The following is a 72,089-nucleotide window of genomic DNA, read 5'->3' on the forward strand; positions in this document are numbered from 1 at the left end:
AAATGATGCCCAAAAACTCTTTTTAAAGCCTAAATATTATCATTTTATTTGTAATAAAAACATGGAATTTTACAGCAAATAAGAACCTGCTCTGCCCAGGTATAACCAATGCGTTATGCCAAACTAGAGATATAAGGAGCCTAAAATGACTACATAGCTGAATCCAGGACTTTAATTTGTGATGCCTCTGCCCATGAGCTTGCACTCTAAAGCTTGACTATAACTGAAAACGCTTAAGCAGTAAATATTTGAACAACGGAGCCACGACGCTCGTACGCCGGATACTTTTGGATACATTGGGGGTTTATCAATGATCACAAGTGATTCCACTTACATTCAGCCAAACACATCTCCATGCATGTGATAAACTTACGCCGGTCCCCTCCAGCCCGGTGAGCGCGGGGGGCCAGATCCGCATGCCGATGGGTGGAACACGCTCCGATTGGTTAGGGCGGGGGCAGCAAATCCACTGTTTTAGTCAGATTGTCAGCTCTACAGGACAGTGATACATGGCAGGTGCTCGCTTTACTGCTCTTTGGCTGCGTCCAACTTTGAGAGTGGATGCTGGGATCTCTAGATTGTAAGCTTCTCTGAGCAAGGCCCTCCTCACCTGTTTTTCCATTACTGTTTACCCATCGTACTGCTCTGCGGAATATGATGGTGTTATATAAAACAATAAATAATAATAATATTAACCCCTTAAGAACAATGGGCGGTTCCTAAACTCATTGAAAACAATGCATTTTGAGCCCGTACATGTACAGGCTTTGCCATTAAGGGGTTAATAATAATGCCTTATGAAGACGTCGCCTGCGATGTAGAGTGGGGGGGTACTCTGCTCTGGATGACATCATACTGGTCAGTAGACCACCCGCCCCACAGATTACATGGATAACCATGTGAGCCTACCAACAGCCGCCTGCTTATTAAGTCGAGCCCCCCGTTGCCCCTCACTCACCCAACACCCCCCCCATGCCAACCTTGCCCCCCCCTGCCGCCCGGACCCCCGTGCTGCCGTTCAGGGGCTGATATTACTGTCAATGGCCTGAAATGTGAGCTCTTGTTCCATCGCTGACCTCTCGGGGGGCTCCCCAGCTGCATGCGACTTTCTCCAGCGCTGACAGAAGAGAGCGGAAAAAAACGTTTCATCCAAACAGCCGGCGCTCGGCTTTCTTTCTGGATTCCCATCAGTCGGGATTGGAAGGGAGGTTAAAATAAAACTAATTGGCCATAAAGTCTTAATCTGGGCTCACTGAATGTTTAATATCTGCCTGCGCCGGGGGCCAAACGGACGGTCTGGGGAGAGATACTTTGTAACAGTTCCGGCCAATCACGCTGGGCGAGAGCGGAGAGTTACCCGGAACGGCTCAGAGAAGTGCAGATAATATCCGCCGGCGGTGCTTTTCCAAGTTGCAATTACAGATAATGCCACTAGGGGCAGCAAAAGTAGATTTTACACCAAGCCAGATCCTTTTTGTGCTTCTTCTATGGGGGACAACTGAAAGTGGAAAGTGGCTATTTAATCAGCGTAGTCTGCTCCTTGAGCTTAAAGTTTCCTGGTGCATAAAAGGTTAAAACGTGCGCTAAAAAGCCCACTAAATCATTTGTTTTGTTTCTTTTTTTTTGGTCCTATTTCCGCCGAATTCGCCGTCTTGAAAGTCAGCAGAGAAGACGTCGCTTGCTTCATCGGACTGTTTATTTATACAGGCGTTTTTATAGGGCTGCTCGGGGCGGAAAAACAAAAAGAAAAACGGACAAAACTGAACGTTCCCGAAAGTGGGAATTGGTTTTGGCGCGAGACGTATTTATCTTAAAAGGAAATAAATGTAAAAATATAATAAAATAATTGATTTCTGAGATAAGTCGATTTCTTTTAAGGTCTAGACAACAATCGTGGAACAAAATGTAATGTGTTTTAACCCTTTGAACTCCTCAGCCCTCTCTCGTCGCCGGTCGCCTAATCCGGTCCTTCTCGTTTGGCGCACGAAGCCTCAAACTTTTTGCGGGGTGCAGTCTGACCTCATCGCAGCGCAGCTGGGCGCTTTATGCCGAACGAAACGGAAAAAGAGAAGCAGAAACGCTAATTATGGGCAATTATTTTGTTTTCCTTTCATTTTTCACGCCGGGCGAGACTTTTTTTTTCGAGTTTCTGTTGAAATAAAGTTCTGGAAGTAATTGTGACCGGATCGTATTCTTAAAGTCACACTCCTATCAGTCTCAGCCAGACGTTTAACATCTTGCTGATGGGATGGGGAGTGCGGTAATCCCAGGACGGATTGTTCGTGTCATGGGCTTGGTGAACATCCATGTTTCATGTTCCATGTATGAGAAATGCGTGCTTCCCATTCAAAGGAGGATTCCTGCTAACACGTGTGCATTGGGCCCCTAGCCTAAAATAGTCCTAGGTGCTCCCCTATGCTATTGTAGCTATAGTTGGCCCCCTAGGCCATCATAATCTTATTTGGTCGCCATAGTGCTAGTGGGTCCCCATCATAGTCCCCCCTCCCCCAGGTCCTTAAAGTCCTAGTGGGTCCCCTATGCCATCGTAGTCCTACTTGGTCCCCCAGGTCATCATAGTCCTAGTTAGTCCTCCATGCCATCTAAATCTCACCCACCAAGTGCCAATGAACCCAAATTAACAGAAAAACAAATATTCAGATACATGGAAGCTGCCAACAGGCTGCAACTCCCAACACTCCCAGACAGCCAGCGTGCACTTATAGTCCAGTGAGAAGAGTGTGAGTGTGAGTGTGGTCGGAGGAAAGTAAGAAGATCCACTCTTTTTGTAGATAAATCGGGGGAGACTCGGAACTTCGTCTCCGTTTGTTCTTCTATTCTGATTTGCAGGGAAGTTTCTCGTTTTTATCGTTTATTTTCTGCCAAATTGTTTTCTGAATAAATATCCCCCCCCGGGACCCGGAATAATAATCATCTCCAGACCCCACGAGCCGCGGGTTTTATGTGATCTCCAAGTCACGTCAGGTGAGCTTTCGGCTGCACTTCATGCGCGGCTCGGGGCTGCTCCGCTCAGTCATTGGCAAGAAAAGTGCGATTTGTTAGTATATTCTCCTATGGGGGGGCAGCAGGCCGAGCGATTAACCCCCTACAGTCTGTTCAATACCCCAACAGCAATCAAACTTTGTCAGAAAGGGCTCAGTCATTTTAATAAAGCCTCTTGCCCTTGGGTCCATCTGTACTGAAAGGGTGGAACCTGCAAACACTACAACTTTAGTTAAGTTGCCATGTTTCTTTGTACACATAGATACCGAGTGGTGAGATGGAGATATCGCCGGCGCGTTACCGCGTGAGAAGTAGAAAGAACTCCACGGAATGTTCCGATAATATTTATTATTATAAAGAGATTCTATTGAATAACAAAGTGAACAAAAACCCAACGGCAGAAACTCGGCCGCCCTCTCTTTTGAGTCAGCGTGAGATATTTATGGGTTAAGCAAATATTGGGGGAATAACCCGGCATTTATCAGCTTGCGGGAAACATTCGTGTGTAAAGCGCTCCATCATCCCTCGATAACAGCAGAGGTCTCCCCGGCGCTCTCCATCGCTGCCGACGCCGGTTATTTGCATTGAATTGTTTTATTATTAAAGTATTTCTCGAGAAACGTCTCGTTGGGCAAACCCGGTAAATCTTTTACCTCCAGAACATTCTGAGTTTAAACGAAACGACAGCAAAGATCTGGAATCTCGCTGCTTCCCCCAAACTTTGAGTGGGGGGTCTCACCGGAGCGTCACGCATCCCACCACTCACTGGGGGGAGATCCGATCCACCCCTGCCTCAGACTTTGCTCTTCGGGGTCACACAGGCTGGCAATCCGAGATCACATTTTACGTCGCTGGTCACAAATGCTCTGCCGGTCGCCAGCTCTTTTACTGTTACCGTGGAGCATCATGGGAGTTGTAGTCCCACCACGGCTGGAGGATAACCTGTTGACAGCCCTGGCTTTCAATAAACGAGCCGGTAGAATTGGAGACTGGAACTGTGCGTTCGGATTCATTTGTAACACATTTTGTTAATCCGTTAATTTGTAGAAATGCTGCGGTTTTCTGTCTCGGTTCCGGGTCTTTGATCTGAAGACTCGCAGGCTGCGTTTTTATCGCAAAGTCATTATTTCTGTGTTTTTCATCTGAAGTTTCTCGCAAAAAACATGAAAACGAAGACTTTTTCTCCAAGCCCCGTTTCAGATCCTTCCAAGCTGTGCGCCGTTCTCTGCCAAAGCAGAACGTTCCTCGGCGGAACACGGAGCGCGGGAAGCCAAAACCCAGAGTTTTCGCTCTTTTTCGGATTATTACGCCGTCCTGCGCCAAATCCGGAGCGCTACCTCTAGGATCGCTGCGTTACATTGTAGAGATTCCGCGCTCGCCGCTGCCAGACCGTGACTGTTTGGAACGCGGAACGTTTCTGTGCTTATACGGCACGGGTTCCGCGTAGCTCTTGTGAGATCTAGAACGTGCGGCGAGCGAGACTTTCCTTTCTCGCTCCAAATCTCTGCTCTCTTTTAAAATTCATCTTCATGGATCTGCTTTCCTGCTGATACAAAATATCTGGAACCGAACCGACGACGGGCGAGGAGGCAAACCTTACAATGACGGAGGATCGTTCAATTCTTACAGTTTTAGAGCAAACATTCTAGAATTATTATTATTATTATTATTATTGTTATTAAAATTTCTGTTATTATTTGTTATAATTGTTATTGTTATGATTATTATTATTGTTGTTATTATAATCGCTATTATTATTGTTATTATTATTGTTATTAATACTTTTGTTATTATTGTTATTATTATTTATTATTGGAGCAGAAGGACCTCACAAGGACCAAAATGGGGAAAACTGTAAAAAAGCAGAGGGGAGGAGAAAATATATATTTTTTAAAATAAAGATTTTTAATTAAAAGAGGAACAGAAATCAAATTTGGTCCCCATTAAAAAACGGAAGCATCTGAGGAGAATCCCCGCTCTAAGTGAAACCCCGGGTTAAAAAAATGTCTCGCTTGGTGTTTTTTCGCCCAGACGTCGGTGACGTTTGGTGGCCGAGGTGTAAATAGTGCAGGCCGGGTACGGGGCTGGCGGGGGGGCCGCGGGACATTATCGAAAGTATTTCTCCGGGGCTGTCAGAATTGTTTGTTATTCTGTCCTGTAACGCAGCGTGACGTCTGCCGCTTAACAACATCCCGGCGGAACCTCCAGGACACGGAGCTCCCCTCGCCCCGCCGGCCTCTCCTTATTCATTCTCGGAGACTCCAGAATGTTAGATAAGAATCGAGTCACTCGGCTGTCAGCTCGGCAAATAAAATCAGCGTGACGTCAGCCTGGTGCGTTTCAGAGAAACCCAGAACCTGCCGGCAGATCGGCCCCCGGCGGCCCCCGTCTAGTCGCCCGTTTCTCCTGCTGTAAAGACTCAAACCTTAATCAGTCGTTGGTCTCGTCTTAGATTCAGGAGCCGTATGTCTATCCCATGCATGTTTAATCCCCTCACTGTATTACCCTCTACCACTTCTACTGGGAGGCTGCTCCACTTATCTACCACCCACAGCCTCTGATCCTTTAGGTTTAAATAAACTTCCCCTCTGTCCTTTGGCCAAACAGATTTCTTTTCTTTTTTATGTCTTTGGGCACAAAATACATTTTACAGGCAATAATTTTATTGGAAGAAATGAGATTTAAAAATTTAAATCTAAAATTAAAGATTATGGGGAAAAAAATAACCAAGAACTTTAAAATGAACCTTCCCCCCCAAAAAAAAATAGTTAAATAAGTAGAGTTTTACTTCTGTCCATCATTTGGGTTTTTGAAACAAATTTCCATTATGCAGAAAACAGAATTTTTTTTATTTTTTAAATGAGACTTCGGTGAAGGTTGCGAGGTTTTTGTCAGAATGAATTATTTCGGACAAACTGCAGGGCGCGCGATTTATCCGTTTCTAAAAGACGTGCGCTTAACGGTTACTTTTCAAACAGTGACATCATTTGACATCATTTTTGACTAATGGTCTGCGCCGGGAGACAAATCAGATTTATTGGAGGATTTTTGATTTAAAAAACACTTTTTTTAGCAGTATAAGGAGTTTCTAAAAAAAAAAAAACTCCAGCGCCGGCTTCGGTAAAATAACGCGCATTGCAAATAACACGAAAGGGCCGACCAATCAGAAAGAAGAGTTTTGGGTGCATGCTGGGAAATTTCCAATGTAAGTGGAAAAAAACTAACAAAAAAATAAAACTGTTTTTCGAAACTCTTAATCTGGATCTATGTACAGCGCTGTGGAATATGACGGCGCTATATAACATAATAAATAATAAAAAAAATTAGTCTATCAGTCAATATCTCATCCCATGCATGTTTAAACCCCCTCACTGTATTACCCTCTACCACTTCTGCTGGGAGGCTGTTCCACTTATCCACCGCCCTCTCAGTAAAGTAACATTAATTTGCATCACATCTAATGTACGGGGCAATGTATGGAGCTTATCTTTTGTATTTTTAGCGCTATATTTTAGGGCGCGTTGTATTATTAGGTGCCCCGACCCGTGTGCCCCAGACTTGGCTCTCGTCTGTATCTCACTATATAAAGTGACTTTTTGATGTGGAAATATCTGAATTTATCGTGAGAGGAATAAGGAATTCAGCCAAGTTAAAAAACGATGCATTCTTTAATACATTCGCTGTGAAGAGCGTGAGAACCTGAAACGCAGGAACCTCCAATCATCTCTAAAAGAAAATACGGATTTTAAAATCTATGGGAAACTTTTTTTTTTGCAAAAATAATAACAATATTGGTAGATAAGTGGAGCAGCCTCCCAGCAGAGGTGGTAGAGGGTAATACAGTGAGGGTGTTAAACATGCGCGGGATAGACATACGGCTCCTGAATGTAAGACGAGACCAACGACTGATTAAGGGGGATTAAGGATTCCACCCGAGGTCAACCGGTGAACTCAACTTTAGTGAATAACCACGGAGGTCTTTCTCATCCCCAGTAATTTTTGCTCAGTCTTTGCTGACAACGGGGATTAAAACGAGAGTTGGAATTACCCGACCCCCCCCACAACCCAACCCCCCCCACAACCCGACCCCCCCCCCCCCGCTGGAGCGATAACAAAGAGAATGATCGGCTCTGAAACAGCAAAGCGGAAAATTATATTTCTATTTTTAAATTTAATAACCAACAGCGTGGAAATTATCAGCGAGACCCCCGCAAACCCCCAATTATATAACACCGGACAAAATGAGCGCAAACGCATTATTACCCCCGACCCTGTATACTGTAATAACCCCCAGCGCTGTATACAGTAATATTACCCCCCCGCAGGCAGTATGATGAGGGGTCGGGGTGTTTAGTGGATCGGGGGTTAGCGAGAAGTCGGATCGGCCACATTTTGTGTCTTGATTTATTTGCGAAAATTGACAATTTTGTTTTGCGCCTGGAGCATGTGAGGAATCTCAAGAATGTCCCAAAAACTGCTTTTCTAATATTTATCACCCCTTTTAGCGTCATTTCCCATCCAAGGATCCTCCAGACTCCAGGCGTTATATTTTATAATAATGAATCCGGATTCTCCCCGAAACCCCCGCTGTTTTTGGCGTCGGTGGCCGTGGAGAGATCGCTGCTCGCGTTTCCTCTCTCATCGCCTGCGGGCGGCGTTACCTCTGAGGTGAGAAATAATTAATACAAAAAATCGTTAAAAGAACATTTTTTTCACCCCATCTTTAGTCTTTTATTCATTGAACGGTTCCTGCCGCTCCTGGACAGCTGCGTAGATAATTATCGTCTATTTTTCCCGGGGAAGTATCCAGAATCTCTAGAAATTCGTGACCGATATATAGTGGCGACAATATTCATAATGACCGGTACTTTGAAGGAGAGACCTCTGAGGTCTTGCAGGCCTCTGTATCTTATGGCTCCTATTACTTGTCTCCATTGAGTCTCCGAATCCGGCGGCTTCTCTGCGTTACGTTAACTGCTCATAAAACTCAATCCCCGCTATTATAAACCGGCGGGGGGTATCTGCCCCCCGGAGCGCGGCTCGGGCACTGGGAGTTGGGTTACCCCCGTGGCGGCCGTTCTGTCGCTGGCGTAATATTATTATTAGCTTTATTCCTGACAGTAAAATATCATCCCGCCGGATACTGTATCTCACGAGGTCAAAATAGAAGCAGATATGACAGACAGAGGGGTAAACCAGAGCAGGGGCAATTCCAGTGCGGGGGCCACAATATCCCCCCCCCCCGAGGGCCTCCTGAGTTACCCTGCTTATTCTATAGCAAAACTCTATTATTTCCGCTCCATAAACATCGCTGGGCCGGCTCTGCCGGGCTGATGACTTTCTGGAAAGGACTCAGAGCAACGGGATGCCCTTCCCCTTAACTTTGTCTTTATGATGTAATAATATAACTGCCCCCTCCCAGTCCCAGAGGATGACGGACTGGGATCGCTGCTTCCATGCAAAGGGAGACCCCTGCTGGTGAAAAGCGGTAGTGCGACCATTAATCCAGATTCACTTTCTGCACTAGAAACACTTTCTCCGCTGTAAAGATTCAAACCTTAATCAGTCGTTGGTCTCGTCTTAGATTCAGGAGCCGTATGTCTATCCCATGCATGTTTAATCCCCTCACTGTATTAGCCTCTACCACTTCTGCTGGGAGGCTGTTCCACTTATCTACTACCTTCTCAGTGAAGTATAACTCCCTAACATTACATCTAAAACACTAAACATGTTACTCTCTGTGGTTTAGTCTCCAATCAATGAAGGTAAAAACTCTCAGAGCTATGGGATATTTTAATACCTGTTCTTTTTCATCAATAGGTAAATTTAAAAAAAAAAAAAAAAAAACTCTCCTTTTCAGAGATTCACAACAAAACAGATTTTTCTCTTAAAAAATCATAGAAAAAACAATGTTCAGAGAACACATGCTGACATTACAAAGTATTTAGAAGAAATTTGCCCCTTACTGCAGGTTGGGAAGTACAAAGGGTTATAAAGAATTCTGAGAAATAAGAAATATTTATCAGCAGAGTCATCTACTGCAAAGGGGAGGAAAAAGAAGTGAATTGCCTTTAAAATCTAGAAGTTTGCAAACTTTGTGTAGGAATAATAAAAAAAAACCAAGAGAAAAAAAAAACAAGAAAAAAAACAAGAAAAAAATGAGAAAAAAAGTCTGTGCTACGCCAAAAAAACCAGCTGTTTCCACCAGATGCAAATGTTCCTGGGCGAAGGCAGGCTGCGTCTTTAAAGCCGACCAGCACTGAGAGCGAGGGAGTCTGCGAGTGTGATAATGAGCAGCGGAGGCAAAACCAATAACCCTTCCCAGCACCTCCCAGTAAAAAAAAAACCGGCAGAAATGTATATAAAGCCTCGGAGCCGCCGGGTGCTGCCTGTGAGCTGACAGGTAGGAAACGGCACGGAACCCGGCTCTACGGCAACATCTGGATTACCGGCTGCAAAACCCGGCATTAGTGGAACAATAGAACCGGCTTTATTTCTCCAGATCCCCGGCACAATCCCCGGCATGTTTACTTTCCCGACTCCAAACCCCTCAGCGCTTCCTCTCCCTGCTCTTATCTGTATTCTAAAAAATACTTTAACACCTAAAATCCAGAAGATATAAATATCTATTTTTTAAAAAAAAATAAAAAAACATTTTCTTTTTGTTCCAAATTTTTTTTTGAGGTATTTATGATTTCAAGTTATTTTTTATTTTTTTTTCTCTCGCTTTATATTATATATAAAAAACATTCCGTATATTATTTTGGAGTCTCTGGCTGACGTGCGGCTGAGTCACACTCACCATGCGCACTCGGCTGGCTGTCACCGCTCTCCTTGCTCTGGATCTGCTGCTGCTTCTATGTCCTCGTCCGGCTTCATCTTCGGAGGGGGTCGTGGTCACCCCCAGAAGGCTCGATCCAGATGTAAATGGCAGACGCTATTTCCGAAGGGGTCCCGGCGACGCGAAAGATTTGGGGGTCGTTTTCCAAATCACGGCTTTCAACGAGGATTTTTACCTGAATCTTAGCCCCGACTCGGAGTTTATTGCCCCGGCTTTTTCCATGCATTTTCCGGGCTCCCTCCCCAAGCCGTCGGCCGGTTTGAGACACTGCTTCTACTCCGGGGAGGTCAACTCCGACCGGGACTCGTTCGTGGCGCTGAGTCTTTGTGGAGGACTCAAGGGAGCTTTTGGCTACCAAGGGGTGGAATATCTGCTCAGTCCTTTAAAGAACTACACGGGGCAGCAGGTGCGAGGCGGCCACCAGGGGCCGCACCTTCTGCAGCGCAGGCACGCCAGCTTCCGCTCAGAGGACGCCACCTCCAGGTGTGGCGTGAGCTCCGGTTCCAACCACGGCATCATGGAAGCTCTACGGAGGTACAGAGGCTCCCACCACAGCAAGAGGCACTCCAACGGCACCGGGGCACGCGGGGGCCACAGGTCCCGGCGGTTTGCCTCCGTCACCCGATACGTGGAGACCCTGATAGTGGCCGACGAAACCATGCTGAAGTTCCACGGGGACGACCTTCAGCACTACCTGCTCACCTTGATGGCGACGGCGGCTCAGTTGTACAAACACCCCAGTATCCGGAACCCCATTAACATCGCCGTGGTCAAGTTCATGCTTCTCACGGACGACGAGAAGGGGCCCAAGGTGACCACCAATGCGGCCATGACCCTGAGAAGCTTCTGCAGCTGGCAGAAAAAGTGGAACAAAGCGAGCGACAAGCACCCCGAGTACTGGGACACCGCCATCCTCTTCACCAAGCAGGTGAGCCGCCGGAGCCGGGCAGAGTTCTACTGATCGCGTGCTTTATTTATCTGGTAGTAACTGAGAAAGAACGCGCATGTATTACGGATGCCACAGAAACCCAGAACCCGCCGGCGGATCGGCCCCATCCGGCCCCCGTCTAGTCGCCCGTTTCTCCTGCTGTAAAGACTCAAACCTTAATCAGTCGTTGGTCTCGTCTTAGATTCAGGAGCCGTATGTCTATCCCATGTATGTTTAATACCCTGGCTGTATTACCCTCTACCGCCTCTGCTGGGAGGCTGTTCCACTTATCCACCACCCTCTCAGTAAAAGCTCAGTCTACGTCACCTACGAGTCATAGATAACCTTAATCCAATCTGTGTTCCAAAGCGAATGTTTTGTAGAAATAGGAGACCTGAGAAGTCTTCTTAGCGAGCCGTCGGCCGTCAGGCGATCTACAAAGTGCAGAATGTAAAGAAATGTAAGAGAATACACAGAACACGCAGCGTATTATAGGAGGACGGGGCAGGTGCTGGGGGGGAATAATGTCGCCCCGAGGACGCTTTCTGCAATTACTCTGCACATTGTTACTACATTAGTAATGAAACCGTCCTAACTCTTTAAATGCCAGCAAGAGATGCTTTGCGCAGTTCAGAAGAGGCTACCAAACTGGGCAACGGATGGCAGGATAAAGTGCAGATAAAGACTAAAGGATCTCGTTATGTTCGGCTTGGGGGAGAGAAGGGAGAGACAGGGAGAGAAGGTATTGAGGAGATGGGAGAGAGACATTTAATGACATAAAGGGGTTTAACAAAGTACAAAGTACAGAGTTTATTTCCAAAGGAGGAGAAATCTTATAACAAGAGACCCGAATCTAGTACTAGAGGGTCAGAGAATGCGATGGAATGGAAGGCAGTGTTACTTTACTGAGAGGGTGGTAGATAAGTGGAACAGCCTCCCAGCAGAAGTGGTAGAGGGTAATACAGTGGGGGGATTAAACATGCATGTGATAGACATACGGCTCCTGAATCTAAGACGAGACGACTGATTAAGGTTTGAGTCTTTACAGCAGGAGGAAAGGGCGACTCGACGGGGGCCGGATGGGGCTGATCTGCCTGCAGGTTCTATAATTCTTTCCGGCAGGCATTTAAATGGTTAACAATCTGTTCTCTGTTATCCTGGAATGTTTTGGGTTCCTAGAGAATGTTTTTTGTTGCTTTGCTTTGATACATTGTAGCAGAGGGGGGGGGATAGAGAGACTCTGTGGCTTTAAAGGATGTGGGGGCTATAAAGAGTAATAAAAGAAGCCGGGAGATTAGAGGTTAAAACGGCCAAAATAACATAAATTTAACAAGGTTTTTGTTACACTTTCAGTTTAATGACATTTTCCCCCAAGGGGTGGGAAAGTTGAAATGTCAGAGGATTAAAGGGACAGCGCCGGCTCCGCGCAGAGCGAGTATACTGTCAGCGAGACGCTAGGAATATTATTATGGCCGGTGGGGGGCGGCGGGGGTCTGGACGCAGGCGCTATCTGTTGTATGATAACAATGTGAGGAGAGATAGAAAAACAGAAGTGATCCGGAGACCTGCGTCCCGTGTGAGTCTTCTACAGAATAAATCACATGGAGGTTTTATCCTTCCTAAAGCGCCAACAGTTAGGGCGGCGCTGTACAAACATACGGAACGCTGTCTGATTATAAATATGTATCAGCAGCGCTGGGGAAATTGGGACTTTTAGAAGTCCTGTTGTCCAGAGGCTGGGTGAGGATGATGGGACTTGTCCTGCGACGTGGGAATGGTTAGATCTCTCTCAGCCCCGCAGATTATAAGAAGTCAGGATTTGGGTTTCAGGATCTTTATATTTCAAACATGCGCCGCGCGGAATCTTCTCACCGGGGTCTGCTTTGTCTGGGGGTCACCGTTAGCCCCGGTCGGGGCACAATGTTCTTTTATCTGCAGTAACGTAGGCTGGAAGTATGTTGGCAGCAGCTCAGGGGTTAATAGCCGTACATTTGAGACATTTGGTGACCGTGTTGGGTGGCAGCGAGGCCCTGGGTTTACTCCGCTGTACAGCCTCCCTGACCATCACCCCCCGTAGCATCTCTACCCCACTTATCCAAACCATCTCCCCCTTTCCTCGGTGACACCTACCCACTACTCCATTAAACACAGAACCTGCCGGCAGATGTCTGTCCCATGTTTCCAGCTGCTGTAAGAGCTCAAACCATTACTCTCTTCTTAGATTCAGGAGCCCTATGTCCATCCCATGCATGTTTAATACCCTCACTGTATTACCCTCTACCACTTCTGCTGGAAGGAAGTTCCACTCATCCACCATCCAATCAGCGAGCATAGGTCTTCCCCACCAGTGTTACCATTTACCTTTTCTCTCTTCTCGCACGCTCCATGTCCTCCCATAAGCTGTCAACCTGATTTTCCTCTCCTGTATCATCTACCTCTTTGTCGCTCCTCATCTTACCCCAGTCCCTTCTCCCTCCTATCGCTCTAACAGGTGCCAGCTGTCCCGTCTCAGTCCTACCTTCCCTTACAATCTTAACCTGCTCTCCATTCTCCCCTATTACCCCCCGTCAGACCCCCCAGGTCACTGCCTTCACTTCTCCCTCTTGAGTTGGATAAAACTTTCGCTCATGACATCATTTCCACAGCAACATTTCCAAAAACGTTAGCCGTGATGTCAGAGCCGCACTCTCCCCTCTCCTTCAACCTTCTCCTCGGCCTTGTCCACGCGGCCCCCTCCCTTTCCATTATCCATCCTTGCCTCCCTTCCCATCTCTCTCCCTCCCAACTCTTTTCTGGTTCTATAGAATGTCCATGAATCGGATCCCGAACATTATCAGATATTATTAGATAAACGCGGAATTTGGCGAAATTCCTAACTTTTTATTAGTTGTGGGGGAAAAAAACCCCCCAGAACATGAAAGAATTTGAATGTTCTGCACCAATTTCCGGGCCAATGCTCTCCTGAGCGTTTTACGAAGCTCGGTTCAGTGCTTCACGAGATATCAAATCCTAAAAAAAAACCTTAATCTCGCCTTTTATTCTTGGGAAAAATGTAGCTGGAAATAATTGAATTGGAAGCCATCGCATTTGGCAAGCGCGGCGAGATTAACGAGGTACGTTTTATTCTTATCCAGAATCTCTTTAAATAAATCAAATGTTTTTGGGTCCTCGGAGTTTATAGATTTTTTAGAGTTTTTTGGGAAACAGAATAAATTCTATTTTTATCTAATAATTTTATTAAAACCATCTGAGTCTCGTTAGGAAAATAGTGCTTTACTTCCCACCATTCCACCACCCCGATACACATCATCCCGCAGATCCTGCCTCTTATACCCTACCTCCATCTCTCACTTGCTTCCTTCTGTACTTACCCCTATACCCTTCCTCCATTCTACCCCTATATCACTTCCTTTTACCCCTCCTCCCCTATATCTGCCCCTATATCTGCCCTATCTCTTCCATCTGTTCTTTATCAAAGTTCGAAGTCATTTTATCAGCCATCGCTGCGTGGGGCCGGCTCCACTAAGCACCGTTTTCTATGCATCCCTGGACCTATAGAAACGCGGGGAAAAGGGCAGCCGAGACGGCCTCGCTGTATCATCTGCTCCTCATCTGGATTTATAGAATAATCTTTCCAGATCTGCTGCCGCTTTTCATTACCCCGCTCTGTCATTTCGCAGAAATCTCGCGCAGGTGCTGGACTCTTCCGCCTGTTTGATTGCGAAGCCCCGATCTTCGCTGCCCTTCTCTCTCGGTATTTCTTTCTCCGTGTGAATGTTGCGTAACACATGGCTGTCCTGCGCCCCGGGGCTTCTGTCTCCACGCCGACGTCATCATTTCTCTCTCTCATGAACAGAGGATACGATCCGCTTCTAGAGTGTAAGCTCACGCGCCAGCACGTGAATCTCTCTGATTATTGGACCGTCCGAGGGGTTTTACCGAACCTGCGCTCTACACCGTAATCTCTACACTGACCCATATTCTGGTTCTTCGCATTTTGTAACTTCTAATATATATTTTTATTTTTGGGATTTCCCCTAAAAAAACAGTAACTTTATCTATAGTCTGAATTCTGACGGATGGACAAATGATCTTTTTTTTCCTTAAAAGTTTTAGGTTCGCAGGCTATGATAGGTCAGCATTTTTTAATTCCACCCAAATAATGGTTTTATATTCGGATCCCGCCATAATTCCAACCCCGCTAGCGATCCCTGAGGCTGAAAAGGACAAATGACAAGATACACTTTAGTTACAGAGCCTATCTATTAGTTATTGTTTTATGTAGCGCCATCATATTCCGCGGCGCTGTACAATGTGTGCTATTATTATTTATTGTTTTATATAGCGCCATCATATTCCGTAGCGCTGTACAATGGGTAGACAGGACACAACAAGTTGTATATAACATAATAATGTGACTTACAGAAACAACAGGCAGGGAGGGCCCGGCTCAAAGGAGCTTACAATCTAGAGATAGAACATATAATTTCCCCATGATATGTTTTAATGAACTCCTAATGTCTTAACTGGTGCAGGAATCAGGCGAGAGGAGTAGGAAATACACCCAGAGTAACAGACATCCGGTTTCTGTGAATCGGCGGTTGGTTCCGTTGTCGTAACGTTCTATCTTCAAAGTCCTTTCGTATGGAGGTTTAAGGATTTCGATCGTTCTTCTGGGAATTTTGGAGAGGAAAGCAGAGAGGGAATGAAAAACTTCCTCAAATAGCTGCAGGGGGACCAAAAATTCCGGGAATTCCCAGAAGAATGAACGGCAGGGAGTCGGAGCCTCGGACGCCCTCTAAACACCCCAATCCCCCAAATCGCAGGAGGGACCCCGGGCCTTCAACACAAGGTCCTACTGAACGTAGCGCGTCCATGCATGCGCTTCACCCCGTTATTAGGATAGACATCGTTAATCTACGCTTCGCCCCCCATCACCACCCAACCCCTGTTTCTATAACTAATGAAACCATCCGTAGGGTAACAGACAAATCGCCAGGACCCTCCAGGGATACCTCGGCCCCTAATAAAGCGGAGCCAGCATCAGAGTCTGGCTTACGGCTTCCCTGTAAATCGTGATCCTTCGGGGCCATGTCTGGACAGCGGGGAGCGAGGAAACATCTCCTGACTGTCACCGCATTGGATATTTATAGAAGTAGAAACGGGTTTCGCATTGACCTCGAGTAACGTGTCCGGTACTGGGGTATTATGTAGCCGCACACTTTCATCGGAAGCCCACGCTGGGCCAGAATCCCCATCGTGGGGAGCTCCGCCGCGCCTCAAAGCTGCTTTTTACCTTTTTTATGTTATGGAAAAACTCTTCATTTTTATGCTTTTATTCCAAAAACGCATATTTGTTATAGGAAGCCTGCCGTGTGCATGGGAAGGCATCACTTGATACAATGTTTGCGTTACGAGTGGCTGACTTTCTATGAGAATTCCCACGGGGGGGTAATCTTCTTTGATCGGATTTTGAGGTCATTTCCCCGAACCATTGCTGGTTATTGTAACCCGGACCCCGAGACAATGGGCAGATAAGAGAGGTCTTTCGCGGCTAAATTCTTTCTCTTTAGGGATTCTTTAAAAAAATAAAATGAAAAGGATTTTCTTTTTTCTCCTCCGCTTTGGCTTTAAAGGTCTTTTTTTGTTGTTTGGGGCCGATTTCTGAAGGGTTTGCACTCCATAGGATTGGGTTTCTTTTCTGAGCGTATCGGCTATTTAAAGAGTTTAAAGACCGAGCTGTTTAAGCACTTGAATGAATTCCTCCAGGGGTTTGGTTGAACAAAAAACAGAAGAGGTTATAATCAGCCACTTGTAGCTCTACGATATATATATTTACCGTACATATATATACATCTTCTAAAGTCCTTTCCTATTGGAGAAATAAGCAATTAGCCATTAACCATCGGCCAAACCTTGGCTACAATATGGTATATACATTTAGGCCACTTACAACCATAACCAAAATGCCATGAATTATTATTATTATATATAAAGTGTTTGAGTTCTTTAACCGCGCAGGCATGTGGGGGGCACAGTTTTCAGTTGCGCCTGGTCCTTTGAGCACTTCCTGCAATACTTTGAACAGGAGGCAGCTGTAAGGAACAGCAGGATGTGAATGATGTCAAAGGAAAATGCTTCCCCAGTCATGCGACGTTTATACCCTTAATTCATAGCGTTCTCTGACGGAATGTGGACTTTTCTTTTCAGATCGAATGTAAAATAACCAAGAGAAGCAATAAGAAAGCAGATTCTGCCTGTGCCGGCGGCTCTGTGTGTTTTGGGTCACTGTGCCTGCGCAGGTGTTGGGCCTCGTGCCATCTTACTGTCATCAGTAAAAGAAACAAAGTCTGATTGTTAGACTGTTACAGACAAGAGCACATGGCCCCCTGGCAAGCAGGGCGTTCGGTAATGGCTGAGAAACTGTGTGCCTCCAGCTGTCGCGCGACTACAATTCCCACAATCCCCAGCCTTTCCTTCAGTTAGACTGTTACAGACAACAGCCCATGTATCACTGGCAAACAGGACAAAGTGTGTCCCTCCAGCTGCCATTGGACTACAATTCCCACAATCCCCAGCCTTTCCTTCAGTTAGACAGACAACAGCCCGTGTATCGCTGGCAAACAGGACAAACTGTGTCCCTCCAGCTGCCATTGGACTACAATCCCCACAATCCGTGTCCTTTCCTTTTGCTCAGCATATATTATCCCACGCATAGCTGTCTTTCCGCTCTGTATTTTCTTCTCCCGCTTCTCCTTATCGCTCCAGACCAGCCGTGATTGGCAGGAATTTGCTAATCTCATCTCTAAACACCGGTAAATCCCCCAGATTATCGCTGCGAGTGCTCCGGCCCTTTAATATGTTCGCACTCGCACTCAAGAGAGAATCGGTTATTAACGGGCGATGCGTCCAGAGATTCGCGTTACTGGTAATATTATTACAAACTAAAACATTCTTTAACCCGTTGAGGATAATGTCTCTCTATGTGTTTGAAACGGTTCTAGAGTTTAAAAATATAGTAACAATTATTATTATTATAAAAATAATACTATTGAATAATAATAAATAATAACAATAATAACAATAATAATAATAAAATATTGCAACTTGCCTGCCAAGCAAGAAAAGGTAAATCCAACAGAAATTTATTGGGTTAATATTTTAGAAACTTCTAAACAATGTAAAAAACCCAATTTGCTGCTTTCTAATAATAAATATATAATGTTTCAAGCTGACAGGTTTGCTCTCCCCTTGGAGGTATTAACTGACAGAACCTCGTTATTGTAGGTAACTGTGGGGTGAAGAAAGAAAGAAATATATTAATCAAGACCAAGTCATAACCGCTGGCTCCGAAAGGGTTAACTCATAACGCGAGTCATTTTGTGTTCTGGGGTTTAGCGGAGTACAGAATAACCCTTTCTCAGCCCACAGCTTTTGCACAGATTGAATGTGGAGGTGGAGGTGTGGGGAGAGCGCTGACAGAGGGGCCGAGAGGGGAGGGCGAGGGCTCAGCCGTGTGAGTGACAGCCCCTGTCAGGGAGCTGCGTCTCTACCTGTCCGCCCCATAGACCCCTGTCACGATGATGCATTTTTCACTTAAAAACTAATCCCCCCTCCCAGTCAATCAAGGGTCACCGGAAAAGCGACCCCTCCCCCCATGGTGCACGTCACAGCGCGAGGGGCATATCTCGTACATGCGCGTGCGTCGCCCCAAAATCCCATAGAGAAACACGTTACCCCAAATATTCAGATCAGTCTTCTTTACCCCCTAAGGGGTAGTTGCCAAACCAGCTCTACGCAGCTAATAAACTCAGCAGCATTCCGCCCCGCGTACGATTAAACCTTCTATAAGCTTCTGTATGTTCTTATATTATAATTAACCAGAGCCCGTGGGCCGGTGGGCCGGTGGGCTGGTGGCTGATGGAGCCACATACAGGTCCTGCCGCTGCAGCAGATCTGGTACTACGGAGCTCGGCAACCGGCTGGATACAGTAGAGTAACGCGGGGACTCGTGGCCAGCGGCCGGTCCGGCCATAAGCCAAATAGTAACAAAGTAACAATAGTAATAAAGGCTGGAAAAAGACCATCGCTTTCCCCTCTTTTACCGATCCTTCCTGCTTTTGATCCAAAAAAGGCACAAAAAGTCCAATTAAGCTATTTTTCAAATTGTTTTGGCTTCCCTGTTTTTTTTCTAAATTCGCAAAACAGCTTCTTCCATCTGCTGCACAGTTTTTTTATTTTTTTTGCCAAAACATTTAACTTTCAAAGCCGGCCGGATGAAAAAAGAAAAAAGAGACACAAAACAGATTAAAGGATTTCAGAAATCCCGTTATCAGAAATAAATCCCAGCGGCGCGGCCCGGATTCCTCATGAAATAACGATAAGTGATGAAAATTCCTTTCTGGAAATAAATTAACCAAATTCACGGGTTTGGGGCCCATTTCAGCGCTTAAGATTTAGAAGTTCTACTTTTACGCAAATTCCACAACTTGCATATAAATCTGGGTGAAATATAGCCTTAAAGAAGCAATTTGTTAAGAAAAAAAGGTATTTTCAGAATTCCAAGGTGCGTATCAAATAGTTTTGCCGTAAATGTTTTTGGAGAGGCAGCTCTCATGAGGTTAAATCAACCCCTTTGTATCTGTCCTTCAGCCGCATCGCATCACTTGGGTTGTGAATTATTATGATTATGATGATGTCACAAGTTCTAGGAATCTTAAAAGTGCTAAATAGTGATGGATAGGAGGCCGGAACCTCTAAACGGCATTTAAGGCGATAGTGAATTATGTTCTTTAGAGTGAAGGTTCCGGATTTATCCGCTTGTCACTCAGCACAGCAGCGCGAAAGCCTTCATGATCCCGTAACAAGCCATTTATGACCCAAAATGAGGGCTTCTGGTCCCAAAAACTTTTCAGGATTTATAATTATCATTTATTGTTTTATGTAGCGCCATCATATTCAGTAGTGCTGTACAATGAGTAGACAGGACATAACAAGCAGTATGTAACATAACAATTTGACTTTGCACAAGAGCTTGCAATCTAGAGGATTTGCTTAATTTATGGCATTATTCATGTTTCTGATTTTTCTAGTAATTTTATTGAATTTTATATTTTTTACACACAATTTGTGCTACAAAAAGAGCTTCTCATCCACGCATCAACCTTTCACCATTTACCTAGAAATTAATAGTCCAGTGAACAGGAGAACAGATCAGGCAAGCAGAGGGGTACAGGAAGGGTTAAGAGAGGAGGATACAAGGTATGATGTCATATGTGGCCCCCCGAGGCTCTAAGGACCTGCCTTGTTATGCATATACATGAGGAGGGCCCTTGGATATACCATATATCTCGACAGGACCTGTCTGAACAATGCCAGGTGCGCCACATTCTAAAGACCAATTCCATCTGAAAACGGAACTCCTGAGGTTAGGTTATTCTACAGCTTTTTCTCCAATAGTCCAATAAAAGGCATTTATTATTATGCGATAGTAGAGACAGATAAAAAACACAGAAACCTAGAGTGTGACGGCAGATCTGCCCAATCTAGTCGCCCATTTATCCTCAATAAAAACTCAAACCATAATCAGTCGCTGGTCTCTTCTTCCCACTTCTGCTGGGAGGCTGCTCCACTTATCTACCACCCTCTCAGTAAAGTAAAACTTCCTTCCATTCCATCTCTGGAATGGCCTCTGATCCTCTAGTGTTAGATTCCGGTCTCTTGTTGTAACTTTTCTCCTCCTTTGAAATAAATTCTCTCCTGACCTTTGTTAAATCTCTTTATGTATTTAAATCTCTCTCCCATCCCCGTCTCTCTCTTCTCTCCCCGTCTCTCACCCATCTCCTCTCTCTCTTTTCTCCTATCCCCTCTTCCTGCCACTAAATAGGGAACCTGTAGACAAATCCCTGCGTTTGAGTCAATTTCCTTCCAATTATTTTAACCCTTTACATTATAGTAAAGATGCCCTGGTTTATCTGCCCCCCCTGCCCCACCCATACCCCTCCACTGCCCCACCCATACCCCTCCCACACCCCTCCCACGCCTCCCTGCTTTACTCCTGCATGCTGATACTTTGTATCTTTTCAGAGATGTTCTTAATGTCGGCGTTCACTTTCTCTGCCAAAATATTGTGCCTCGTTTACACGTTACAATCAGTGATCGGAGGCGTGGAGGACGCCGGGCATGCGCTGCGCGCTGCCTTGTATGGAGTTTCTCCCGAATCTCCGGGTTCAGAGAGCAAATCCAGAAACACTTAATGGAAGTGGATTCATTAGAGCTGATTCTATCGGATTAAACGTCGGATTCCTTTCAGGCCCCGGATACCTGCGAGCAGGCGGTCGCCGCGTAATCACCGGCTCAATAAGGCAGCAATGAAATAACGACAATCCTCGTGGGATCAAAGTTTTCCCAACTAACATTTCTGAATAATTTCAATTTACTTAGGGAAGGTGGGCAGCAAAAAAGCTCAAAATTTCCAAGAGGGTGCTATATACGGTGAACAGCCTCCCAGCAGAGGTGGTAGAGGGTAATACAGTGAGGGTATTAAGCTTGCATGGGATAGACATCCGGCTCCTGAATCTAAGACGAGACCAACGACTGATTAAGGTTTGAGTCTTTACAGCAGGAGAAACGGGCGACTAGACGGGGGCCGGACGGGGCCGATCTGCCGGCAGGGTCTAGGTTTTTTATATTATGGTAACATTTTAACCCCTTGAATGATTTGCTTATTTCTCTGGCATACAAAGTGTTAAGTAGTTTGTTATGGAGGGCAATTGACTTAATACAGGGTGCAGGATCATCCAGCCCTGTCCTGTTTATAGGGGGGGGGTCACAACTTGCTTGTACAGAGAAGAATGTGCTGTATTTGGGGAGGGGGCAGTTAAAATGCTACAAGGTGGGTCAGGAAGGTCGAAAGGAGGACGTTTGTAAAGATGGAGGGGGCTAAAGGCCGATCACTGCTGGAGGGGTCAAGCTGTAGAAGAGGGTAACAGTCAGCAAGCGGTGATTTGGGCAGGTGGCGGAGTAAGGTTATGGTGGAATGCAGAAAACAATGTTCTTTAGATTGTAAGCCTGCGAGCCGAGACCTCTCCCTAATGTATCGGGTCGTCTTAGTCCTTTAGTTCTAGTTTTGTGTAGAGTTACTCCATTTACTCTGGGGTTATTTTAGACCATTTTGGTATTTATGGAGTATGTAAGATAAAAGCATTTTAAGGGTCATCCGTTTCTAAACAGAAAACGGTAAATTTGCCAAATATGAAGAACGTTGAACTCGAGCAGAAAATCTTCTAGAAGTGATCGGGAACATCTGCAGTAAAATGAAATCTGAAGCCTCCGTGGAAACGATCGCCGGGGAGACGCAGAGCCTCTTTCAAATAGTTTATGTGCTATAATACTGACGAATGTCAAAATTGTGCATTTCCAATTTCTCATTGTTTGTGATTTTGGGGCCTTTAGGGCATATTTGTTACTTACATGTCTTTTTAATATATTTTGAAAGGGTGAGACATTAGGGAGCTGCATGAACAGAACAAGTCTGGTGGAAAGTGAAGCAGTTGCCATAGTAACCAATGGGATGTTCTTACGTCTTGCCCCACGTTTAAGACTTTTCTGTTTATTATGTTTTTTTGGTTAGATTCATATGTTTCGTATACTGATCTGTTACTCTGCTTCACGCAGGATCTGTGCGGCGCCTCCACGTGTGACACGCTTGGAATGGCGGACGTGGGTACGATGTGTGATCCTCGACGCAGCTGCTCGGTGATAGAAGATGATGGGCTTCCTTCTGCCTTCACCACGGCGCATGAGCTCGGTGAGTGTCGTGTCACGCGCTAGACACGCTAAACACGCCAGACACGCTAGACACGCTAAACACGCTAAACACGCCAAACACGCCAGACACGATAGAATCCATCCAACTGTCATGGTGTTACCATACAGTATAAAACATAAAAACCTAAAATGTGGCACTAAACAAAAATGTTAAATTAAAGGAAAGCACAAAAAAAGGAAGGAAAATGGAAAGGATTCTCAAAATGGTTAAATTACTTGTTTGCTTTTTTTGCTCGTCCTGATTCTTTGTGGTCGGAGTCGGACGGTTTGGCCGCCGTTCAGAGTCCAGAATTAGCCCAGTTTGCCTCCCAAACAAAGCTGGGATTAGACGTTAAGTGCTCTACCTCCTAAAATGAGTGAACTTAGCCACGGGTCATGTGGCCCTAAGCGGTAACAACAGCGCAGCTGAGAGAACATCGAAAAATATCATTATATTTCAGAAAAGCCCAATTCACTGCAGAAAATGTAGAGTCCCAGATACTTTCGAAATCTCATCCATCCCTTCCTCGAGTAACTGAATCATTCGCAGATTTGTTTCAGCTTTAATGTCCTGACAGATCGTAAAACATTTGAAATACTGTTTGCTGTTTTTCAGACAGCTGGGGGCAGCCATTTTCCTTTGCACTCTTCACTTCCTGTCATGACCTGTAGCAACTTCCTGCTTATAAAATGCTCAAAAAGCCAGGGGGGTTAGATTGTTTCGCCCAGACAGCTGTCAAATAATGAGACGTCAACAATACGGAGGAGGAATGTTTACATAAATATTTGGGAATACCGCAAAATGTTATTTTATTACAAAAAACTCAAACGTTTACTGGCGGTAACATCCACCAAGCCATATGCTGGAGCAGATTTGTCATTTTTTTTATTTATTTGGAGAAAAATTATGTTTTCTGCTCAGGAGGCAGGACACCCAGAATTCCCATTTGTCTCAGAATTATAGCTTTTTTGTTACATTTTGTACATATGCTTCCTGCTTATGAGGTGCAAATAATTGGGGCCATCATACAAGCCTAAGGATAGGGCCCCTGGACCCTCTCCCGTTGCACCACCCCATACTTGCAATGGGGCCCCCAGAGTAGTGGGCTGCAGAGACCCCATGAGCGGTCCTAGGATCAGCGGGGCCCTTTGCTTGTTTGGGCCCCATACATGAGCATAGATTGTACCCCCCCCGTGATTAATATTTTAGCCATATTTCTGCCTGCTGTTGGCCATGGCAAGCAATATTCTGGCTGGGCTCCAGAAGTCGCCGAGCCGTTCCCCCCGCGTGTTCGCAAAGCTGCCCCTCGCAAGCCAAATATTTGCTTTCTGCCCCGACGAGCGGCGCGGTTACGACGAGGTCAGACTCGCTTCCTCTGCCGTTAGATTGTTGGAGCTGGAAATTGCAGCTCGGTCGTAAATTTCAACATAATCATAAATCTCGACTCGTATGAAATGTTTTCCTATGTTTAGAGTTGCTCGTAAATCGGGGAATATTGCTTAAAGTTGTACAATTTTACAAAGAAAAGGGTTATACATGGTGTGTATATATATATATATATAAAAAAAAAAATATATATATATACAGTATATATGTATTCCAACTATTTGGAGATAATTCATTTAAAAGTTCTCCACGTGGACGCCAAGGATGGAGGCAGCCTGTGGCAGAGCCAGCATTCCCCTCCCTTCTCCTCTCCCATCCTTCCTATGGCTGCCTGAAGCAATCAGCAACCATCAGCAACTTAACAACTCGAGATCAGGAAGTTACGATATCTTTCATCATCATCAAATATCATGAATTTTTGTAATAAAAACCCAAACTTTTCAACAGCTGTTTTTCCAAAGAAGAATTGTTATATTTCTACGCGGTTCTAAGATGCTGCGCCGTTATGATGGAAGAGCCAGTCTGTTAAAACGATGTCATCTTTGATTTGTGATGTAATTGATGACACATGGGGCATGTCAGAGACTTCAGCACTGACATTCCTAATGGCTTCTTCGAGATTAGCGCAAATATGTCCCTTCCCCTCCCCCGTCAAATGCGTTACACATGTTTGCCTGATTTCAGCGGGGACCGGGGGGGATTCAAGGAATAAATCAAAATTACTCGATAATTCAGCTTGTCCAATTCCCAACGTGACAAATAATGTTTTTGTAACTGCTGCAGACATTTGAGGAGCCCTCCTTTAACTTTTCCGTTGTCTTCTCCTCTAAGGTCATGTTTTCAACATGCCGCACGACAACGTGAAGGCCTGCGAGGAGATATTCGGGAAGCTGAAGGACAACCACATGATGTCACCAACGCTTATACAAATCGACCGTGCCCACCCGTGGTCTTTGTGCAGCTCCGCCATCATCACGGACTTCCTGGACAGCGGACACGGTGAGCGGGGGGCCAGACCCTCATTCATGGCGAGATATGTCATAATATTCTCTCTTAGAATCATATGGTCGGCTCTCCTCGCCGTCCACGTACGGAAAGACTCTCGCCGCTGGTATATAACGTCTCGTCGGGGGCTTGGGGTTTGGAGGTTGAAGAGAAGGAGGATATGTTTCTCTTTGCTCATGCCTTAGAATTCCAAAAGAGAGATCACGGTGGTTTCCTACTTTACGGGCCCCTGAGACCGTCACTGGCCCCCGCGGACCTCTCGTTTAGGATGTGAAAATCCTCTGTGCAGTTAGCGAGCATCCAAAGGTTACAAAGTATTTTTATGAACATTTTTTCCTAGCCAAGTATCACAAGAAACAGACTGTTCCGCACAAGTAACATAATAGCAACGTTTTCGCCGGCAACAAATTCTACCAAGTGCCATTAAAATTATCCAGGTATCCAACTAACCCCCCCCGGCTCCGTCAGAGGCACCCAGGGGTAAGATCTGTGCCATGGAGGAGTGAGATGGCCATATCCTCATCTCTCCTTCCAAGTCACGCGTTGAGAACGACAGAGTCCAGACCTCTCCCAGCGGGATTCTTGAGTATTCCGTCCGGATAACGTATCTCGGCGTACTCTGGGTTGTAGGAAATCTGTTTTGCACCCAGGGGTATACCGACAGCTGCGGGGCTGGGGTCCCTGCAGGATGCGGGTGGGGTGTTCTGACAGATGGCCCCGGTCCCTAATGATTTCCACAGCTGAAGGGTTTCGCCCGATCCCTGGCTCGCTCTGACGCCTCTTTATACAGTTTATACTTGGCTTCCGGTCGCGTTTGTAAACTTAGCATGAAATCTGGCTCAGCGCGGGGACTCGGTGCCGATAAACGGGGGGGATTTGGAGATTCTCTGAAAACCAGCAGTGTTTGGAGATAATTGCGGAACGCAGATAGTGAGCGACGGCCGATGCGTTATCAGCGGGACGTCATTAACACCGATAGAGTTTATGTCGAAGCACGGTGGGAGGTTAATGGGGGGGAAAAAGACAAAATTCACTTTAATTTGACCCGTTACGGGCTTTGTGAGATATATAGCCAAACGTTGGGTGATTTTAATTTGGGAATTCGCTTCATTAATCCGAACCCTTAGAAGTCATTCGTTCCAAATGTCAGATTTAGTACATTATTTCACGTATATATTCTAATCCCTTATATGAGATGGAGCTCCGGTGCTGCGGTAAATGTTTGGAATATGTAACCAGATGCTGATGGCGCATGTTGCTTTGTGCAGGCGAATGTCTTCTGGATGAACCAGCGAAGCCGATCTCCTTGCCCGAAGAGCTTCCCGGTGCCCGATACCCTCTGAGCCGGCAATGCGAGCTGGCGTTTGGCCTGGGCTCCAAGCCGTGCCCGTACATGCAGTACTGCACCAAGCTGTGGTGCACGGGCCGAGCACGGGGGCAGTTTGTGTGCCAGACCCGCCACTTCCCATGGGCAGATGGCACAAGCTGCGGAGACGGAAGGTTTTGCCTGAACGGAGTTTGTGTGGAAAAACATAACCCCAATCGCTACAAGGTAATAAGTCATTTGAGGGCGATCGGGGGAAGGGGGGTAGATTTGACCTGCTATATATTATCGGGGTCACTCTGCAGCGGTGTGAAGAAGTCCGATAGGATTTATTGGATGACAAGGTAACGAAACGGATAGATCTGCCATCATTTTGGTGGCCTACTGATGGATGACCTATTTTGTGCCCAATGATGGAATAGACCTTAAATGTATATTCTGGAATTAAAGGGTTAAACATTTCCACCGAAACCCCTCGTATCACAATGAAAAGCGAGGCAGGTTGATACATTGTAGCTCGGGGGGATTTCAGATTTACATAACTCCCTTCATGTGTTTGATTAATCCAACCATTTATTTCATATGTTGGAGCCGTGCAGCAGTCGGTCAAATTGAAACCATAACGGCGACAGCCCCGTATGACGCACGCCGCGATCGCTGCGGTTACAACGTGTTACTCTTTGCCAGATCTAAACTCTCTTCCGTGATAAACGAGGAAAGCAACAATTTTCAAAGCCATGCAGCTCTACAGGAAAGAGAGAGATACGAACACAAAATCTCATAACCTAATTCAAAATAATTAAAAGAATCATAGGTCATAGTGCATATATATATAAAAACACGGTAAATGCATCCTCAGATGAACAACTACATGACATATAACACCATGTCATGATTTATTCAACAAAAATAAAGCCAAAATGGAGAAGCCATGTACAAAGCTGGCCAACTCTTCCCAGTTTTTAAATATTTGCAATGTTTTATAGTTGCTAGAAAAAGCCAGATATAATGGATTATTTATCAGTGTCCGTTGGGCGTAATTGGCTCCAGGGAAAGCAGGCTGAAAAATGTCAACTGACAGATCTTTAAGAAATAATATTTTGTCTCGGGGCACTTTTTTTTTGCTTATTTACTATTATTTCATAGGGAAAGTGATTGATTGGGTGCAGCTAATCTCTTCACCAATGTCCTCATACTATATGTTAGAAGAAATATATGGTTTCGGATAATGGTGGAGATCTTTCTTAGAATCTCATTGCTCAATTTTGGAACGTTTGATAAGAAAAGGTTCTGACTGGGGTTTTACATCTGTTCGCATTTCTTTGGAGAGCCGTTACTTTGAATTATAGGGGAGCTACGCAGTTGGGATCTCCTTCATCTTTAACTTCAACCGCTGGCTTTCTTGTTCTATTGATTTACTAGCCATTGAAATACATTTTAAACTGAACATCGTGCATTATGTTGGGAAGCAGAACTTGTAAAATCCATGGGCTGCGTTTGGTCGTTAATCCTTATTGCTACTTTATGTGTTACTTTGTGTTCTCTTTATTCTAGCCATTCTTTCATTCCTTTAGACATCCCCCTTAACTGAGCCCTGAACCCCACCATCTGCTACCCATTCCCGTGCCTGATAGAGTCTGACAGCCGGCCGTCACGTCGTAGTCCCAGCGAGATCTTTCTCCACCACTCATCTCTCTATCATTCCCCGCCATTCACCATCATAACCTACAGCATCGCTTTATTTTTTGTCAAATCCATAATGCTTCATACTTTGTAAATTATAATAATAGTCTCTGCTGTCTCATGACGATATGTGATCATAAAATAGTCACTTTTATAAATATTTTTATATATTCCCCATGATACGTTTCTGAGGAAATAACATATTTTTCAATTTTATGGGAAATACTGGAAACGGAACCCTCACCTCAATTCGTATTTTTTAAACCAGGTGGATGGGAACTGGGGAAAATGGAGCCCCTACGGCCAGTGCTCGCGGACCTGTGGTGGAGGCGTCCAACTAGCCAAACGGGAGTGCAATGACCCGGAGCCCTCCCATGGTGGCACGTACTGCGAAGGAGTGCGAGTGAAGTACCGGTCGTGTTCGCTGGATGCCTGCCCTGATACCGGTGAGTAACTTTGTATCACATCGAAAATGTAGACAAATACGGAATATGATGGAAGATAAGAGCCGTTTGGTCTCGCTGGTCTACCCAATGAACTCCATCACTCCTCTGGACTCTCTTCCATGTCCTATAGAAATGAGACCCCAGGGCAAATCTCTATATACCCAGGGTAAATAAAGTACTGGTTTCTCTACTCTTGGCCAACATCTCTTTCTTGTCCTTCTCAACAGGGAAAAGTTTCCGCGAGGAGCAATGTGAAGCTTTCAATGGCTTTAACCACAGTACAAATCGTCTAACTGCGACAGTGGGCTGGGTCCCTAAATATTCAGGCGTTTCTCCGAGGGATAAGTGCAAGCTTATCTGCCGAGCCAATGGCACAGGGTACTTCTATGTGCTCGCTCCGAAGGTGAGTGTGCGGAATGAGTACGAGCAGCCTATGGTGCGGCACAGCTTGTGACAATTGAGGACCCAATTCATATATATCTATATATCTATATCTATATACTGTATATAATTATATATATTAAAGGTCACATGTGAGGTCATCGCAAGGGGAATTATTAAACCCTACGAGAGCTGGGCGCAACAAAATTGTAGTGCAACACAGAAAATAGGGGGGAAAGTTATTACAAATATTAAGTAACAAAAAATAATAATTTATCCTATTTTTTTACGGGGACTTAGTGATTTTATTAGGTGGAGTTAAGTGATTTAAAGTGCTTTTCTCTGTTACATAACCGTTTTTGAAGCAGCGGCTTCCCAGCAGTGCTAGGATGAGGTATCGATGGACGTCAGAGGACAGGGAACCGATCCCAAACAATGTCTGGCACGGGGACAGAGCAATAATACGAGCGGCTTTATTCTTACAATAGGAGAGTTTTACTTTCGCTGGCGTTGTCAGCTTGTAGGATGCAAGTATTATTCACTTAAAATATGGCAAAAGCTCCCCAATCATCCCGTGTAAACGATACTTAAAACATTTAGAGAATAAGCTGGAACTCCCGAAGCTCTGAGACAAAGTATCACCTGGTCTGTGGGGATTCTATAGAGCAGTACATTAATCGAGGTGCTCTCCTTCTGTCCAGGTGGTGGATGGGACCCCGTGCTCCCCGGACTCCACGTCCGTGTGTGTCCAGGGGAAGTGCATTAAAGCCGGCTGCGACGGGAAACTCGGCTCCAAAAAAAAGTTTGATAAATGCCGGGTGTGCGGAGGGGACAACAAGAGCTGCAAGAAGGTCTCCGGCCTCTTCACCAAACCCATGTGAGTATCCACCAGCTCATTCCCTCTTCTCCACATGCCTTTGTGGAGCTGACCTCTTGATACTCCATGAATTAAGGCTGGAGTTTTGTCACACGTTAATTGAAAAGGATTGATTGCTGGACTCCAAGGCCAATCGCAGAAGGCATATTATTCCAATGAAAATACAGATGTTTATTGGGTTGTAATTTCAATTAATGTTTCCAAAGAATGATGATGAAATGACCTATCACGTTGGCCCCATAGGACACAGAACAGTTATCCGGAAGACCAATGTCCAAGGGGCAAGCCCGACGTTCCTCCATAACGTTAACCACCTATGTGCCCCACGCCATGTCATTAGTATTCAGGTCTTTCAGTGGCGGCTGAACTGGAGGGTGGTTTGACTTTCTACCCCAACCCCCTCTCCTTATCGGATCTTTTTCCTTTTATTTAGATGGTTGGGAAGTAGTTTTTGTTTTTCTTCAGAGCTGCTATAAGATGATACAGAAATTCTGGTGTGGAAATAAATCACTTCATATGAACCTAAAACATTTTCCAATCTCTTCTCGCTGCCAAGAATTTTTTTCCTTATGTGCTTGTAAGCGTTCCAAAATAATTCTTGATATATATATTCTTTTTTTTTCGAGACACGTGTTTAAGCTAAACAAGCACAAACTTTAATAAACCTTTATTTTTTTGGCAACCGGAACTTTTTCCGTAATATAAAAACATGAAGAACCTCAAAAGAACCCAAAAAAACAAATGAAGCAGAAGGTTTAGAAGATGTGACTGATATGTAACAAAGCTCTATTCCAAGTGATTGCTACTTTGTGTCCCAGGTTTGCCCAGATGTAACTGCTGTGAGACGCACATATGTCCCCAAACTTCACCAAAGTCCCTTTTTCACCAGGCAGGTGCCGATAGGCATACTCAACTACCAATCAAACTACGTTATTTATTTACTTCGGGATAAAGAGCTTTAGGTGGGACATAGGCGAGTATTTCCAGCAACTTAAAGAGTTAATTAAATAAAAATGAATGCTATAGGTGTAATCAGGGTATTACTTAGTATTCTTTATGGTGATTCTTTAGATACTTTTGGCATCACCAATGGGGAGTTGGCACTCAGGGAAACCCCCTTAAACCGTGTTGGTGGCGTCTTCCACTTGAGTCGGGTTTCAATGGAGCTTTGGGATCTCATGATGGTCAGAGGGAAAGTTAAATTGAACTTAAGGTGAAATGAATTACAAGTTAAAGACCCTCTTGTGCGTTGCCAGTGATGCCATCTGCACATTCCATACGTTCATTTTACAAATTCTATTAACTATAGTAGAACGTCTTTCCCAGATGTTTCCTGACACATAGCTGTTCTTCTCTTTGCAGACATGGTTATAACTTCGTCGTGACGGTTCCAACTGGCGCCAGTAATCTAGATGTCCGACAGCGCGGCTATAAAGGCCTGATTAATGATGACAACTACCTTGCAATAAGGAATAGCCAAGGCCGCTATCTGTTGAACGGGAATTACATTGTATCAGCTGTGGAGCGAGATATTCCTGTCAAGGGGAGTCTGTTGAAATACAGCGGTACGGGAACTGCGGTGGAAGCTCTTCAAGCTATCAACGTCATTCAAGAACCGCTCATCATAGAGGTTCTTTGTGTGGGTAAAATGACCCCTCCAAGATTGAGGTATTCCTTCTATGTACCCAGGGAAAAGAAAGTTGGACAGTCGATAAGCAATAGTCTTGCGGGTCTGGCTCCCCCAGCTCCAAGACCTAAGCCCCAGTCTCAATGGACATCTGGTAACTGGGGTCCATGCTCAGTGAGCTGCGGAAACGGGAAACAGACCAGATCTGTCGGGTGCCGTGACCCTTGGGAACAACCTGCAACTGACTGCCAAGCGGCTCTCCGTCCATCAGACACGAGGACCTGTGGTGACCCGTGTCCTACATGGGAGGCTGGAGAATGGACTCCCTGCTCCAAAAGCTGTGGCCGAGGTTTTAAAAGACGGCAGCTGAGGTGCAGCGCAGGCGGAGGGGTAACTCTACCCCGAGAGCACTGTCACTTGAAACGAAAGCCGCAGGAACTGGACTTCTGCACCCTTCGGCCTTGCTGACTTTTGAGAACCGAGTCAAGGGACATTCAACACTTTGGAATTCTAGAAATCTAGGAGAAGGTTCTAGAAGGGTTCAGGAGCCAGATTCCAGCACTGAAGATGCGTATTTCAGAAAAGTGCCAAAATTTGAAGGAATCCATGTACTGTGACCAAAGAAACACATTTTTACATCCCGAACCCAAAGGCAGAAGGATACACGTTGGGTGAAGACCAAGCCAATGCTTTGCACTTTTTATCAGTGTGTTTTGTAAGAGGTGATGTTGGTTTGTTTCTCTTTATTTTTGAATTCTGGGGCATCCCACATTATGTATAATTTTCAGAGCAATGTATTGAAAGTCTAAAGTGTTTAGGATTACTACTCGGGGATCTGAGAAGAAGTCTGATACGTTTGCGTTACCTAGCCCAGGGAGCTGTTCTACTTTTCTTATTGGTTCCAGGCACATTGGATCTACTAGATTATCTCAGGAATACGTTGGTGATCCGGTCTTATATTTATACATTAGTCATGTGTAAACATGCTGCTCTTTATCCACCAAGTCCCAGCTGTCGTTGAAAACCCTCTTACCCCATAGAGGGGGAAAAAGATGCAGATTTGGTGCATAAACAGAGACATGGACCCAAAGATTAAGATAGATGTATGATATCAGAGGGGGGGGGCAATGTACAGATACAAAGTATCACAGTCTATAAAAGGAGTCTATAAGTCACAAGAAACACGTTTACACTTCCATAGGGTTGTCCATAGGTAACTGCCAGGGTAAATCTCTCTGGCTGAGGAACTAGAGCAGTAATCTCAAAAGCAGCCGTACCAGATGAGGGCATCTCATCCATCCTCATTGAGACCGCGGCTTTCACCGGACCACACTGTACAAATGCACAAGATACTCTACGAAGAGAGATATAGGCACATGGGAGCAGGAGGTAGAATCAAAGGATCAGCCAAACATTATTTTGTGTAGGATGGGAGAAAGACTGTATTGGTTATCACAAAGTCCATATGGCTACTATGGAAACAAACAAACAAACCTCCTTATCAATCTACCTCTATATATCTCGTAAATGGGATGTTGGAGAGAGCGGAGGGGCTTTAACGATAGTAATACACAATGAACACACGGATGGCTCTGCCGCTGGCACTATGCGAGGATGACCCCTATCAACCCGTCTTCCACTCAACAAGGGCTGCGATGCAATATATAGTAGCTAATCAATTTGGTACTGTCACGACTGTACTGTATTGGATTTATATCCCAATAGCTTATAGTTATCTTAATCAATATGTTTTTTTATGCAAATACACGTTTCAAGGTGCTAAAAAAAAGAATCCCCAATTGGATCCAAACCTTACAATTTTTCCAGCAACGCAAAAGTGTCATAAAGTTTAAAGTTAACAATTTATGACTTAAGGGGTTAAATAGCTGTAATATTACATTAAGGTGCTATGTCTTAGTAACTCCATATCTGCCATAGCTCATGATTTGTAATATGTATTATTACACACGGTATTTGGAGTAGTGGTACAATTTACTGCCCAAATCTGGTAACATTTAATTTGAAATCTTCCAATTGCATTCTATTGAATCCCATAGCTTGGGACGCGCATGCAACGTGGAACAGAGCATCGAAATGCTTATTTATCACACTGCAGGTCTTAAATAATCAATTTCTAGTCTTTTGTTACAAAATATAATAGATGAAATGGGCTGTAATTGATTAAATTAGACTTTTTTTCTTGAGTATCTTAAATAGGATTATGGAAAAACAGCAGCTGTTATAATCCATAAATTCACCAAAAAAAAAGATTTATGATACATTCGCACATTTTTTTGCTGAAGAAACACACTTTATATAGTAACCTGATCAATCCTAGCGTAATGTATTTTTTTTCTTTCTTTCCATTTTAAATTTAATCGCCTTGTCCCGAAAATTTAATTAAAATCCAGGGCTGGGTCTTTGTATTTTATGCAGACTTGGATTATGACTGTAATTTCATTATAACTTGTAGCCAAAAAAACGAAAGACTTATTGCATTTAGTAATAAAATCTAAAATCCAAAAAAATGTGACTGGGTAGCATTGAAAGCAAAAACCAAGGCAGAATTTATTCTCTTTTATTTGTTTTTAATTTTTTTTTATATTTTTGTACATTTCTTTTGCATTGTTTTTGATGTTGCAAAAGGAGCATAAAAGCCAAGTTCCAGGCTGTATGTATATAAGTATGTATACTGTGTATACTCTCTATAGGCTTGTGCAAGGCAAATAAATGTGTGCAGGACCAAGCGACCTCTCGGTATCTGTACGGCATATAACACCCTCTGCGTACGCTTATTGTCTCTCTGCATCGGGGCAATATATATTATATTCTCGCCAATTTCCTCTTATACCAACTGCTTAAAGGATGACCACGTTTATCCAAAAACTGTACGTTTTACAACTCTCATTTAGAACAGAAATTATCCCCAAATTCAGAGTAGAAACCTGAGCAGGGTCACCTTTAACGTCGCACAAAAGGGGCAGCTGCCCTGGGCCCAGAATTCTCTTTTTGGAAGTCCATGGCAGTCGTCTCTTGGAGCCATCAACAGCCGGAGCTCCGTGCGAGGATAAAGGGAGAGTGAAAGAGTGAGTGTGTGGATGTATATATGTATATGTATGTATGTATGTATGTGTAAATGTATGGTGTCAGAGTCTGTGAATATATGTCTGCGTACGTCTATGGTGTTAGAGTAAATGTATGTTACTGTATGATGTTAGCGTGTGTGGGGTATTAGTGTATGGTGTTTGCATGTGTGTTGGTCAGTGTATGGTGTTAGAGTGGTCAGTGGTGAGCCTATGGTTATCTGAGTGAGGAAGAGGAGGGAGATAGTGTGTGCATGTGAGTGTAGGGTGTTAGAGTGAGTGGGAGTTAGAGTGAGTGGGAGTTAGAGTGATATACAGACACAGTATCAGACAATCGGTATGGGAGAATTTTAACTAGAGAGGATTTGCACCCCCGACCCAACATGATGTAATTATTGCGTCTCTGGGTAAAGAGGTCATGAGGCCACCTTTTCAAGGAGGACGCAACATGATTTTCACAAATAGGGGTTATTATTTGGGTGGTCTGCCCCCTGTCACAGGTTAATCATCCCATCACAGGACTCAAAATCCCTTTAATCCATCATCCATCAGAACGCAAGACAGGCAAGAGAAAGGGCTTCCTCTACGACACTCCATGCAATTAATCCTGATCACACGGAGAGCCGATTATCCTCAGCACATCATTAGACTTCACAGAGAATCCACATAGCAGAGAGAGGTGACGGGGCGCGGAGCGATGAAGCCCTAATGCTCTGTTTATGTAAGGAGGGGGCTTTGCCCCCAACCAGAAGGCAGTCCTTCAATTCTATTAAACTTTGTAATTGTTTTCAATTAGCCCTTAAATTCACAGAGTCTGTAGTAGAGGCTGCTGCCTTTTATTGGCCCACCATAAAAAAAAACTGATTCCATTCCACATAAAGAAAAGACCTCTGAGGTCTCGAAGGCTTTTGTGACTTTTTATACGTTTGCCCAAATAAAAGGTACCATCTTCAACTACACGGCTGCAGCCGGCTCCTTACAATGTAAGCACGTAAGCCGTTTGTGGCGTGATTGATGCCATGTGAATGCCGGGGTCTGATCATGGAAAGACAGTGATGTCCATCATGTGTTACTCTTACTGACCGGCTGCCCCCCAGCCATAGAGCTTTTCGGTCTTTTTGTCCTCCGACCAAAGCCGGTTCACCAAAAATCCCTCTCCGCAGTCACCAAAAGCCCATTTCTTCAGGAAATTAGTTCTCATATTTAAGGGACGGATCCACAGTATTGCCCCTGGATCCCTGCAGTCTTTCGTGAACCTCCTTATATTTCCCGATTACACGGCCCTGGCCCTTTGCAGGGTTAGAATCGTTTGTTCTAAAGCCCCAACATGTTCCGTGGGTCTGTACAATGGAGATTGTAGAAGGTAGTGTATCGAGGATGCGCCGTACAGCGTGAAGCCATTTCTCATGGCCCCTGATTCACCTCCTGTGTTTAGCTGATCATTGTTTTTCATGAATCCCTATGACAGCTCCAAAGACTTTTGCCCGTGAGCGCAGCTCGTGTTACGGGATGTTTACCTCTCCACTCTGCGGCTGTTAGATATTTCAAACATTTGTTTTACTCACAAAACCTCAAACCTGCATCATGTGAATCTGAGTCACGGCTCAAGCCTCGTACAATTATCTTTATTACTTTCTGGGTTTTTTTTTCGACTGCTCCACCTATAGATTTTTTTTTTCTCCATTCCCTTTATTTTTCTTAACTCTAATGTTTACAATGTTTCTATAATTTCAAAGAAAATAAAACAGAAAAGAAATTGCAGCTGTAGCAGAGGACACAATTCTTTTTTTCAATAAGAGCACTAAAGATATAGAATCCGCTTAATCTGACATTGAGTTCCGGACTATGATTGCTAAATCTTCTTCTTCAAAAAAATTGTTATTCAGTCACATCGAAGAGATACTTTCTTCTCTCTCTCTCTCTTAACTCTACTCCCCTATGTAAGTGTATGGTGTTAGAGTGAGTGTGTGTCACCGTATGGAGTGCACTCCAAATGTTGTGTAGCATCAGAATTCATTTTGAAATCAATCACCATTGATGTTTTACATGAACTAAATTAGGTAAATGCACTGAAAAGAACGTTAAATGATTGGATATCCATCTGAGCAAACACCATTGTTGTACCTAATATCACGCTTACCTTTGGTAATTTTCTGCTCCCCGTTTCCGGCTGACCTCAGATCATAAAAATGATGATGATGAAGGACAGTTCTTAAACGTTACGCAAATCCCTGCCATATGAACGGTGAAGTCTATATATTTACTGCTCTTTTGGAGGAGAATGTGTTGAACCCTTTGTTTTTCCCATCTTGGTAGACGGTGTTTGATATAATTGTATTCATTGTTTGATACATTGTTATCATTATTTTGTTGCTTTGTTTCCTTTCGCTCTGCGCTCTCCCGTTACGGAAAGGGTTAAGCGTTTGGCCTCCCATCTCGGCCCTTTGGCCTGCCTGGGATGTTGTACTGTATATTTCATTTGGGCTGACAGCTCCATGGACAGTGTATACATGGACTGAATCTCTCATCCTGCAGCATGTGGGACACATTACACCGACACGCCGTTCCCGGCGCTGCTCTTTGCTTTAGTTGGCAATCCTCGATCTCCTCCAGATGTTTTGGTGCTGACCCAGCTCAAAGCGAGCTGCAAAATGTGATTCCGCCCCAGTGAATCTTAATCTATTACATTGTTTATCTCTGTAGGTACAAAACCGAATGAAAGCCCTGCCAGTTAAGCCGTGAAGCAGGGCACCTAAATAACACCATGCGCGGTTGGCAGATCTGCTCGTAACTGCGCCTAAATAAGAGATTATGGCCAATCAAAAGCAAGGGTTGGCTTTCGTAGAGGGGGTATAAGCGCGACAGACAGGAAGCCGTAACGATGATGTAACAATGTGGCAGCATTGATTGTTATTTGTAGATCTTGATAGACATGTCCGATAGACGCGATCTTCCCGCTCCCGGTGAATAACATGACGTAACAAGGCTCTAGGTCTACACTACATGTGAACTCAGCTGCTGAGTCCCCGTGTCCAGTTCCATGTCCCGAAATAACCATTGGGTACTCGTCCTCTCGGTATACTTTGAGAGGCGCTGACAGTGATGCATTTACCTTCACGCTGCCTCTGTTCTTACTGCTGAGCGCTAGGGTATGACATCATAGATTGCATCGCAGTGACCGGCTTATATTGGCATCAAATGATTCTAATAGCAACTCTTATGGACACCATGACTTGTGAAGAGATTACGATTTTCTGAATGAAGTCACCTGTATTCAAGCAGGGAATCCAGCTGTGACAAAGCAGGGAGAAAAGCACCATTCGGGATGAAGGTGTTGGCTCCAGACTGCCTGACCCCTGAGAATCTGCCCAATCACCCTAAGATCCTGACACTGGGGTAAAAACCCTGAGAATCTGTCCTTTCACCCTGAAATTGGGGTAAATACCCCCAAAATCTGCCCATTTGCCCTAAAATCCTGAGATTGGGGAAAATACCCTAAGAATCTGCCCTTTTACCCTGAGAATGGGGGTAAAATCCCCGCCAGGTACACTGATTAACTTTAATCTAAACCAATAAAAGAATTGCCCCCGTCTGCCCCACACCTTCCATCCACCTCGTGATGCCCCCAAACGCCCCGTTCAGTTAGAAGAAGACATTAAAGAGTTTTCTGCCAGCGTTTCCGAGGCTTGGATTTTTCCAGGAGGGTCACGTAACGATCACCGCGCCGATCCAACTCTCTCCCCTGTGAATCGGGGCCAAAAATGTGCCTGTGTCAAAGGAGGGTTCCGGGAGAGAGCGTTTTATTAGCTACAATTGTTTGAAGCTGAACGTCCCGGGCAAACAACAGATTATAAATCATCTCCAAAAGCCAAATATATAACAGACTATAATCAGTAATCGCTGGGCTTCGGGGCTCCAGCGCTCTATTATCAGAGCCGCTCTAAGGAGGAAGTCACAGCCCGGTCTCTACCTATCTGCAAGATGTCTCAATGCGGTCAGTGATAAGACAGACGATGTCTCTTTTAAGATGAACCCGCAAACGTCAGCCGATTGAGAGATGGGGCAAATTGTGGCTCCAGACACTGGAGGTCAGTGACCCAGCCAATCAGAGGCTTTGCACTGTGGGGTATCCTAATTGGCAGATGCATGAATCTGTGGGGTTTTTACCCCAGTGTCAGGATCTCAGGGGCAGATTCTCCGGGTCACATGGTCTGGAGCCGACACCTTCATCTTCACCCTCTATATATAAATGAAGACTTATTCTCACGTTGGGGATCCACGCTGTCCATGCAGAGGAATGCGCTGAGTTGTGGGCTTTTATTGAGTAAGTCTTACCCCGCTAATCCTTCGGAGTTGTGTGTGGGCAAAACACTGCGCGGCGGGGGGCAAAGTATTTGAGGAGCCTGAAAGGATTAAATCCTGACTCTCACCGCTGGGATCGTGGAAGCAGAACGGCTCTGGAATATTTCACACCACGGAGGAGACTGCGGGTCGACCTGATTTGGGAAAGCCGGCTCCCTTCGTAGCGTTCGTTAATAAACGGGTTATTTAACCCAAGGTCTCCAGCCACTTAATCTACTTTTGTTTGGAGTCTTTTGAGAATTTCCTACCGGAGTCGATCGATGCGCAGAGACTCAAAGGGTCCAAGTACTGAGGCCATTAAAAGATGCCCCATGCTGTGTCCAGTAGCCTCTGGTACGCCTGACGCTCTTTACTCCAAGGAGTTCCTTATTTGGCACCCCCCCACACACTTTATAATGTAAAAATACTCACAATCACGCTTACTCAGGCTCTCTCACACTCTCACTCACTTTCTCATACTCTCATACTCTCCCTCACTCTCACACTCTCAATTTCTCACTACCTTCTCCACTGACTACTCCTGTGTCTCCTTTTCCGCAGCTCCGCTTCTCCTCTGGCCCTTTCCTCTTCTGTCTTCTTCCTTTGACCGCTTCTCCATGAACCAGGCCTCCTGGAGCACGCCCACCAGCCGTGGGGACCGCCTCTCCCCGTTCCTCCAATCAAGGAGGGGGTGAGCCCGGAGGCTCCACCTTTTTGTGGAAGTGCTCCGGAAGGCCTGTTTCATGGAGAAGTGGATGAAGAAAGAAGACACGGGAGGAAGACGAAGACAGAAGAACAAAAAGAGGCAAGAGAAGAAGCAGAGCTGCGGGAAGGGAGACGGGGAAGTGGTCGGTGGAGAAGGTAGAGAGACATTGAGAGAGAGGGAATTTCTGAGACTTGGGACCTCTGTGTGCCGGGATCGCACCCCGTTCCAGAAGAGTAACACCCGCTGCGGACCTCCCCAAGCCTCCCGCTAACTACGCCATAGCATGAACCTATAGGATAAGTAACTGCATCTTATTACTAACAATAAATCAGGACACCACACTCCTAATCCCAACATTGGAAGCCACGAAGGGCTCAGCTGTAGATATTTGGCACGAATTCCAATGACAATTCTTTATTTTTCGAGCCGTGGTGATTTTTGAAATCTTCTAACCTCTGCTTTTCATCTTCAGTAATATTGGTGTCATCGTTTCATTTGGCGAATGACCCTCTCCGTCTCTCCATCTCTCCGTCTCTCTCTCCGTCTCTCCGTCTCTCTCTCCGTCTCTCTGACCCGGTGGCTTTTGGGCCGGGATGACCCCGGAGTAAATACACGGCTCGCATTCACAAACCACATGAAAGGAAAATAAACCGCATTTTCAACCAAATTGGGACAAATGCAAACATCTAAATATTTTTTTCTGCGAGCAATTAGCCTTCTTTGAAGAAAATTAATTGGTTTCAAGTATTTTAGATTTGGTTGGGGGCCACTTTGATGACTCAATGGAGGGAACCAAAAATAAGTTTAATTAAGTAATAAAATAATTGCCCTCCCTGGCTGTGGAATTAACGCCGCTGCTTAAATCCTGTGATTTATATATTTAGAAGCCGCACATCGCGCATGCTGGTAGCATCTGCCTTCATTTGTTTCATTTTATTGCTATTTATACAAAGAAACCCCAAATGATCTCTTTTAATCTCTTTTTAGCCTCTTGCTGTTGCTTCCTGGAGTGGGTGCCGGTTCTGTGACCCCAGTGGGCCCCCCAATGCCCGAGGACCCCGAGGGCAAATGCCTCTATTGCCCCATTTTTAATGAATATTCTTTCGTTCCACTTCACTTTTGGATACAGAAACTAGAATTTTGAGCCTAATCCCATTCTGGTCATTAAATGAATTGTTACATTATATCTTAATAGTGTTTTTATCACAAGGAAAGAGATATTAAAAAACTAAAATTACAGTTTTATGACATCATCTATGAATGCTTCCTAATCCTGCCCTATTAAAAAATGATGATGTCATAATGCCGTTAACATAAGTGGACGAGAAATGTCTTCATACTAGATTGTTGATCTCAGCAGTAACTTTTTATCAAGAACCAAGTAAAAATATTTAAATCAGAGCAAATTGATGACCATTTAGAGGTTTTTGACTTTTTGGCACCCCGTCTAAGCCATATGGTGGCCAGTTGGCCGTCCCCGGTCCAGCAGCCGGATGTTCAGGGCTATGGAGGGGTAATTATGAGAAATTACAATCCGTTTCTTTAAAAAAAATCCAACATGTTTCAAATCACGCAGCTGGAACGTAAACTTTTTCACCCAAACTTTAAAGCGCGTTACTCTCGCACAGGGCGACGTGATGTGTGCTCGGCCCGTTTGGATCGCGTTCAGTGTTAATATGTAGCTACGGCCTTTAAATATTTGCCTTTTCCGGAGAGATAACATGAACCGCGGGTAACTCGGCTTCACGTCGCCGTGCGGTTACCGGATACACGTATGTGGAGCCGCAGCCTCCGGGCAGTATGTAGTTAATAATAAGGATCTGTGATTAATAAGGATCACGTCGTTCCAAGATAAAGGAACACAAAGTAATCCACAGGGCGCTCCCCAAATAATACTCCCGGGGAGCTGGCATCGCTGGCATCAACAAAACGCATTTAATGCAACCCTGCGATGGTCTCTGTGCCAGGGAGCCGCGTCGGATTCCGTCTGTACGACGTGAAACGCTCCTATCTGATTTTATTTGCCTTCCGGGGCAGTAGGGGCCGCAATAAAGAGTTTGGGGGTAACAGGGGAACGAGGCGGAGGTTTAGGAAAAAAGGCGTTAGAAGGAATTGTAAAAAGTTATGGCTGTGAAGAGCGACCTTTGGGGCAATTATTGGTTATTTCATGGTTGGTTGTGTGATTGTGTGCGTTACGTGCCGGTGCTGAGGTCGGGGGTCGTTGCGTTACCGGCGGGGATCTCTCTCCATAAACTCTACACAATCCCAAAATTACACAAAATGCTAAAATCAATCTGTATCCGCCCAAAAGTGAATTATTTTTGGGAATTATCCTGAGATGTCACGGCGGGTTGGGGGTTGGTAGAGAACAGACCCAAAGTACCTGATTACACAATCCCATCTCCTAGAGTAAGGGAGGAGTGACTGATTGGGTTAAAACCTAAAGCGCATGATTACAGGTGGTCCCGTGGGGTAATCAGATACGGTTACCGATGCCCCTTCCCCTAAACGCCTCGTCATTTATCCCCATTCTAAATAAACATTATAATTTTATCATATAATATAGTTGTCGGGTTGAGGAAGACAAATAGATATAAATAGGACGCCTACCAAAAATGTTAAAATGTGGAACATACATTTATTAGTAGAAATGCTGCCATCATTGTATGGAAATATATGAATATAATAGAATTATACGAATGAGAGGAGCGGCTGCTTTAACACTGGTGGATGTTGGCTGAGAAGCGGTTGGTGGTCTTCGGGCTACTTGACAATATTAATATGTGGGCCATTTAAAGTGATTGACGAGCTTTGAGAATGAAGATGCGAATGAATGACGTCGCTCTGTGTTGGCTACCATTTATCGTGATTGACTAATAAGCGAGATTATTGTATTTTAACGAACGCTGACTGATTAATTAGACTGTTACCCCGCGGAGTTAAAGCTGAGGGGTCCCTGCGAGGAATGCTTCGTTTGGCTGACATCGCAATGAATGAGACGACTCATCGGTGCGGCACGAGCTCCGTAATCCAGAGAACGCCCTGAAACTCGACACTCGTTTTGAAACGCAATATTGTGAAAGATAACATTGTTTCAAAAGAAAGGTTTGTAAATAATTCTTGTTTGCAGGAACCCGGTGGCAGATGGAGCCGATGGCCCCGGGGAATATAATTATTATAATACCAATGAAGAGACTTCGGGGCGCAGCGCTAAACACTGGGAAAAATGAAAAAGTAGAGAGGGTTTTTCTGCTTTGATAACTTTTATTGATCAGGTATGATGGGAAATTTGGTTCTTGCACTAAAATTAAAAAATTTGGGTAAAAAAGATGTAAAAAGGAAGCGATCCAGCTTTGCAGGGACATGAAACGGGGAACAAACATACAAATGTATCCGAATGGACTGACTTCTGCAGGGGTTATTTTTTTGGGTGAAATTATTTTAAAATGTTCGTTGCCGGAGGGGACCGAGACGCCGGTGCCTGCAGAAGACATCTGGCATTTCTGGGTTAACGTCGGTTTACACAACTCTGACACGCGGCTCGTACACAACAAGTCCCAAACATCCGAGTGTTACAGTAATGAGTGGCGCTCGTGTGTTTGGGAGCTGGAGCTCCGTATAGCAGGCGAGGCTCCTCTCGCTCCCTCCGGCGACGTGGAAGAAAGTCGGGGGAAGGTGTCTGTGTCGGCCCTCGTGGGCCACGAGGCGTGACATTTATCCGGGACTGCAGTATTTATAAGATAAGGGTTACTATGTTCCTCTGCGGCCCCCGTGGGGGTATCGCTCGCGTCTACGAATAATTACCCAATCTGAGATTTTTAGATAGTTTACAGATGATTTAGAATGCGTTTTCTTTGCTGCTTCGTACAAAATGTCCACGTTTGTGGAATCCGCTGAGTCGCCTCTTTACGCCCCGCGTTCACCCGGGAATTGTGCAGCCGCTGATAAACGTCCCAGCTCCGGCCATCGAGTGCCTAAAAAAAAACACTTAACGGGCCGCAGGCGCAGATTCCCCGCGACGTGGCGGCCATCGCGCCGTTCCGAGGGCGTTATTCTGCGCATGAAGCCCCGAGGAGGCTGAGGTTTCTGCCGCTGCTCCTCCGGTCTCGGTTATTCTTGCGTTGAGGTCTCGTTGGGAAATGGAACTTCCTTTTCTGTTTCCAAGCTGCGGATTATTTCTGCTCTTGCCGGGGGGCAAATCAATTATCTCCAGACATACACGGCGATGTGAAACATCTCGCTGCTGGCATGCGCGGCGCAGACGGCTTACGGGAAGCTCCTGGAGATGTCTTTCTGCTTCCCTGTGTCAGTCTGGGCTTGCAGATCGCCGGCGATATCCGCGGCTGTCGGGGAATTTATTTTCTTTTCTACTTTTAATAATATTACATTTTTTTTACAAAAACTTTGCGGTCTTCTCGCAGTTTGGAAAACACAACATAAAAATGTCTTCGGAATCCAAAGGGTGCGACGTCTTCACGATGATGGGGAGATTAAGCTGCGTAAATCTGAGTCTGTGACATCACATGACCGTTAGGATGTGAAAAATGCACAACTCTTTATTTGGGGTGAAAAGTCACCGTTGATAACATTGACATTTCCGCAGATAGAGTCGATTATCTAAGAGGTGAGAGGCGTTTCTGCTCTTCTCTGCTTGGCCGCTTCTTCCCAGATCCTCCAAACCCGCAATCCCTGTAATGAAGACGCGAGACGCTGATGTTACTGAAGACTTTGGCCGTAGCTTTATTCGGTTCTCGTGCCAGATGGAACCCCAAAAACCGGCCAGCCGCCGAGCCTTGAGCCCAGCCGGTGGTTCTCACCATGAGTCGTGGTGCCATGAGCTGCCCGCCGGACCTGGTCGGGCACCGTGTATAAATCATTATACCCGCTGAAGCGGGAACTCCTGCGCCGCTCTGACTACAAAGCGATTAACCCCTCGCACGCACATAACTCCAGCCTAGGTCAGCGATCACCCCCCCCTTCCTTAATGGCTCAGGGGCTCCCTTTCTTCTGGGTCAACACAAATTTAGAACCTCATTTAAAAAAAGCAGATTTCTTTCCTAATCTGAATCATTTTGCAAATTCAGGTCATTTTCTCGGTTACGGATCATTCGTTGTTAGTAAATTGCTAGCACCGCTCGGCCGTTCTCTGACCTCCTCTGCGTCTTCATTTAATATGATTAATGGACGTTGCGCTAGACCAGCTGATCCAAGCTTCATACGCCCCCGAGCCCCCTGGAGACCCCCGAGCCCCCTGAGCCCCCCGAAGCCCCCGAGCCCTGGGACCCGGTACAGATAACACCCGCTCGTCCCCTGTGTTGTCTTTATTTTTCCAGCTGTTTCGAGGCAGATAAATCTCCCAATCATAACAGCAATTTCCCAAATGTGAGTCTTTCCCACAGCCAGGAAAACCCGCGGCAGATCCGATTTACCCGATTTATCCGATTTATCTCGTGGTTTAACGCGTTCTCTCCGAACACTCACAGCCGGCCTTCGCTGTGGGGCAGGGGGGGGGGTCGTAAAACACCATGCTTTATCTGGGATAATAATCTCGTGGTTCTATCGTATAATCAGAAGTCGTATAAGTGTAAGCGGCTTACTTTGGGATTGTGGGAAGCTTTCGCTCACCGCTGCGGGACTGAAAGGGTGTGTGGTTGGTTATGATGGGGTATCTGTCGTAATACTGCTATTTTAACCACTGCCCAAAACCTGCTTTCCCGTGCAAATAAATTGCACCTGCAGAAGAGATTTAATGACTTTAAGGTTGTTTTTGGGCTGCTAGGAGTGCGCCTAGTGCTACTGGGAGTAGAAGTTCTTTGGTGTCCCATCTGGACCCTGGCCCTCTGTAACAAACACACACATACACACACACTAACACCACGCAATAACACACACTTATTATAACTCCACACACTAAAACACACACATACACACACACTAACACACACACTAACTCCACACACTAACACCATGCAATAACACACACTTACTCTAACACACACACTAACACCACGGAATAACACTACGCAATAACACCACGCAATAACACACACTTACTATAACTTCAGAGTTCCAAGTCAGAAAAAAATGACTCAGCGCTCAGGGAATGCACAAGAAAAATGACTTTAATGCAGATCTTGAGCAGAGCCCCCAAAAAACACAAACGTTTCGGAGCAACCATCTTTAGAGCAGCTGCCGTGGGGTCATGTAATGTCTGGTTCCCGGGATGCCTGGGTGCTGTGCGCCCGTCTCTGCCGGCCCCTGCTGCTGGTGCCGGACGGGCTGATCGGAGAGGCTGGTAGTTTTGTGGTATCATGCAATAAGGCATTAGGTGAAATGGAGACTTTAATTATGAATTCAGTTTCTGGACACCAGAATTACGTTTCTTAACACAGAAGAAGCCTGGAATATTCCTCTCACAGAATTGGGAGTAAAAAGGTGTTTTATCGGAAATAAATAAACAATCAGCCGCGTGACAGACAGGAATCACGCAGACAGACGCGGTAATCCGTGTAGAAACACACGCCAGGCGGTGATACGGAATTAGTGACGGAAGAAGAGGCCGGAGGGAGCGTCGAGCGCGGTGACGGATCTGTCTGACGGGGATAACAGATTCGCAAAATAAGGATTTTTGTTTAAAAGTTAAAGAAACTGTTATTATTTTAGGTCTGTTGACAGATGATTGGTGAGGAGCAGGAATGAATAGATCTGTCAAGGTAATTTACCGGGGTTAACGAGAGATCCGCCGACCGACGAGCACCTGGGACACCTTTCATGGTTGGCAACTTTGTATCAAGTCCCAGGGCAGCTGGGTGGAGAAGGAACCGGATGAAATGGGGATAATATAAATATATATAGCATTGTACAGCGCTATGTAATATGATGGCGCTATGTTATTATTATTATTATTTATTGTTTTATATAGCGCCATCAAATTCCGTAGCGCTGTACAATGGGTGGACATAGCGAGTGGTATATAACGTATCAGATTGACTTACAGAGACAACAGACAATTTTTATAAAACAATAAATAATAATAATAATAATAACAATAATAATATTATCCACGGCACAGAGGACATCAGGAACAGACCATGCGCTGGGGCAAGCAACAACTTTGTTTACAAATAAATGCGTTTCTATTTGTCAGGGTTTATTTATCGTAGCCGATGACAACGCGTTTGATAGATTGTATCAAGGCGCAGGAGGCGGGACTTGTATCCTGGAATCGGGGTCACGCAGAAGATACATTTATTGTTATTCAGGGCTGTTTTTCATGTCAGGCTTGGCAGTGAAAGGGTGTCAGCTGGAACGTGCCTCTTACAGTTGCCCCTTTAGTACCGGGAGGGAATGCAGACAGAATAAAGTGAGGGGGGGATTTTCTGGTGAGACGGGGGGGGGTCGTACATTAGAAGAGGTGCTAGATGTATAACTGCGTGTTTGGGATGAAAAGCTGCTGGCAGGAATATAATAACACCCAGCGCCATGTTTACTGCGAAACGCGCCGGGGACGGAGGAGAGTGAAGTCCAAATAACCGCAGGCTCCAGAGCCGCTGAACCAAACCCTCTTAATTCTGCGTTTGAATTTGCAGATAATCCGGCGCCGCGCATGTGCAGAGCTCAGGAGAGAACTCTGAGCAAATGGACTGTTTCCTGGGGTCGGTCTACTTTTAGCCAAATTACGTGATAATCGCAGAATTCCCCCCAAACTCCAGATTTTGGACGATTGAGGACAATTTTTCATTTGAACTGGGTTGGATCCTGTCACCGGTCTTCAGTACCCCCCCCCCCGGTTTGGACCGTGTAGAATGCAAAAAAAAAGGGATTTGTAGAAAAAAAGATTTATTAAAATCTCCAGACACCTGGCGTAAATTCTATACGTCAGACAAAGATCATCATCAATCAAACGCGGAATGTGCAGAAACCCACGGGCTTCTCGTAACCGGCCCCCAACTCGTTCCTCTTGTATTTTCTCAAACTGATATTAAGGAGCCTCGGCCTTTAGATGGAATCATTTCGATTGAAGAAGAGACCTCTGAGGTCCAAGCTCACTAAACTTTATTCACTCATTTATTTGTGCTGCTGTTCCACTTTTTAACCTATGTGATGCCAGGTTCTGTAAGATTGCAAATAGAGGTTGTTGGTGATATATTGGAATCAAGGCCATTCCCTTTCTCTATATACTCACCCCGGGGGGGGGGGGCGCGAGACACGACAGTCTCTCAAAGTGTCAGAAACCCACCACACACTCCGGCAAATGACCATTTACTGCTGATTTGTCTGATCTTTTTCAGATTGTAAGCTCCTATGTGCAAGCCCCCCCCGCTCCTTTACCTATATGTTTCTGTCCAAATTGTTTTGTGATTGCACAATTCTTTGTGTCCTGTCTACTTTTTGTACAGCGCTGCGGTATATGGCGGTGCTATACAATGAATCATTGAGGAGTCACGTTTAGCGCAGGAGCGCAGCCAAATATCGCAGGACGCAGCATGATTGCATTTGTTGTTTTGTGGCTTTAATGACTTTATAGACAGAGAGCTTTTGTTTCGTGAAGCGGAGAAAGGAAATTATGGCCGGCGACCTCCTCTCAGTGATGCCAGAAATGATCTCTCCCTTCCAAATCCTGTGAAAGAAAACGATGGCGGAGATTTCCTTCTTCCCAGTCATTCCCCGTACCTGCTGCTTCGCTTTGGCTGAGCGGCTCGTAATGGACTTACTTTTTTTATTTTTGGGAGTTACTACAGAATTAGCACTGATGGTTTTTCGGTCTCCAGTCCGTTGCCGTGGAGAGGAATAGCTTTTGGAAATTACCAATTCGCAAAGCCCTCTAGCGCCGGTGAGCCGAGGCGGCTGCCATGTCATCCCGACGGCGTCACGTTAATGAAGTCATTAACCGGCTGGCGGTGGGGCTTCTGCGCATGTCCAAACGCTTTAAATAGTTAAAGGGATGCGTTTGCTTTAAGGGGTGAGGTTAGGGGCAGAAATTTACCAGAATATATTTTATTTACCCCGTTTTATTTATAAAGTCACTTGCTGCTGTTTCTTTACACATTATTGGAGGGGAATCGGGGGAGGGGAGAGGGGCATCAAGGAAGGAGACAGCCCCAAAATATGTTGACTTGCCCCATTAGCCCCCATGCACCCCCAATACTCATCTTACCTGGATGAGCAGACTATTAGGAAGCGTTCCCGGGGACGTGAAATGCGTTGGGGTCCATTAAAATGTATGAATATTTGAAATATAACGTTTAATTCATATTTTTTGGGGGGTACCTACCCTGCTGGGATGCAGTTACAGACTTTCTGTATGTTCATAAAATAATACGGTAGCTCCAGAGGTAATGAAAGAGAACGTTTTATTCTTTTTATTCCGTGACGGTTCCCACTCTCCTTGGTAAAGCTCCTCTTTTCGCGCGCGTCTCTGTATCAGGCGGGAACCGGCGGGAACGTTTGGACCGGGGTGGGTTTTCCTGCCAAATTGGCCTAAAACATATTCCATTCGCGACGCGCTTTTCAATTGACTGCAGGACGCCGCCGTTAGTTCATAAGAGTTCCAGATCAAAACACGTAATAAAACGGGACGAGATGGTAAACCAATTACGGAAAAGCAGATTCTAGAGAGGAGAGCGGAGAGGCGGCTCGATTTAAGGAGAAATTCTTTCTTCCCTGAAAAACGATGTGAACTTCGCAAACTTTCGCCGTTTCTTCTCACACCGCGCGTTTGTTTGTAGTGCAGATAAGGCCGTGGGAAACGAGGGGTTAAACGCTTTCTCTCCGGGTGCTCATTTCTGGATACTTTGTGTCAGACCTGAAATTCAGGATCAGCCAAATTGCAAATTCACTGAATTTTGGTAAATTCGGCTATTTGTATGAAGCCCTGAAAACGAGGCCAGACCCCCACGAAGCGGACAAAAATCAACAAAAAGCTCTGAATTTTCATCCCAAATTTGTGGACCCACATTCACTCACTGCTACACTTTCATTTTTGTTCTTTCTCTAAATGTTTCCCTACCCCCCCCAGCAACCACAACTTCTTTTTCATCTTCTATCTTCGATCTGCTATTCAATTCTCCAATGGGGGGGGGGGTGAGGACGTCACTGCAAGCAACGCCATATTTAAGTAAGGGCAAAATGACGGCGCTTTCGGTGAGCTCCTCTCCCCTGATTTAAGGATTCTTTGTCAGCATCTCCGCGGACACAACCCGAGGGGAACTTCAGCCAAAATGGCGGTGACCGCCATTTTGGCTGAAGTTCCCCTCGGGTTGTGTCCGCGGAGATGCTGACAAAGATAAAATATAGAAGATTAAGAAGATATGGAAATGGCTGGGAGAAGCTGAAGTGGTTGGCAGAGAGAGTGAATGAGAGTGTGAAAGAGTGAGTGACAATGTGAAAGAGTGAATGAGAGTGTGAAAGAGTGAGTGATGGTGTGAGAGAGTGAATGAGAGTGTGAAAGAGTGAGTTATGGTGTGAGAGAGTGAATGAGAGTGTGAAAGAGTGAGTGATGGTGTGAGAGAGTGAATGAGAGTGTGAAAGAGTGAACGACAATGTGAGAGTGAATGTGGGCACCGGGGCAATGAATTTCGTTCCTGAATTAAAAATCCCCCTGAATATTTGGCAGGGAACTAAATTTATATCCAGATGTAATAAATCTGTAATTTACGGCGTTATAAATAATTTGGCCCTGCCCATTGCGCTGAATTTTATCTGAACCAAAAGGTCAGGAAACCAAATGCCCCGAGAACGTTTTTTCTCTCCTTGCAGGCGTCTAGACGTTAGTGAGATATTCGTGAAGCGTCTCTGTGCTTTATGAAACCCATTATCAGACTCGCTTTGCTTTCTGGACACTTTTCTAACGATCGCTTAGAAGACGGCCGCGCAAGTGCGTTCAAAGGCAGTCGGGCGGAAAGCGATCCGCGTGTAAATGGACGCTTACAGGGAAATCAGAGACAGAGAGAGAGCCGTGTGCCTGACACGCGTGGCCTGTCACACGGGCGGCTTGGAGGCCGTAACAGCTGCGGCGTGTAGACATGGCCAACTTTCTCGTGGACTTTGTGACCCCGACGATGAAAATGCCTCGGTGACAGTCGTCTCTTAACAGCTTCCAACGCTTGATTTTAAGAAAACCATGAGAAGTTTTACTAAAAGTGACAAATCCGCGCATAGCAGCCAATAATCCGTCCAGTCCCTGCGCTGCGAGATCTCACGTACGCCGAGATGCAGCTGATATAAGGTTCTCGGCAGCTGCGAGATGTTTCTTTTCTGTATGGATATTTTTTGTATATAAATGCTTTTGTGTCAGTTTTTATCGCTCTGTTGTATCCAACGCTTGAAAATAAAAATGGAGTTTTGTATAAAGAGCTCTTTGCAATCAGCGAATTATTATTAACGATTACAGTGGTAGATATGGTAATTCTACCCAGGGACGCACTAAGGCAGCACCCAGGCGCCTGGTAGCCAAGATAGCCAGATGGGTCGTGTAAACCCTGGGGTAGTTGGTAGTCAGCTCTCCATGGAGAGTGGGGAGATAAAGAAAGAGAAGAAGGGAGCTGTGGGAGAAGGAGCGAGTGAGAATGTGTGTGTATGTGTGTGTGTGTGTAAGTGTATGTTAGAATGAGCGAGTGTGTTAATGAATAGTTTTGGAGGGTGTATGTGTGGGGTTAGCATGAGTGTGTGTCACTGTATGGCATTAAAGTGTGCGTGTGTTACTGCATGGTGTTAGGGTATGGTTTAGTGGATGGTGTTAACGTGTGTGTGTGTGAGTGTGCAGTGTTAGGATATGTGTGCATGTTACTGTATTGTGAGTATGTATGTATGTTACTGTATGGGTGAGTGTATGGTGTATGGGTGAGTATATGGTGTATGGGTGAGTGTATGGTGTATGGCTGAGTGTATGGTGTATGGGTGTGTGTGGGTGAGTGTATGGTGTATGGGTGAGTTTGGGTGAGTGTATGGTGTATGGGTGAGTGTATGGTGTATGGGTGTTTGTGGGTGAGTGTATGGTGTATGGGTGAGTGTATGGTGTATGGGTGTGTGTGGGTGAGTGTATGGTGTATGGGTGAGTTTGGGTGAGTGTATGGTGTATGGGTGAGTGTATGGTGTATGGGTGTTTGTGGGTGAGTGTATGGTGTATGGGTGAGTGTATGGTGTATGGGTGTGTGTGGGTGAGTGTATGGTGTATGGGTGAGTTTGGGTGAGTGTATGGGTGAGTGTATGGCGTATGGGTGAGTGTATGGTGTATGGGTGTGTGTGGGTGAGTGTATGGTGTATGGGTGAGTGTATGGTGTATGGGTGAGTTTGGGTGAGTGTATGGGTGAGTGTATGGCGTATGGGTGAGTGTATGGTGTATGGGCTAGTGTGGGTGAGTGTATGGTGTTAGAGGGAGTGAGTGGAAGCGAGTTTGCGTGTTAGTATGTGTTAGGCTCACCCCTGATTCTACAACTTTGCACAAAAAGCTATTTTTTGTACATATAATATGTTTTGCAAATAATTTAAAATAAGAAAAAACCTCCAAACAGAGGTGGCGTTGCTGCACGTAGATTACTGGAAAGGCCAAGTTCTCCCCGTTTGTTTGAATGCGTGTGTTTAACCCTTCGTAATGATTGCACGCACATTTGATGCGGATTGATGTAGGATATTCGCGTTCCCGCTGCGGGTCGAACGTTTCACTTTGTCGTATTTGGCTGTCAGAACAAAGGCTCCGCGATAAAGTTTTGTATTTCTTTCCATGGCAGAACCGTATTTGCCAAGAGAGCCGGGAGTGTGGGGTGTGGGGCGCTCCCTCGATCGCTTGCTCGGTGGGAATAACGTAGGAGGCATCGCTCCGCTCCTCCTCTCCACGTCTCGCGGCTGCCAGGTGCTCTCACCGCTTGGCAGGAGGCTCTGCTGATTAAGACTTGCCAAGCGGGCTAATATCTTTTCCCATGACCTTGTTGAGCCGCGCGATCCGTCGGAAGCTTCTAACAATACATTTATTTACTATAAAAATGGAGGACATTTGTGCCGGGACGAGGTTCAGTGATTACGGGCGTAGCTTGTGCTGGGTAGCCACGGGCCGGTGAGCCGGAGCATGTAACTTATTCTCTGGAATAGATTTCTCACTTACATCAAATAATAGAATAAAAGAAACGATGGTTTCTTGAATGACGTTTCTGCCATTAATTGCCTAAAAATAATAACAGAAAAAAACACCCCCGAGTGGCTCTTTATTACTGGATGGCTATTGGGTTGGCTACCACTGAGTCTGTGGGGTAACCAGATCTAATAATGTACAGGGACACCCAGATAGTCCTGGAGGGCCGCCAGGCTCGTGCACCAGAGTGACATCATGCAGTGACATCACACACATTGAAGCTGTGCAGGTGGCCCAAGCCAACATTACTTCCAGTGGGTCCAGAGCAGCCGGGGATGATTTATGATTTTATTAAGTTTAGGGGTTCAGTTATCTCCACCAAGTAACCGGTATTTACCATTTTGAAGAATATACACTATGATAACATAAGACGATGCCACTTATATCACATGTGATGTCATAAATACCGCGTGAAGCGAGACAGGTAAGAGTTCTTGCAAGCGCAGACATCCAGTTGTTTTGCTATTTCTCTAGATTCATGAAAATCAGATCGGAATTTCCATATAAATTAAAAAAAAACCTAAAAAATATTTTATCCGGAACAAAAAAAAACGACCCGGATGGAAAAAAGTTCCTGGTCCGTTAAAAGATACGCCTCTGGCTCAAGCGTCAGAAAAACTCGTCCATTTAGGAGACGAGGTGCATTTTTGTCTGCGCCGGCCGCCTGCAAATAACTTGTTCAATAAACTAATTTCTCACAAAACGTAACGAAACCTCAGTCCGGCATCATGGAAAACCTGGCAAAAACAAAAAAATCCTCTGCGTGACGTCTGAGGCACCTGCCCTCGGCTCTTACGACAGTGCATGAAAAATAGTTTGCACCTGGATCACCCCCCCCAGGGGTCTCCGTTCCGGGCTGCCAGACAGGTGGGCAACGCACTAAGCTCGTGGCGGGTTGTGATGGGTCATCGGGGGAAAGGTGTCTGGATCCGAGACAAAACGTTTAACAGCTAGAAATATCCACCAAAGTTCCCTTTTTCCCCCCCAAATAGTAAATTCAGCTTTAGTTTTGCAGCCAGACCTTCCATGTGCTCCATTTGTGTAACCTGATATTTTCTCGTAATAAATTACCCCGTTATTCCTTTTTTTAACACACTTTCGTAAATTGCTCCAGGAAACAGGCTTTTGGTCCTTAACATTCCATGAAATAGTGTGATAAATGATGATAATACCATTAGTGGATTTGACGTATCAGCTTACATTTTTTTTAACCCTGCGAGTGCTGTGGGGTTAGCGACGCCCCTGAATGCTGCCATTTCAGTTCATTTTGGATGTAGGGCTGCTCATTAGGAAAAACATGAAGTAGGCGAGAGCCAAGACCCTCCAGTTGTGTCAGTAGAGGGGTCCAGGCTGCCGACAGACCCTGGAATTCAGAAAGGATCATCACACGGGGTGTGGGGGTATGCGTCCTCCTGACTTCAGAGATTTGATGAGATTTAATGTTTATTTATTTAATTCTGTATTATTTACATGAAGTTTTACAATAACAAACAAACACAAAACAAGATAAACGCCCCAGGCGGGTCCTAAAGGGCAATTTGCTCTTATTTCACTCTTGGAATGCGAGAAGAGCGCACGGGTGGTCTGGTCTGGAACCCCAAGCTGGTGAAGAAAGACTTTAACAACTCTTTTGCAAACTATTCCCTGTCCGAGGCTGTCCGAGGCTGTCCGTGGCTGTCCGTGGCTGTCTGAGGCTGTCCGTGGCTGTCCGAGGCTGTCCGTGGCTGTCCGAGGCTGTCCGTGGCTGTCCGTGGCTGTCCGTGGCTGTCCGTGGCTGTCCGAGGCTGTCTGTGGCTGTCTGTGGCTGTCCGGGGCTGTCTGTGGCTGTCTGTGGCTGATCCGAGGCTGTCCGAGGCTGTCCGTGGCTGCTATCCATTAGTTCTCCTGCAGGTTCTCTCTGAAATGGTGTTTGGGTGGAAGTGATAGCCAGAAAACCACAAACATGGCGGTCGGATAAGGCCAGCTCACTCTTCTTATATCTCTCTGTGTATATCGTCTCCAACTGGCAATGGTTCGGGAGCATATGGTCATGGCATGCTGTGTATTATATTGTTTTCTGACGGCGTTCCCGAGCTCTGGCTTCAGTACGTTGATGGAAACCCCCAGACTTTTGTCACCTGAGGCTCCCCTTACTGGGCTTTCCGAATGCCGTTGCTCGGTCGAATGCCAGCGTTCGTTGAGTTGATTGCCCCGCTGAGGACCCACAAGGTCATTCCAGTTAGAGAACTTTGGTCATCCCTCTGTTCCTTCAGATCCTCTTCTCTGCCAGACCTTCTCCGCGTGGAACGTGCTCAGTATTTTCCTTTAAGGAACGAAGGAATGAAGCAAAGGGGGTTTTCGAGGTGATTCACGGATTAAAAGAACAGAGAGCCCCTGCTGGTTTAGATACTTTGTTACTCGATGCGTTGTTAGATTTATTGAGAAGCCTGCAGGTGGATTCTGGGTACTTTGTAAGGTGTTCGTGGTGAGCTTCTGACCCTGGCGGTCGGGGGAGGGCGGTTCGGTCCAGATGGGAATCCCAGAGGATGCGGCAGGGATCGGTATTGCAGCAACGCGTTCCGCTGGCCAATAATGATTATTTGTGTAAAATGCGTCCCAGATCTCACCTGAGGGACTATAACTAAAAACCCCATAGAAGGGGCTGGAGGAGTCGGTTAGATTACAAATTCTGCCTGAAGATTTGGCCGGATCTCCTCAAAGCCTGACGCAGCCGTGTAGGGAACCGCAAGTAACATTAAATAACAATAAGTACCTTCTTCAACTGATAGCAATTACCTTCCTGCCATGCATGCCAGCCCTGGGGTGACCAGTCGGTGGTTTAAGGCGGCCGTCAGCATCGGAAGATTCTTAGGTTCCAAAAAGTTGTATAACAAGTGAGTTTAGAGTTTAAAAGATACCCTGCGCCCAATCCCAGGACCTGTTTAGAATCTTTATGATCAGAAAACGGGAAGCCGCGTACAGAGATGCCTCAGGATCATGGTCCTCAGACAAACCACCAAATGCAAGTCCTGTGGGGTTGCCTTTCGTAGGGCGGACTGACAGATCCCCTGCTTCCGGAGGAGTAGGAAAATAGCATAGACGCGTTATTGCCACAGCAGAAGCTCATTGTAGTCAATATGGTACAGCCAGTGGAAGTAGTATGTTTATGTTTGCTGATGTTTGTCTGTTTACCTCAAATTTCTGGCTGTAACATAATTACAAAAGGGTTTTCTGACCATCAATTAGCCTTTGAAACTCAAACTTGGATCAGCGAACACAACGTGCCATTGGAACACAGGAGTGATGGGAGTGATAAAGGGCCATTGGAACACAGGAGTGATGGGAGTGATAAAGGGCCATTGGAATGCAGGAGTGATGGGAGTGATAAAGGGTAGTTGGAACACAGGAGTGATGGGAGTGATAAAGGGCCTCTGTACGCCTATGAAGAGATTCCATTAAAAATCAGCTGTTTCCAGATACAATAGTCATTTACAACATTAACCCCGTCTGTGCTGGATTTCTGATCCATTTCATGTTATTTTAATGGGGAAACTTGCTTTTCTTTTAAAAACAGGGACATTTCTAAGTGACCCCAAACTTTTGAACAGTGGTTTATTAAATATATATATATATATATATATATATATATATATATATGTAGTGTATATACATGCTATACTTTGCACTAAGTGATGAATGCAGTTTCTGGCCTCTTTCATTAATAAATGGTGATTGTTACCGTATTATTCCGATAGGACCCGGCACTTTGTCATATAAAACATTTAAGCATCCAAGGCACGGGGACAATGGTGTAACCCAGGATTTGGGGGTCTAAAAGAGACCGTTTGTTTCACGATCGAACTATATGATGTATGAACACATGCGCACTGGCATGGTGCTGGGCATGTCAGTCCTGCTACTCAGGTTTCTTTAATCTCTGTTCTTTTTCCGCATCAGTTTCTGCTTTATGTTCGTGAATCGTGTCTTTTATTTTGTTTGTTGTGGTGAACAAGGTGTTAAAAGAGCAAATTGCCCCGGCACCTAAATCCACTATAAAGCTGGCATTCCAGAAAAGCGGGGAAACGCGCCAGCTCCCTCCCTGGTTGCCTGCGTGACCTCACACATTATGAGTCCGCGAGGGACTCCGAGCGCTCGCTCTGTTCCAGCACATGTGGTTTCTCGCTGTTAGCTGGACAGGGCTTTCAGATCTGAGCTCTGGAACGCTCTACGTTAACCCTTAAACTCTCTGACCCGCGTCCAAGGGCTCCCAGCGTGTGCGACCCCCCCCGGAACGGCGGGGGTTAAACAGAACGCTGTCTCTGGAAGTATTCGGGGTGTTTTGGGACGGGTTTGCCGAGGTGATAAGTAATACTAGCAGGGGGCTTGTTGGATGAAACGAGTAACTTTTGATGTAATTGTCCTTATTTAACCTTTTTTTTCCCCGAGCACTGTAAATATTTTCATTGCTTTCGCCATCCGTGCTGATTCAGCCCCCTCGATAATACTTCTTCCAAATCCCCCCATGTGTCCAAAATGTGTCGCCGTTCCCCCCTCCGCTCCACCATCTCTCGGGTGGTCCCAGCACGGTCAGAAAGCCCCCCGGCCCTCGGATTTAGAAAGTAGATAGAATTCCCAAATTTACTCGACAGCCTCGCTTCCCGGCAGAATAGTAACTGGTTAGTTTAGCACATTTATTAAAAACACATAATTTAGCCCGGATTTTCTAGGGCAAATCTTGCCGATGTAACGAAGGCATCGCCACCCATGGCCCCCCGGAGCGAGGTCATCGCATGCGCGCGGAGGATCAATGACTCGCTAATTGAGAGCGTTTATTAATAAAAGCGGGGGCTAAAATCACTGGATTCAATCAATTTCTCCTGCCTCCCAGAAATAAGCGATCAGTGGCCCCGGCCTGATTACCCTTCAGCAGAAGTCAGATTCGTTAATTGGAGGCCCATTAAGAATCAGCCGCCGTCCGACGAGACTATTGTATCAATGATGTCATGGTCTGAAGCCCATGGAGGTCTGCGGCACTGATGTGGCTGACAGCGGGGGTTCCTCAACTTAAACTGGACAGAGAAAGTCAGGTACTTAGAGAACGAGCCAAGATGCAGAACTGTTTCAGTAAAACTTGAGGGTGGTAGATAAGTGGAACAGCCTCCAAGCAGAGGTGGTAGAGGGTATCACTCCCATCACTCCTGTGTTCCAATGGCCCTTTATCACTCCCATCACTCCTGTGTTCCAATGGCCCTTTATCACTCCCATCACTCTGCACACGACGTTAACATTAGCTGCTGTTTTTTCATATATTAATATCATGTGACTCTGTGGCCCTCGCGGACGCCGCGCACCTGTATGTTTTACTGTATATTTTACGAGCTGTTCCATGTGCGAAGGGCGATATCCAAATGAATTATTATTACCAAGTCCCTGCACACACTGTGACACACGGGGGGTATTATACGACTCTTGGCTGTAGCCATTCATTTAATGGGTGACCGACCAGCAGATCCTAACGCAAAGTGATTTGGCTGCAGAGCTTTCTCTCATCACGCCGCTGCCGTGGAATGCGCTAATTCAGCAGCAGGGTGGGCTAGGCACGGCCCGGCCCTGGCCACGGAGTCTAACGGCAATTCAATTAACCTTTCAGCGGCCGCTCAAATCATCTCCTATGCCACATTGGCAGCCATTGGTATTTTAACCCTTTTGGTAGCGGAGAGTGGTGAAGTCAGACAATGTAACACAATGTAGCCAGTCTATAGAATGTTTCCCTATATGGGCATATGTAAGGTAATGACATCATTTTCCTTCGTTTGAATGGACTTTGTGACTTGTATTTATTCAGACATTAGGGGTTAACAAGCAGCGCTTGGGAGAAAAAGAATCAAAAATATTGCGCAAGCAAAGCAATTCATCCCATTCTCAGCATCAGTGATAGTCTGCAAGCATAAATATTATTTAAATTAGGATATTTTTGGTAAAATTCGTTATGCTTAACCCTTCATACATGTTTACTTTACTGAGAAGGTGGTAGATAAGTGGAACAGCCACCCAGCAGAAGTGGTAGAGGGTAATACAGTGAGGGGATTAAACATGCATGGGATAGACATACGGCTCCTGAATCTAAAACGAGACCAACGACTGATTAAGGTTTGAGTCTTTACAGCAGGGGAAACGGGCGACTAGACGGGGGCCGGATGGGGCCGATCTGCCGGCATGTTCCACGTGACAGCCTGGAATATCGCACTTCGTGATTTCACGTTATTATGTTTAATTATTATTTCTTTTTGCAAGACTTTTATAACCGTGAGGCCTTTTTCACGTCTCTGATTCCCTCTTGTGCCGAGCCGGTGGATACCGAAGCCGTTTGCTCCGGAATGTGCGATTCTGGCATTAATCTGAATGGAGTCGGAGGGCCGAGTGGCCCTTATCAGCCGTCGGCATCCAAGGAGAACTAAGAGCTAAACTCTCTCTCGTCTGGTGTTATAAGAAGTGTGATGAGTCGCGAACACCGGGATCTAAATACTCGCTGCACCCTAGGAAGATCTTTTACCCCGACCGGTGCTGCCGGTAACCCCTCGGGGGTCGATGTAAAACAACCCCTGTGCCGCTCGGTGGGCTGTGAACCGTTTATCGATGTGGCTGATGGTGCCGGCAACTCCTTGTACACTCAGCCCAATTACACGAACAACTTGAAAGAGCCGCCATGTGATTATGTAGGGTGACCACATTTTTTTCAGGACACGTAATTTGTTGCTGATCGGCCCGTGTAAAGTGCTGCCCCCTGCAGTACGTGGGGCGTAACTGATTCCCTTCTGCGGGTCAATACCTCTCAGGTGCTGCAAGCCGGCCCGCACCGGCCACCTGGCACACCGGCAAATGCTGGCCAACCGCGCCACCCTATGTGATGCTCCACCGGCTGGAGATGCCCAGCTGCGCACCTATCCAGCCATCGGCCGCAATTATGTCATCAGGCGGCTGCTGGCCTTAAAGTACAAGTGCGGCCAATAACTTCAAGGGGTAGCACTCAACACGGGCCGATCAGCAACATGTAAAATGATATGCATGCAAATGGTCGATGCGGCCCCCCCAGCGCCGTCACCCTTCACAATCTTTAAATCTCGCCTGCAAACGTCCAGCTCAGTGAACGGGGCCCAAGAAACCAGTGACACCCCAGTTCCCCGTCTGATAAGCTTCTTTTGTGGCAGGTAGTGCTTGATTCTATTTATTTATTTATTTATTTGTCATGTTTATAAACAAACAATGTATTCCGTGGAAGTTCTTGCTCGTGGCAGGCGGGGGCAGCTCCACCCCCTGCGATAAATAAGCGTTAGGATGGTTGATACGTTGTATCCGCGATCGCTTGTCTCGTTCTTTCCTCCTGGTTTCATGTTGAGCAGAAACAGAGCAATTCCAACGGCGTTTATTATTTCCCCGAAGCTCGGCGGCTTCTACTGGGCGACTTTGATAAATGGAAGGGTCTGCCCTGCGCCCATTAAAGCTCATTTAAAAACACTTAGGCCCTGCGCGGCCGTGTGCTGCTAACCACAATGCGCTGCTTTACACGCTAAATACACGTCTATGCCCCTTAACCACAAAGAATAACACACGGAGCCGCTCGAGCTGCCGACAGAATGAAAATACATTGCTCTGAAGTCGTACAACCCAGCGCATGCACAATGCGCGGCCCCCCCCGGTCTGCAAGCCGCACCTTACAGGGGAACAACCGCCAACGGAAACATCATAAAGTGCTGCTTGTCCAAAGAGCTGACAGTCTAACATTTTATTTCTTGGTCATGTTATACACGGAGCGGATATATTGTACGGGGGGTCACCCTGGGGCCAGGTTAGTCTCAAACTCCCATGATGCTCATTCAGCCTTTTTAGGGATACTATAACTGCGCTGCCAGTTCAGAGTCAGGCAAGAAGGGCCGAGTGGGCCCTGTATAATGTATACTCCCCCCAAACATTTTCAAGGGTTCAAATCAGGACCCCTATGTTGGAGGATATAGCTAAAGGAGGAGACCACCGCACCGTACCTGCAGAGCATCTCACCGTGGCCACATGGGAGCTGCAATGGGGGTCTGTATGGTTACAGCTCCCAGAAGAGATCATCCCATCTCCCCACCTGACCCGCGACCCGATCCCCGACCGCCTGCAAACGCAGCTACATGAGAAAGTACCAGAAAATCGGGACTGTCCTGTGAAAAACAGGATTCTTGAAAGGTATGATAATGCATAGTTAACTGATTTGCCTATACAGTGTCCAGGGTCGGCTCAGGTCGGCACTCACCAGGAAGGGGGGGGGGTTACTTTATTGGGTCTGATATTTGTACTCAGTTTCCCCAAAACACGGACAGAAGGGCAAGAAAAACATTCAATGAAATCCCCAGAGAGCAGCCTAATTGACAGCAGATTTGGCATCGCCGGAGCATCTGCTGCAGAGCATCGCGCGGGGCGAGCGGCCTCCTCCTTCTTGTTATTGCAGAGTAATCGACGCACTCATGAACGTTAATAAATAAGAACCAGATCCTGCGACTCGCCCCCTTTGAGGCGGACGGGGTTAATGGAGACGCAGGATACACCTGGTCCCAAAGCTTTGACTCTAGTAGTAGGAAAAACTTGGGTAGCCCTATTTGTTGCTGAGTTACCATGGCAACCTGTGGAAAGCTTGCCCAAACCCCCTGGAATCTGGCAGCGTGGCAGGTCCAGCTGGCACTGACGGAGGGGGCAGGGGGGGGTGAGGGCAATCTGTTTGGGAATCCACCTGGCTGGGGTTCACGGGGGGCTGTTTATAGAAGCCTCCGATAACGCGGGAACATTCCATTCTACAATCTATACGTCCTTCGCCGCCGCCGGGCATGCCGTGACACGCGTGTGGGGGGCTTCACGTGTTTATAATCTGTTTAATGGAGCAAATACACCGTCTTAACGCATCTGTAATGTAAAGGTCAGCCGAGGTCAACCCCCGTGATCTATATCATAAACCCCTCGTATAGGGCTTAAAGGGGGCTCCACCTCACCCCAAAGCTTCTAATTTCAATATATTTACCCGGAATAAACGTCACCTGAGCGGGATTTCCGCAGGGCTGGGTAACAGTTATGCAGAAATGAATACATTGTAGTCGGTGTGAATAGTAAATAAATAACATTTTTATAAATGTATCGAGAGTAGATAACGCCACCTTTTTTTTTCCTCCTAACACAAACCTATCAGTTACAGTATCTCTAAACTTATTTTTAGTCTTTTTTTTTTGCCCTGCACCATGGGGGCTCATTATGCCATTGGGGGCTTTTGGGGCACTCAGAAACATGTTTATTTAACCTGTTTAACCATAATTTAAAGACTGACGGCCGCGCTACATCAGGGAAGACATTTGGGGTAAAAGATGTTTATTTATAAAATCTCATTCCATCTTGGATAACGAGGACCCCCTTCCTGTGAAAAATGATCCCGTATAATGGGGGGTCGCCCTTTACGGGGATCTATATGAAAATATACGATGCAGATCTGCCACAGGACAGGGGTTGTAGCATAAAATGTTGGGGCCCCCTGTACGCTGTGTTGAGAGCCCCCCTTATCCATTTATATATTGTCTTTTTTCACTTAAATGGCTGTTTTCTGCACATATATGAAATCAGCGGTTAGATTATGGAAAAGACAAATTCCGCAAGTAGCTGGGGGGTCCCGTTGCACGGCAAAAGGCCATAGCGGTTCGTGTTTAGGACCACCCTAGACTGCTGAAATGATTTGAGGGGGTAGGTTGGTTGTTCACGTTGGTGTTGGGAAGCTTTTGGAACTTGAACATGTGCGAAACGCGTAGGAGGCGGTAAAGCCTTCGGGGAAGGGTGGCCTGGGAAATCCGAAGGGCATGACGATGACGTTAACCCCCGGAAGGGTGGAAGGGGCGCTTGGGACAGCACCTAGCGTGTGAGCGACGCAGCAAACCCCAAATAGGAGTGCAGTCTGTATCTACAGAAGGGAAATGCGGAGGGCGAGCAGCGTGTGAAAGTAACTGTCCGGAAACGCTGACGGTTAGAATGTAACATTAGAACAGAAATGATCCGAATTGTGGTTCATTGTGGGATGGAAGACGTTCGCAAACGGAAGTTCGGGATTTGGTGGAGGATTAATGAGGGGAAAATCCCAGGCAAGACATTGGAGAGACACGGCTTAGAGGGGGAGATCAGCCTACACGTTTCTCTGGGGCAACACAGACCGGAGGGGCAAAACCAAACAAGACTTTAAGTTGTCCTGGAGTGGGTGCCGAAGTCAGGGGGGCGACTGCTTAAATAATTATTCTATTCCGCGGGCATTCTGGGTCTCCTGCAGTAGAGTTACTGGGTACAGCCTCCGTCTGCACGTCGTCTGTTAAAAAATACAAATAGAAGAGGGGATGGTGGCAGCAGGAGTCGGGTTTCTCAATAAAGGGCGTAAAAAAATAAAAATAAATACAAAACAAAAAATGCTTGATTTCTAGGAGGGGTCAAACTAACCGTGGGGTCCTTTTATTTGGATCAGTTTTGCCGTGAAGGGCCAAAAAAATAAGCATGAAGCTCGAAGTGCTGCTAGAACCTAGATTGTGACGTAGAAGACCCCGGAGGTATCCCTGGACTAATTGCACCGGTCAGAGTCATTAAGGGTTTTCTATAGAGCTGAAGGTCTTCCCGGGACACGCCGTGCGGATGATCGGTTCCTGTATTTATTGCTGAAAATCTTCTGTGTTTTGCCCGAAATGTTATTTTTATTTTATTTTTAACACATCGCATTGAAACAGCTGTCCGTGCCGGTGCTAAAGGAGAGCGGTAAAGGAGAGTGTGACGGCCACGTAGCACACAGCCCACACTTGCGTGTTTGTCCACGTTGTGTATATTTGTCTAATGCCTCAGAATTACAAAATTATACATCTCTGTCATCCGACCCAGCCTCGGGGGGCCGCAGCGCGAACAGGCGTGACTGCCAGGACGGGCTGCCAGGTCGTTGCCTGGCAGAGCTCTACGGTGAAGCAACCTGCTATTTAACCTCTTCACTCCTGCTCTGCCCTTTGTAGATTCCTTTTTTTATATATACCATTAAATATACTGGATATATATTATATACCATGAACCCGTATATACTGTATATCCCCATTCATTATTTATATCCAATTATTTCATGGTGGTCGGGACCTCATTAAACTTAAACGACCTACAGAGTGCGGTAGCCAAAGCGGCACACAATGTATACAACTAGCAATGTCTGTCTGTCTGCCCGTCCGTCTGTCTGTCTGTGGATCTACATTGAAATAAAATACTCTATCGTGTCGATAAACAACACTTGAAGAAGTCGGGTAACTGGGAGAAGCTCGAAAGCTCTCGGCGAAGCCAACCGGACAAGCGACTTTCTCTATTAACAAAAACTCGAGTTGAGCCGAGTGCCGTCTCCGTCCTGTTGAGTTGCACTCAGCTGCGATTGCCTTTATAATGCCGTCTGGTTGCGGAGCGGGGCAGCCTTGTTTAGTTTAAGGGGGTTTCTGGGCGAATTGCGCCGTTTAGCGGATTTTACCCTTTTACCCGTTGTTAGCGACTGAACTCGGATTTCTTTGTATTTCTCTGCTTTTCAGAGAGTTGGCATTTGAGCTGCACTTTAACCCCTGAAGTCCGGTCCGCTTTAGTGAATAGACAGGTTTAGTGAAACTCCACTTTCGCGGCTAAATTGGAATTTTATTATTTGAATTTTTTTTTTCTATTTATAAAAATATTTTATCAAGAATTTGCATTTCATTTGCTTTTGCAACCACGAATCCGTCGGCATCCGCCAAACCCCGCAGAGCGCATATAAATAAAGATGTCTTGGAGCATATAAACGAGTCAAACTTTACTGAACCGTAACGTACATATTTTGGCAGCGCTGCGTTACAATCTAATGAAATACCCTCAGCCGAGCGAGCGAAGACCCGGCGCTCAAGGTCAAACGAGACGGCTCAGCGACTGCTCTCATAAACCCCCTCCTGCCATTACATGACTTAGCATGAGTTACGCGGTCATTATCCATCATTAAGAGCAACAGATTGGGATTTAAACTTTTATCGATGATGTCATCTGAAAACCAAGGGGAGTCTGCTTCACCGCCCCACATGAGCCCTGATCTTCGGCCGCTTCCGAGCTTCCAACCTCCGTCTTAATGATTTTTTTTTTCAGTTTTAGAAGAAATTATTATTATTATTATTATTATTTTTTTTTTAACGGCAGGTTGAAATCCCTTAGATTTAGTTTGGTTTCCTGGAGGGTCTCCCCGGCTGAACGGCTCTGCCTGTAAAAGACTACTAATCACCCCTCCCCCCCCTTCTTCCGCCTACAGGTTTTATAGCGCAAAAGATTTTCTCCAAATACTTTAATTAGTTTGAAACGACTTTTCTGATTTTAATGGACGCGACGTTTTTATTTCTGGGTATAAAACGAGATGCGGGGCTTTTGTGTGGTTTTTATCGGTTGCATGCGGTCATCCCCCAGGTGCCGGGATCCGCGCTCCTCCTGTTTTTTTTCAACTGCAATCCCAAAGAAGGAAACAACGTTACGAATGTTAAGCAATTACTGTGACCGTAACGCGAGGAGCTCTGCTGCGCCGGTGCCTAAAGAACATATTGAACCCATGTGTCCCGGCTTCGTGCTTTCATCCGCTCGTCCGCACCCAGTCCCTAGGAGATTCCCTCGGCTTTTCTGTGATCCCGCTATACATTAGGTCATCCCAGCACCGTGTATACGCTCAGGAAATCTCTTTATTGGGCCTTTCCTATAAACTCCTCGCTACCCCCCGATACCCGATCTGTTGGCCAAAATTCCAGAGGCACCGATTTTCTCCATCAGGGCACTTGCTATAGAAATTTACCATTTGCGGTATTTTTTTGGTTAAATTCTTTAGCTTGTGACCCCTGTTCCAATATGAGGCGTTTGCCAATTTACAATCAATTGGCACAGTTCCCAACACGCGCCGACGGCTCATTGTATGGACGGAGGGGGTTTTCGAGCTCACTTTCCCTCTATTCCATAGAAATTTACCATTTGGGATATTTTTTTGGATAAATTCTTTAGTTTGTGACGCCTGTTCCAGTATGGGGCGTTTGCCAATTTACAATCAATTGGCACAGTTCCAAACACGCACCGGCGGCTCATTGTATGGACGGAGGAGGTTTCCGAGCTCACCGTGCACTTTCCCACCACAAACAATACATGGAGAAGAACCGCAAAGTACAGAATGTCTCCCGTCTGAGCGCCGCGTCCTCTGAGGATAAATAAATCGTTTCTGAGCGTGAGGTTCCGCCGATTCTTTGCATTGCTGTGATTTTTGGAGCTGCCGGGGGCAGCCGGGGCATTTACACCGGCTGATAAATCCAGCATGTTCTGTCCTCTGCCATGTAAAAGAAATAAATACAGCTGTTTACACGGCAAAGCCAGAGTTTGGCTAAATGGAACTTGCCAATCCGGTTATTTCTACAGAGGCTGTTTATTTTTTAATATTGGATGATTTAACCTTTTAAATACCAGAAGAGAACTGAGATCCAGCATTTAACAGAGGGTAATTCTGATTTTTAGAAGGTTTTCAGCCTCTGGAACTTGACTCCAGATAAAACCTAACTAAGTTGTCAACTTTCTGAGCTCCCCCAGACCCCTCCCCACACTCAAACCCCTAAATCTGCCCCTTACTTTCATCCTTCTGGGGTCTCTCAAGTAAGGAAATAAAATGTTTCTTTCCTTTTTCTTGAGGTTTCATACTCAAACATGAGCTTTGGAAGGTCCTCAAACTATTTGTCATGAGACTCCAAAGTACGAGGGGATGTTGTGTAGGAAACAGTGACTTGGAGCTCTTCGGGCTTCTGAACGTGTGTGGTTCATAAACATGGTTTCCAGCTCCCTGGGACAGAATGACCCGGCTACTTCTCACTCCGTAGGAAAGTGAAGGTCACAGATTCCACCGCACAAGTGTAAAAATAAAAAAGCCAATGGACCCGCATGTTCTGTGGAGCTGCGTCCTCTTGGCAGCCCTTGTCCGGCCCTGCTGGACCTTTGGGGTGGGAACCCAGGCAAGTTTTTCACCCCTTGGATGTTCCCCAAACCCGCGAACGAGTGAAGACGGAGGCGTTTGGCAAATAATTCCTAGTTGGGTGATCTCGCTGCCAGAATAACCACCCCAGTCATGGGATTATCCACTCACTTTCATGTTGTGAGGTCATAGTGAGGTTCTGCTCATAAAGATTTAGAATGTCCCGTAAAACTGCCCATGAATGATGGCACTTATATGAACACAATATATTCTATTAATGCCTTAATATTCCATTTATAGTCGGAATTAAGTGCAGGACAACGGTGCCAGCCGCAACCTGGCATCTGCGGGAGCAGAGATTGGACAAAGCAGCCGTTATTGGTCAGAAACTCCATTTCCACCAAGTTCCCAAACAAACCAACAGCGATAAAAAACAGCCGCTTGCCTTAAAGTGACAGCGCCACCTTTTTATTCCACGTCTGACCCTGAGAGTTTTTCCTTTACTTTTTTTTTTCTTTTTTTAATTAAAATTCTAATTAAATTCAGGATAACCTGGTCTGAATCTAATCCCTTCTAAAATTGACGATGTGACCCCCCATTGTTTGGCGCCTGCGCATGCTAAATCTTAGCCCCTATTTCTTTTTGGAAAATAAAACTTAAGTAGAACGAACGTTTTGGGTCAGTAAATGTGTTTGTAAATCTTACCTCTTCAGCCCAGTACTTTTGGACTATGTTTGGATTACAAACAAATAACCCAACCGCCATTTCACCGGAACGTTTAAGGAAAAATAAATTAGTATTAAATTAATCCCTCCCGCTTAGAGGTTTTATCCTCTAATTAATATGCTGGAGAAAGAGTTCATTTGCATATGAGGCTGTTTTGATGACTTTACGAATACTTCACTAAATGCCTGTCTGGTATTCTTGCTTTTGAATGATGATTTAATGATATTAATGTCTCTGTGTGACCCCCCCAGCCCCCCGGCCCTCCCTCCAGCAGAAGTTAAATGTTAATCAATGTCAGTAAAGGAAACAAAGTATCTATAGGGCTTTCCTTAAATTACAAATGACTTGTTACAATAGCAAACTCTGGTAATGATGCCGTGGCGTGGTCGGCGTGTTTATCCGGGGCCGCTCCCCGTGTGATGGGGGCCGTAATGATCTGTGGGACTCCCTAAGTAGATTTGTCTGTGTTGGAAAGTTGATGTTCTCCTGGCAACCGACCAAAGTCAACCAATTCCACGCTGTAGGCTCCTTCCCCGCATGCGATTTACTCCCCGATGGGCAAAGTTTATTAGTAAAGATCTCATAAACAAACACTCAGAACGTTCACTTGTTTGGATGTTAAGATCTCCGTTAGTTTGCAAAGAATGCAGCTTAATGGGGGGGGGTCCTGCTTGTCTCGGACCCTTTTAGCAGTCAAGGTCTGGCTATTCTTTTCTGTTGCTTCGTGCCGAAGGCTGACAACAGCTTCAAAATGTAAACTCCAGCCCCAGCGCTGTAAATATTTTGCCCCCACACCCCTAACACCCTGCTAATCCCTGAATCATGACAGCCAGGACTCCGGGATAAAGGCAAGCGAGCCCTACATTGGAACAACGCTCCGAAAGCCAGCCTCGGCTCCGAAGACCTGCTGCGGCATCTCGTTACTTTTAACAAGGATTTAAAAATCACGGAACCCCCTTCAATGGCTTTCCTTACGGCTTTTCTGCCAAATTTAACCCCTTCTGGGTTAATACAGTCTGAAAATCACTCCATAGGTGACCCGAGATATATGTTTAGAATCATTGGAACGAACACACTGCTGTCTTTCTCTTCTTCATCTTCGCTCTTCTCTCTATCCTCTCTTCATCTTAATCACTTCTTACAATAAATGTATCCTTCACAACTTCTAAGTGTTTTCTGCCCCCCCTCCATGTCTCTTTGTTTTATTGTAGAATGGTAAGATTCAGGACACTTGGCAGGTTAAGGTATAAGGTAACAGCGGATGGAAATGGCCCTTCCCTAATTTTATTTGTGGGTATTTTGATAATCGGACCGTTCAGTAAAATAAATGCAGAAAAGAAGGTCATTTGCACAAAGAGTCTGTTCACGAATCTGTGATTCGTCCCCTTTTTACCCCGCGGATGATGTTTGTTGGACAGAAATTGGCTTGAAGTGCAGGGGTTAACGCGACAAAACCTCTCTGGGGTTCAGCGTTAGGTCTTTGGACGGAGTTCAACAGAACGTTATAAGAGTTTAGAGCGACTGCACACCAAGTCTATGACACCAAAGCAGTTTGAGTCCATCCCGAGTGGAAAGCTGAGTCCAGACGTGGACCTCTTTGCTCTCTTTTACCCAGCCAGAAAAGGACCCTGAAGGCCAAAGTGTCCGGGGCTGTTGGTTGGAGAGGAGGTTTGCCTCTAATTTCAGTTCTGGACTGCCCTTGGGGGGCTTTTCCTCCTGTAACGGCAGAAATAACCTAAAACTAGAGACGCTCCAAGCGATGGGCGCACCGTACGACCGGCTATGACGCGGCTGTCGATGTCCGGGACTCACGGTTTCCCACCTACGGAACACTCAATTAGTAGAGTTGTTTCTTCTGAGTTTGGAGCAAAGTGAATCAGAACTCATGTTCTCCGCAGGTTTCAGCCGTTTTACCCAGGGGTCCATTTTACCCATTATTGCATTTTCTTACAAAGAAAAAAAAGGCATTTAAACTTTGCCAGGATGGTTCCTGCTTTTAATCAGAGCCGGGTTTCTTTCTCACGACTCTCTGTGCTCGTTTGACTGTACGGCGGTTTGAGAGAATGTTTAGAGACCGTATTTAGAACTTGGCCCGCGCCTACGGCCCTCTTCACACAAGAAACATCGGAGCTCCAGGGAACGTCTCCGGAACGCGGTGCGGAGCAGCAGAATTATTAAAACGTTGGGGATCGTAGACGTTCCCAACTGGCGCTCCCCGGCTAGGACTAATTTATTGACTGTGTGCTGGTAACCTCCTAATACGCTTAGAGCGTCACTTTCTGCATAGACAGGGGTCGTAAATACTGACGCTTTATCATTTCAAACTACAAACTGGACCTGAATACTTTTCAAGCTGTTCTAAGTTTGTTGCCAGCTGTTAGTTAAATGGAACACGGAATGATCGTCAATCCGGGGTTTGCTGGCAGTGGATCAGCGAGGTCCCCGATACATAATGCGAGGATAGCTCGACCCCCCCTCAATGATTAGGGATCTCCTCCGTGATGTTACTGATCGGAATTCAGGATTTTCAATGGGTTTTTATCTGTGTTAATAACGGATATTTCCCGCTAGGTAGGGACAGGCTCGGGACGTCACTTCCCAGGGAGTGGAGGGCGAGAGCATCCATGTGATCTGTGGTGGATAAGTGGAACAGCCTCCCAGAAGAAGTGGTAGAGAGTAATACAGTGGCGGTATTAAACATGCATGGGATATACACAGGGCTGGCACAATGCTGCCTGGGGCGAAGTGTGAAATGCTGCCCCCCCCGCTTCGGGGAAAAAAATTCTGCAAAAACCGTCCTACATCCATTATGTTATATCATGATAGTTAAAACTAAAATTAGGAAGTGATAATTTACATGCAACTGCAAACTCCATATTTTTATATAGCTTTATCTATATAAATAGTTTAAATAGATTTATTAAATAGCAACAACGATAACAACAATATTGCAATCAACTATACAGCTCCTACAATTTTTTTTAAATATAGCTGTATTTATATAAACAGTTTAAATAGTTTTAATAAATAGCAAAACAGTTTATCATTAACTGTGCAATTTCTTTTTATATCAGCCCCTGCTGTTAATATATATATAAATATTAGCCCCTGCTGTCAATATGTATAAATATTAGATCCTGCTGTCAATATACATATACCGTATTTGCTCGATTATAAGACAAGGTTTTTTCAGAGCATTTGCTCTGAAAAATTACCCCTCGTTTTATAATCTATGTTGCCTTCTAATCAGACCTCAAATGAGGTCTGACTACGAGACTAAGATCCAGATCCCCGCAGAGCATTTCTGAAGGCAGAGTTGTATATAGAAGGTTAAAAAGCATTTCTGAAGGCAGAGTGGCATATAGGGGGTTAAAAGGCATACTCCTCCACATGGGGCGCAAATACATAATGAGAAAAACAAAACAAAAATATATTAAGTATAGTAAGGAGCAATATGTGGTGTATAGTCCCCTCTATAATGAAATCAGCAATTGTGTTTCACAAACTCCAAAGAACCAATTTAAGTTTCCTTTTCCATAATATATTCAGATTGAAATAGAGTAAATAACACAATACCTTCGCTTTTCCTCACACTGATGTCTGGAGTTTTTTTCTTTTGACGTGACTAGAAATTCAGGAAGGTGTTTTTTCTCTGGATAAATAAAAATGACAAAGTTCTATTTATCCCTACGGTAAATAAAGTGCCAGGAAACAGATAACCAAATACACACCAGGACACCTGTCAAGAGCATAAAAAATGCTTTCCACATTGCTGCTTATTGTGTGTATCTGCTGTGCCCCCTGCCAGGCCCCTGTGTGCATTGATTTATTTGATGCCCCCCTTTTGTACTGGTTAATTATAATGCCCCCTATACCCATGTGTATCACCCCCCCTTTGTGTATAGATCGTCCTAACCACCCTGTTGTGTCCTCACTCCCCAGCCACCCTCTAGGGGCATGAATATGTCCTTTAAAATTATGTCCTTCCCGCCCTTTAAAATTAGGCCTTTCTTTAGAGGCCCAGACAGATAACCACAAGCCCTATTAGCTGTAGTTACCTCAAAAACAGAAGGCACAGCCAGTGTATGTTAACATTAAACCTGCTCCAAGGCCAAGAAGGTTCTACATATGTATTACAAAAAATCCTATACATTTTTGGAGGGAAAAACAGTGATTTCAGAGATTCATGATAACCTCCATAAACAGCCATTTTAACAGGCTTAGCACTTGAGCTGGCAGCTCACCTCTCATGTGCTGAGGTATTGAGGTCATACATTTGTGCTGTTTTGAGCAGTTGCTGTTTGCTTTGTACCACCTGCCAGTCCACCCATTTTGGTTCCCATTTCATATTAAATAGAATATCGCCAATATGGAAGAACAGAAGGGGAGTGAACATCACCTGCACACATTTCAGACATGGTGCACTGTAGGCCCGCAAATACGTTTCAATGATATTCAATTGTTAATGTCCCCTCTCCACAGCAACCCTCTAGGGGCATGAATATGTCTGTCCGCGACTCCATCGGTCCGCTTATCACCTCAGTTTTTTTTTTAAATTAAATACTTACTTTTTCTTCTTCCACTGACGTGCTCTTCAGCCTCTTCTCCCTTGAGATCTTCTCCTTGTCACGCGGTGACGGGCAACTGCTCTGCGTGAGCCCGCCCCCCTGAGCGTCACGGCGCATCTTCAAGGGGGTGGAACGAAGAGCCGAACCGATCGGCACGCAGGCAAGATTTTCAGTAATTAAACGGCGGCGGTTTTACATTTATGTTAAAACCGGCGCCGGTAGCTGCATCGGAT

At 45.6% G+C, this 72,089-nt stretch overlaps 1 protein-coding gene across 1 annotated transcript; it reads left to right on the forward strand.

Moving 5' to 3' along the window:
- Positions 1–9,803: 9,803 nt before the first annotated feature.
- On the forward strand, positions 9,804–32,606 carry ADAMTS15 (ADAM metallopeptidase with thrombospondin type 1 motif 15). Its single transcript, XM_053452603.1, has 8 exons — positions 9,804–10,769; positions 22,446–22,578; positions 24,796–24,963; positions 26,238–26,521; positions 28,245–28,422; positions 28,650–28,825; positions 29,505–29,680; positions 31,043–32,606. Exons 1-8 carry the CDS (start codon positions 9,804–9,806, stop codon positions 31,773–31,775), a joined length of 2,814 nt encoding a protein of 937 aa, XP_053308578.1. The 3' UTR covers positions 31,776–32,606.
- The last annotated feature ends 39,483 nt before the right edge of the window (positions 32,607–72,089 follow it).

Source organism: Spea bombifrons, chromosome 12, assembly GCF_027358695.1.
Source record: "Spea bombifrons isolate aSpeBom1 chromosome 12, aSpeBom1.2.pri, whole genome shotgun sequence".
NCBI lineage: Eukaryota > Metazoa > Chordata > Amphibia > Anura > Pelobatidae > Spea > Spea bombifrons.

Coding starts and splice junctions, on each gene's coding strand:
- ADAMTS15 (XM_053452603.1), top strand. CDS start 9,804: ATGCGCACTCGGCTGGCTGTCACCGCTCTCCTTGCTCTGGATCTGCTG. Junction 22,579..24,795: donor CACCACGGCGCATGAGCTCG/GTGAGTGTCGTG, acceptor TTCTCCTCTAAG/GTCATGTTTTCAACATGCCG. Junction 24,964..26,237: donor CTTCCTGGACAGCGGACACG/GTGAGCGGGGGG, acceptor TGCTTTGTGCAG/GCGAATGTCTTCTGGATGAA.